The 61,052-nt window shown below is 45.4% G+C and overlaps 1 protein-coding gene across 1 annotated transcript; it reads left to right on the top strand.

Moving 5' to 3' along the window:
• Positions 1-2,940: 2,940 nt before the first annotated feature.
• On the top strand, positions 2,941-21,405 carry UBE2V2 (ubiquitin conjugating enzyme E2 V2). Its single transcript, XM_065902520.1, has 4 exons — positions 2,941-3,187; positions 15,791-15,939; positions 19,188-19,313; positions 20,524-21,405. Exons 1-4 carry the CDS (start codon positions 2,971-2,973, stop codon positions 20,668-20,670), a joined length of 639 nt encoding a protein of 212 aa, XP_065758592.1. The 5' UTR covers positions 2,941-2,970; the 3' UTR covers positions 20,671-21,405.
• Positions 21,406-61,052: the final 39,647 nt, after the last annotated feature.

Genomic DNA, 61,052 nt, shown 5'->3' with positions numbered 1-61,052 from the left:
GGAAAACACCAGTACATGCAAGTGAAGGTTCCCTTTCTCCTGGACCATCTGCTTCCTCCTCCGCCCCTAACCCATGTTGCACAAGGTAAAAGGACTAACAAATACCACTGGCTTACCAGGAGGCTGATGTACAGATGTTTCTGTCAAAACAGTTAGTCCAAATAAACTTTTTGACAAGCATCCCCCCCGCAAAAAAAACCATAAACAGTATGAAATGGCACAAACACAGGCACATAGATCAATGGGACAGAATGCAGACTCCAGTAATAAACCCATGCTCTTAGGATCAATTAATCTACAACAAAGAAGGCAAGAATATAACTGCTTATTGTTACTGTACATTAGCTCATCTTATAATACTGAGTAACCATTACCATACGTCAAAAAAGTGCACTGACTCCCAAAATATATGGAGACTGAATAGCACACTTCTATAACAGCAGAGGCAAAGATAAAAAAAATCTCAAGAGAAATTTACAAAGTTTATTTTAAATTCAGGTATAGTTGATTTACTAGTTTCAGGTGTACAACATAGTGATTCTAAATTTTTATGTTATATTCCATTTAAGGTTATTATAAAACATTGGCTATATTTCCTGTCCTGTCCTTGTAGGTTATTTTATATATAGTAGTTTGTACCTCTTAATCCATTCCCCCTATCTTGCCCCTCCTCCTTACTTCTCACCACTGGTAACTACTAGTTTATTCTCCACATCTGAGACTCTTGTTTCTGTTTTGTTATATCTATTTCTTTGTTTCATTTTTTTAGATTCCACATAGAAGTGAAAACATTTGAGTATTTGTTTTTGTCTCACTTCACTTATTGTAATACCTTCCAGATTCATCCACGTTCTTGACAGTGATAAAATTTCATTAAAAAAATTATTTATTTGGCTGTGTCAGGTCTTAGTTGTGGCACAGGGGCTCCAGAGCGCATGGGCTCACTTCTTGCAGCACACAGGCTTAGTTGCCCCTCGACATGTAAGATTTTAGTTCCCTGATCAGAGATCGAACTGCAACTCCTGAATTAGAAGGTGGATTCTTAACCACTAGACCACCAGGAAAGTCCTGTAATCTTTCTTTTTAAAGGGTGAGTAATATTGCATTGCGCACACATTCTGCATTTTTATCCATTCATCAGTTGATGGACACTTAGGTTGCTTCCATATCTTGGCTACTATTAAGAGTGTATTAGTTTACTATTGGAGAAGGCAATGGCAACCCACTCCAGTACTCTTGCCTGGACTATCCCATGGAGGGAGGAGCCCGGTAGGCTGCAGTCCATGGGATCCTTAAGGGTTGGACATGACTAAGCGACTTCACTTTCACTTTCGTGCATTTGCGAAGGAAATGGCAACCCCCTTCAGTGTTCTTGCCTGGAGAATCCCAGGGACGGGGGAGACTGGTGGGCTGCTGTCTATGGGGTCGCACAGAGTTGGACACGACTGAAGCGACTTAGCTGCAGCAGCAGTTTCCTATTGCTGGATAACATATTATCCCAAAATGTCCTGGCTCAAAACACCAAACATTTGTTATCTCAATTTTTAAGGGTCAGGAATGGGGTGACCAGCTGGGTTCCTCTGCCTCAAGGTCTCTAGCAGAGTAGCCATTAAGATGTTGGGACAGGCTGAAGAGTCATCCAAGATCTGACTGGGGAGGATCTACTTTAAAGCTCACCGCCATGTTTTGTTGACAAGATTCAGCCTCTCCAGCTGTTGAACTGAGCGCCTCACATCCTCAAGTTTATGGACCAGAGACTGATCTCAATTCCTTGCCATGCGGGATTCTCTATAAGGCAGCTGCCATAACTGAGAGCTGGCCTCCCTCAAAGGGAGGACTGGAGCAATGGACAGCAACGCATGCAATCTAGTTGTTTTTTTTTTTTTTTTTTCTTGCCCAGACCAGGGCTGTGGGATCTTAATTCTCTCAGTTCCCCAACCAAGGTTACAACCCAGGGCCCCTGGCAGTTAAAGAGCTGAGTACTAACCACTGGACTGCGGGGAATTCCTGGCGATCTAGTCTTCTAAAACAAAATCTCAGAAGTGATTACGTCCGTCACCCCACCTCCCCACCTTCTGTTATTTTATTCAAGGAAGCTGGTCAGTAAACCCAGCCCACACACAAGGTGAGAGGATTATAAAGAACAAGACAGGAAAGCCAAGCGGAGAGACACGGTAGAGTTTCCACCAGTGAAAAGAATAGTAACAGAGCGTCCAGCAGTGTCACTTCACATTAGGGAGGTAGCTGGGACCAACTCGGAGAAGCAGCAGCTGACACTTCACGTTCAGAACTAAGACTAGGGCCTGTCTTCTCCGCAAGCCTCGGACGTGCTAAGGCATGGGTAAATGAGTACGCAGGATGGAAAGAAAAGGTCCACCCAGCAGGGACCACCGCCCTGCGCAGAACTAGTCCCACTCCGGCGAGAGCTCGGGCCGCGGGGATGCGCGGGGCGGGGAGATGTCGGCGCGCCCCGGGGAAGTCGTATCCTCGGGGGTCGTCCTGGCTGTCACCGCCGGGAACCGCCCCGTGCCGGCGGCCGCCCAAGCCCCGTGGGCACCTCGGCCCTCCAGACGCAGTCATGCTCCCTAATCACTCAGAAACGGAAAGAACTTTCTAGACCACAGAGAAACTTTAATCATTCCGATCTAAAAAGAAAATATGAATACGGCGGTTTAATTCTAAGTTCTCTTTAAACATTCTGTCACTCCTTGAATCATTTTCGGCAGAATCGTCAACGCCCCTGTCAGGGATTCATTTCCACAAACACTTCGTGTACCTCAACATAGACGCCACCCTCTCCCCGACAGAGGACAGCCCTCTGGGCGGCGCTAGCGCACGGCGCTCGCGCACCTGCTCCGATACACGCCTGGGACGTTAGCGCCGGCGGCAGCTCCAGGAGGACGAGCCCCTCACAGAGCATTTTCGCCTCACACTCTTGCTCTTTCACGGTGACTGACTCAAGTCTGTTCCATGATCATAGCCTTCAACCTTTCCGTCCGAGTTAGCGACTGCGTCTCAGGAAGCCGGAAGCCCCGGGAAGGGTCCGCGGTGACGCAGCGGAAGCCGCGGAGAGGGAGCCTGGGGCCGGAAGCCGCGGGGCGGGCAGTGGCGCTCCCGGAAGTGGCGCGGACGTCGCGTGCGTCTGAGCGGTGCGTCGGGCTGCAGGAGAAGATGGCGGTCTCCACAGGTCGGTTCCTTGCCGGGCTACTTGCTTTTCTACCCCGACCCGCGCGGCGCTTCATCTTGCAGCTGGCGGCCGGCCTGGCGGTGTGAGGGAAGTCACAGTACGGCCCCTCGACCGCCAGACTTCCTGCGGAGCGCAGGCGAAGCAGGGAGGGTCCTGGCGACCGTCGGGGCGGCGGTCCTGCCCCGCGTCGGCTGCGCGCCGGGGGGCTGGGCTGGGCCGGGCTCGCCGGGGATCCGGCAGGCGGTGCAGGGTCCGGCTGGCGGGGTTCCGCGGGTGATGCGGGAGCGAGGAGAGGAGCCTGGGTCGGCCCGCTGTCCACCTCCGCGCGCGATGGCTCGTGTGGGGGTCGTGGATGGAGCCAGTCGGATCCTACGGCTCGTCCTGACGTGGGCGGAGGGCCCATTCTTACCTGACTTAATGCGTGTTGTCTGTCTTTTCCTGTGAGTGGAAAACTGCGGTGCCGACTAAGTAAAAGCAACGAGCAAGGTGAACGCTCATTGAAGAAAAAGCGACTTCTTAGATTAGCTTTTCAACTCCTCTCTCCTATTGAATACAATTTTGGTTTCCTGTAAGCACAGATTTTGAAATTAGATGTTAACACTGAGGTTATAGAAATTTGACTATTTAGAAATGTTAAAAACATTGAAAATTGTATTACCTAAAACGTTAGTAAGTGTGGTCTTTCGTTTTTCTGATCGTTACTGAAACCAGACTAGAGAACAGTGTAGTTTTGTATTTCTTGCCATCATTGCACGAATTTTCGTTAAGTGGAATATTTTATTGTATGTTGCGATTGGTACTTTCAAGATAGTACCTTTTTAGCTACCTTTTAATGGAAAATTGCGTCTTTTGTGTCTCTGTTCCGTGTAGGTGTCAGGATAAGCTGTTTAACGATTTTAGCATTGCGGAACGATTTCACGCTTGGGGTCGGAGCTAAGAGGTAAAGCATAGGTGATTAAAAAGTGACGTTTTAGTGTTGAGACTCTGCTGTTGTCCTTGCTATTTGAAATTGACTGTGCTCACGAATGGGGCCATGTCTTTTTTAAGACTTGTGCATCCTATCTTTAGGTTCTTGAAAAATTAGTAATAAAATGGTGTATTTTAACTTGATAGTTTTCATTTTGTAGATTTCATTTTTTAAACAGTTTTTCTCCCCTCTACCATTGTACATATGAAAGAGTGTGGAAATATTTTGAAAAAACCAGTGATTAGGTTATATTAATGGCAGATACTTCTTGGTAACAACATTTAAGTCATTTTTGGAAGTTGAATATGAATTATAAAGAAGTTACTGAGAGCTTATTAGCATATTTTGTTGTACATCTGAAGCTTGAGTTTTCTAGGTTATATTTCAGCATTTCAGTTGTTACATTTACACTGATTTTATGTTTATGAGTTTTGAAATCTTAGCATAATTAGGAAGAATAACTTTTAGACAGTTAATTGATTTTTTTTCTTAAACCCCTGAAACTTGTTTTGACACTGCTGCTGAAAATTGCCTTGGCCAATATCAGATTTATTTCTCTTCTGTGTTTTGTAACATTGACAGTATCATCCAGCATGGGGAGAGAGGAGTGCAGAAGCAGTTTTAGACTATGTTTTGTAAATAACTTTTTAAATTACATTTTCACTTAGTTATACTTTTGTATTGCTTGCTTCTTGATAGCAAGGGAGGGAAACAGTACCTGTTTGTGAAGTAAATAGGATAAAGCTTGAAATTTAAAATAGATGAACTAGATGGATGGCTGTACGTGTTTTTTAAGCCAAATTAATATAAAAATAACTCTTTGACAGGCCAAAAAGAAAACACCCAGCAGATTTTAAAAAAATCTTATTTAAAGCATTTTATTTTAACATGCATTATTTAAGTCATAGCTTTTACATTTGCTGTAACTAAAGAAAAATTGGGAAGAATTTTAATTAGACTTGGGGCTTCCCAGGGGGCGCTAGTGGTAGAGAGTCTGCCTGTCAATGCAGGAGACATAAGAGACTCAGGTTTGATCCCTGGGTCTGGAAGAATCCCTGGAGGAAGGCATGGCAACCCACTCTAGTATTCTTGACTGGGGAATTCATGGACAGAGGAGCCTGACAGGCTACAATTTATAGGATCACACAGAGTCAGACATGACTGAAGTGACTTAGCAGTAATTAGACTGAGACCTCTAAACTGTAAAATACTTTGCCATACCACTTGGTTCTGTTGTTGAGAAGACTGAGGCCTAAGGAGGTATAAGCTTTTACATAATTGGTTAGCAATAGAGGCCAGATCAGAATTCAGGTGTCTTACTCAGTCTGGAATTGTGAATTTGGAATAATCCTGAAATGAGGAATCACTTCCTTTGAGACTTGAGAGTGGCTTTCATACTTCTCTTCTCTCTGCAGGTTCCTTGTCTCAGACTGTCAAGTGCTTCTCATGGATGGAAGTAGAACTGTGGTGGAGACTCCACTGGCTAGGTTTCCCTTTCCCAAGAGACTGTCACCTCTGGGAATCAAGATAATTTCATAGGGCACAACTTAAGAAACATGACTCTATAGAATAGAAATTTGTCAGTATATTTAGTACGTGTGATTCAAAAATGTAATCACAAGGAGGCAACTCTACTACCTGCTTTGTTGTCTGTGAATTGAGTCAGCTGTGTGGTGCACCATCACCTGCAGACTGAGAGAGGTGACATGTGGCTGCCGGTCGGGATTGCTCGGCTGTTACTCACATAGTGGCTTGTGGATGGAAGAGTGGCAGCCGTGTGTACTCTGCCTTACTCATGGTGTGTGTGCCCTGGAGACTGGAGTCCGAGCTCTCTTGTTGGTCTTGTGGACAGGAGAACAGCGGCCAGGTGTACACTGTGCGCTTGTTCCTAGTGTGTGTGCCCTGGAGACGAGTCTGAACCCTCTTGTTGGAGATTGGCGTTTAAATCATGGTAAATGAAAGTCACACATATGGAAACCATGAAGAGCAGAGATTGCCCATATGTGGAGACATCCACTTAGCAAGTATTTGGGGAGCTTTTTGACACAAAGCTTCAAAATTGATAGAATAAATGGAATGAAACCCATCGTCTAAAAGTTTGTTTTAAAAGTAGTTGACTGTTTGAAAAGAGCCAATATATTTATAAGATCTTTGAGATACTGTAAGATGGCACTGCAAGACTGGATTCGGGAGTGTGTTCTTGTTTACAAGGTCTCCACTGACTTGTGTTAAAGTGGACGTTATTTTCAGTTTAAGTTGTAACTCAGCAAAATTTCAAACAAGAGAAGGGGAGAAATTCTTAGGGATTTTTATAGGTGCTTACGTACATTGGAATAGTAGTTCTCATAGAAAGTACATTATGAATCATTAGGCTCTAGCCATGTTCATTTTATAGATGAACAGTGAATATATAGATATAAAATGAGTTTCCCAAGATTATTTAACTCGGTTTTGATTCCAGACTAGTTTCTTGATTTCAACTTCTTTGATGCTGCTTCTGTATCACACTGTATTCTGTGAACTTTTGGTTGCTGCATATAAATGAAATCATACAGCATCTGTCTTTTTCTGTGTGATTTATTTCACTTCAGTCAATTCAGTTGGTCAGTCATGTTTGACCCTTTGTGACCCCGTGGACTGCAGCACACCAGGCTTCCCTATCCATCATCAGTTCTTAGAGCTTGCTCAAACTCATGTCCATCGTGTTGCTGAAGCCATCCAACCATCTCATCCTCTGTTGTCCCCTTCTCCTCTTGCCTTCAGTCTTTCCTAGCATCAGGGTCTTTTCCCGTGAGTTAGTTCTTTGCATCAGGTGGCCAAAGATTGGAGCTTCAGCTTCAGCATCAGTCCTTCCAATGAATATTCAGGACTGATTTCCTTTAGGATTGACTGGTTTGATCTCCTTAGAGTCCAAGGGACTCTGAAGAGTTTTCCCCAACACCACAGTTCAAAAGCATCAATTCTTTGGTGCTCAGCTTTCTTCATAGTCTACCTCTCACATCCATACATGACTACTGGAAAAGCCATAGCTTTGACTAGACAGACCTTTGTCGGCCAAGTAATGTCTCTGCTTTTTAATATGCTCTCTAGACTGGTCATAGCTTTTCTTCCAAAAAGCAAGCATCTTTTAATTTCATGGCTGCAGTCACCATTTGCAGTGATTTTGGAGCCCAAGAAAATAAAGTCTGTCACTGTTTCCCACTAGTTCCCCATCTATTTGCCATGAAGTGATGGGACCAGATGCCATGACCTTCGTTTTCTGAATGTTGAATTTTAAGCCAACTTTTCATTCTCCTCTTTCACTTTCATCAAGAGGTTCTTTATTTCTTCTTTGCTTTCTGCCACAAGGGTGGTACCATCTGCATATCTGAGGTTATTGATATTTCTCCTGGCAATCTTGATGCCAGCTTGTGCTTCATCCAGCCCAGCGTTTCACATTGTGTACTCTGCATTTAAGTTAAATAAGCAGAGTGACAGCATACAGCCTTAACATACTCCTTTCCCAATTTGGAACCAGTGTGTTGTTCCATGTTTGGTTCTAACTATACTGTTGAAGCCTTGCTTGGAGAAGCTTATTTCACGTAGCATAATACTGTCTAGGTCCATCCATGTTGCAATGGCAAGATTTCATTGTTTTTTATGGCTGAGTGTGTGCATGCCTGCCACATTTTCTTCAGTCATTCCTGTATTGATGGGAACTTAGGTTGCTTCCACATCTTGGCTATTGTACATCATGCTGCAATGAACATAAGGGTATGTGTATCTTTTTAAAATAGTGTTTTTGTTCTCTTTCCTTAAATACCGAGGAGTAGAATTGCTAAATTGTATGGTAGTTCTATTTTTAATTTTTTGAGGAAGCTCTATGCTGTTTTACATGGTGGCGGAACCAATTTACATTCCTATGAGCAGTGCACACGGGTTCCCTTTTCTCCACTTGTGATGACAGTCATCCTGACAGGTGTGAGATGGTACCGCATTTTGGTTTTTATTTGCGTTTCCCAGACGACTAGTGACGTTGAGCATCATCTTTTCATGTGCCTGTTGGCCATCTGTGTGTCATCTTTGGGAAAGGGTCCTGTTCAAATCCTCTCCCTGCTTTTTTAAATTGGATTTTTTTGTTTGTTCTTAATGTTGCATTGTATGAGTTCTTTGTGTATTTTGGGTATTAACTGCTTGTCAGACCCAGCGTTTGCAAATGTCTTCTTCCATTCCATAGGCTTCCTTTTTGTTTAATTGATAATTTCCTTTGCTGTGCAGAAACTTGGTTGATGTAGTTTCATTTTGTTTATTTTTGCTTTTTTTACCCCTTGCCTGAAGAGACAGATCCAGAAAATTATTGCTAAGACTGATGTCAGAAAGCGTGCTGTCTGTGTCTTCTAGGAGTTTTAAGGCATCAGGTCTTAGGTTTAAGTCTTTGATCAGTTTTGAGTGTATTTCTGTAGATGGTGTAAGGGAAGAATCTAGTATGATTCATGGCCATATTACTGTCCACTTCTCCAGCACCATTTATTGAAGTCACTGTCTTTGCTCCTTTGTATATTCTTATCTCCGTTGTAGATTAATTGCTCATGTAAGTGTCGGCTCATTTCTGGTTTACCCATGTTTAAAAAATTGTGTTAATTGTCTTTTTATTGTTGAGTAGTAAGAATTTCTTTATATATTCTGGATACAGGTTTGTTAGATATGTGTTTGTATTTTCTTTTACCTTCTTGATGGCGTCCTTTGAAACCCCAGAGGTGTACATTTTGATAAAATCCAATTTATTTTTTTCTACTTTATTAAGATGGGAAGTCTGGCTTTTGATATGTGCTTCATTGTCTGACTCTTTGTTTTAAAAACATCATGTTGATATATGTGAGTTCTCAGTGATGGTCTGGTTGTGATTACTGTACATGATTACCATCTGACAGAGGGCAGAAGTCTAAACCCTGCCTTGCTAGGTGTGAGGTTTAAGGTTACAGTAACAGAGAAGTATAGCCAGGTAACAGGCATGCTCCAAGCAGTTTATTCTTTGTGAGTATATAATCAGGCAAAGATTTTTTCAGCCTAGTGACTGGAATGCTGTTGAAAAGGACCAACAATGCATAGCTTGGTTTACTGTTTGTTTTTCATGGTAGTATCACCTGCTCCCTCAATTATCAGTTATGGTTGACTAACCAGTATTGATATAAGTGGTTGTTCCTGAGAGGATATACTTAAATTATTGAAAAGTTTTTAATTTTCTGAAGTGTTTACCTACCAGCAGTGGCTTGGCAGGATCTCGCCTTTGTTTCTAGCTGCAGCTCCCGGGGATCCCAGGCGAGCAGTTGTGCTCCTGGAAGTGGTCTCTGTCAGGGGAGAGTGTGCCAGCTCTCGCTCCACTTAGAAGTCCCTGCTAGCGAGGGACCAGAGGCGGCCCGACCGCCCTCCACCCTGTTTCTTCTGAGGGAGGCATTCCTCCTTAGCGCTGAAGTAAACAGTGCTGGCAGCTCTCCTGGAGAACATTGAGTCACTCTGTTCTCACTGGCTTGTCTGTCCCATGGAGATACCAGCAGTGTGTTCGAGCAAATCTTTTGGGACAGCTACTGCATTTGAATGCGTCTGCTTCCGTGGTTGTCCTCACTTGCCTTCTCTGCCAAGATGCCAGGCAAAGGAGTCTGTGTCCTCCATCAGCAACACTTCTTACAGGACAGGCCCTTAAGTGTGGACAGAGAGGTTGACAGTAAGCATCTGCCGGAAACGCACCCTGGGTTTATTGAGTGCCTCTGGTACTCTCGGCATCACTTACCATCCAGTTTCTATGTAAGTGATTTATTTAATGATGAGAAGACAAATGGCTCAAATAGCTTTCCCCCTTGGTGTATTATAATGTTTTACTCATAAATTTTGTTTTAAGCTTACTTTTCTGAAGTGAAACAATACTAAGGATATTTTGTGTTCGGATGCATTCATTAAATAAACACACGAAGCTGCTTGTTTTCTTCCTTCCCTGAGTTAGTATATCGCAAGTGGGATTACAAAGAGTTCCAGAATTTGGGGAGTGGCTGGGGGCAGAGTGATTTTGGCTATAACTTAGAGTACTAGTAGCGTGATTTACCCTCTGCTGTATGTAGTGCAGCCTCCATACCGTGGTTTAGGTACTTCACAAACCCTGTAATGCAGAGGTCTGTCTTCCTGGTGTTTGAAGGTAAATTCAGATGCTTCCCAGGTACACCGTTGAGTTGAAGTTTTTTCAGGTTTATTTTTATTTACTATAGTTCATCAAGTCTAAGACAAATTTTAATATCTTAAATGGATATATGGCTTCAGACAGGGATTTATTCTTATGATTTGGGGGTTGACTGGCTGGGCCTGGTTGTCTCCCTTCACCTGACGACGGGCTCGGCCTTTTGCCCAGGGCCTTGTTTCTTGTCCGTGTGGTCAGTCTAGGCATCTTGTTTGGACTTACTTGCGTTCCAGTAGTGTCTGGGAGTCAGTACTTAGATGGTAGTTGGCTTCCAAGAGACCAAACAGAAGGTATTGGAGCTCTAACAAGGCTGGTCCCAGAACCGCACCAGTGTCACATTCTACCAGAACAAGTGGCAAAGCCAGCCCAGATTCAGGGGAGGCCGGAAGGGGCACAGCCTGGAGCCCGGAGAAGCACTGCTCACAGTTGACTCTGTGCTCCGGAGGCTGTCTGCCTCCTTGTGCTTTGTTCTTGGGGGTGAATTTCACTCAGTGGGATTTTAAGTCAGTGCATATGAATATTTAAAAATTCTTGTGATGTTTTGTCAGTTTACCTCTTCAGCAAGGTGTATTCAGTTTTCAATGATGTGTTGAGGTGGATAAATAGAGTTTTTCTGCTGTTTTGCTGTCATTGTGTTTATGATGGTGTTAATTTTATTTTTTGATGGGAGTTTAATAATATTTTTTTATCTGCATATTTTTCTTGTTCAATTATTTATGTTGTACATCTGTGAAGTATATTATCCATGTACTACTTAAGTGAGACTGGTTATTGATATAGGGTTTTAGTTGTTTAAAAATCAGCTTTAAATTTTTCCCTGATAGCTCAGTTGGTAAGGAATCCTCCTGCAATGCAGGAGACCCTGCTTCACTTCCAGGGTCGGGATGATCCACTGGAGAAGGGATAGTCTACCCATTCCAGTATTCTTGGGCTTCCCTTATGGCTCAGCTGGTAAAAAAAAATCTGTTTGCAGTGTGAGAGGCCTGGGTTTGTTCAGTCCCTGTGTTGGGAAGATCCCCTGGAGAAGGGAAAGGCTACCCACTCCAGTATTCTGGCCTGGAGAATTCCATGAACTGTATATAGTCCATGGAGTCGCAAAGAGTCGGACACAACTGAGTGACTTTCACTTTTTAAAATTTTTGCACCTTATATTTATTACTCCCCCCCCCCCTTTTTTTTTAAACTTCTTTGGGTCATTTCTCTTGTTCTGAAACTCCTCCAAATGGAATTCAAGGGTCCTAAAGCTGGGAGGAGCTTTGGGAATACCGTGGTTCTGCAGGGATTCTGAACCTGAGGATGGAGGTGGGGGGCAGAGACCAGGGACAGGAATTCTCCTTTCTGCGCAATCCAGTGGACTCCCTCCTGAAGGAGGCTTACATATATTGGTCGTTGAGCTGGGGTGGAGTTGGCAGAAGGTTGGGCGTCGTCGCCCTTGAGTTTTAGCTCCGTATTTGACATCGCAGTATGCAGCTGTCTGGTTTTGTGGTAGAGCAGAACCACCGCTTTACAGAACCTTCCCATTGGCCTTGGTTGTCTCGGTGCTTCTCCTGCACCTTGTTTTCCGTGTCCTGCTGCCTTCACATGCTGTGCGCGCCGTGAGGGCAGGGCCGTCAGTGTGAGATCCCATTGGTCTCTAGCTGGTACTTGATGTTTAGTTTTGGTTGTCAGATTACAAATCACAGAATTACAATAAAATGTGCCACACTTTCCTTAGTGGACGCATGTGTTGTTTTTTCCCTGATTCCTCTTTCATCACAGCTGATACTGTCCCCCCAACCCCCTCTCCTCCCTGTCCTTAAAGTCTGGGCTTCAGCCCCTCCCTGGGTCCTTGTAACCACAGGTTAAGTCTGAATTTGCAAGCACACCTGTCCCTCTTTGCTCATTTATCCTCAACTGCTGTCCCGAAACATTTCCTGCAATTCCCTCTCTCCTTTTTGGATACTGTTTCTCCTTTTCTGTTTAGACAACAGATTTAAGACACAAGAAAATGCATGAATACATGTGTACCCACCCCCAGCTCTCCCAAAGGGTAATAAATTTTTCTTGCTTCAGGTTGTTTTTGTTTTTTGAAGAAACAAGACGTTACCTGCACCCTTCCAAGTACTAGGCCACTTCTTTGCCCAGAGGTGATCAGTATTCTGATTTTGGAGTCTGTTCCACAAGTATTTTTGTACTCTTGCTAGATATGTACATACTCAGAACAGTAGAAAAGTCTGTTGATGGATAGCTTTTTTGTTTATTTCTCTTTGCGATTATGGTAAAGTGTATTTACTATGCAGTGTACTGTCTTAACTGCCTCTGTACCGTTCAACAATATTACATACTCACTTTGTTGTGCAGCCATAAAACTGAAATTGTGCACTCATTAAACAATGTGTTTTAAAATTTTAGCATTAATTGATGCTTGTAGCTCTGATTCTTTCATTTTAATTGCAGTAGCATTGTGTCATGGGTATTACCATGTTATGTCTGGGTTGTTTCTAAATTGTCACGGTTAGAAATCACAGTACGTGAGTGTTCCTGCCTTTCTGTAGCCTGGGGCCAGCATCTCTATAAATGTTGCCAGTTTCCTCCCGAAGTAGTTGTGCCAGTTTATTCCAGCTTCAGCAGTGGAAGAGCCTTCATCTCCATATCTTTGTCAAACCAGGTGTTGCCAGACTTAACATTTTTCAGTCTGGCAGATGGTCTTTAGGGTTTAATTCTTGTTTTCCCAGGCAGTGAGAGTCGTGGCTAAGAGGTTGGCCTTTGGAACTCATATCATGTATATGGGCCTTTTTGTTTTTTCCTTTAATGAAAATCTCAGACTAAGGGCTTAAAATATTTAAAATTGTTAAATAACAACAGTAACACCACCGCGCACGCATAGACACACAGAATAAAGGCAAGTGGAACTAACAGGAAAAGGCTCAGAGATGGCCATCGATCGAGGGCAGCTTAGGCACACGCTGCAGCAGTCATAGCCCCACAGCGCCACCTTGTGGTGTGTGCTCTTTCCAGACATTCGTGGGGGTGACGTGAAGCCAGAGTACTCCAGGCCTCAGTTTGAAAATAGAGCTTTCTGATATTTGTTTGAATCTTATACTTAAAAAAAAAATAGAGCAACCTTAGCTGCTGTAACCCTTTAAATGTTAGTATTGCCGGTAATCTTAGAACTCTTTTCCCAGAATGCTGCTTTGAGAAATGGTGAGAAGTTTAGCAGTCACTAGGTTTATTGCTTTTATGGCACTTACATAAAAAGAAACATTATTTTTATATTTTTTACTTTGTAGTTTTGGATGCTTATAAAGCTCTCCTGACTGAATTGTTTTTGAAAAGGAGGAAAGGAAATTACACACAAATTTAGAATTTTTCTTGGGGAATGATTTCATAGATGGTGAGGGTGATCAGACTCCTTTAATATTCTTTTAAAAAGCAGCTCAGGAGCAACAAGATGGTGGAGATTCTGACAGTAGCTGTTGTTCCAGGGTACGTGCACGGTGTATGTGCATAGAAACTCTCAGCTCAGGGACCCCTTCTGGGTCAGTCTTCAGGACTGCAGAGAGCTTGAATTCTCACAAAACGTAGGTCAAGGTGAATGGAAGCTTTTTGTAATTTTTCTTAATGTGAACACTAAAATGATGAGAGTCATCATTTATCCTGTTTGAGATCGATCACCGTACAGTGATTCTGTATCTGTGAAGTAGAAACCGTGGTGGTCTCACTTCTATAGATGAGGAAACTGCAGGGGCCCTGCCAGAGAGGCAGCAGCACTGGGAACTGGCTGGGGGCGGTCGGAGGCCTGGTCTGTGCCCATGGTGCTGCCTGGAGTACTGAGCTTAAGAGGGACTTTGGTTTGGAAACTGGGCTTTAATATTGGGTCTGACATGACTTAGTACAACAACAGCAGCTGCCACTTAAAACTGTGTGACCTTGAGTAGGTCCCGTAACTGCTTCCAACTGTAGTTTCCGTAGCTGTAAAATGAGTGGTCAAATGGGGTCAAATTTAGTGCAGAGGGTACACTAAGCAAATGGTAATTAATAGTTGTTATGGTTGTAATAATGCTTACTCTTGTTTTGTGGTTTATGACATATTCATGTTTCTGTGGCCCAAAATTTTAAAGCACTTTTTCTGAAGCACAGTACATAAAGTGGCTACTGTTTCTAAGTTACAGTACTTACTGGCTTTTCATTATTTGTCTAGAAGGACTACTATGAATTAGTAACTGAAAGAGATGTTTTAGTTGCTCTGCAGCATGTGGGGTCCTCCTGAACCAGGGATCAAACCCATGTCTCTTGCATTGGCAGGCGGATTCTTCACCACTGAGCCACCAGGGAAGCCCTGAAAGAGATGTTTTAGTTTCAGCAGGAGAGATAAGTTATGCAGACTGACAGTTGCCTTTAAAGAGATGTCGCTGTTTTTTCCTGCTTCGTAACTGTGTGTGTGCTCGCTTTTGAGAGTGGGAAAGGAGGGAGGGAGGCAGTGCTCAGAGCCAGCGGAGGGGTCTGGGTTGTTCTCAGAACTTGTGCAGTGGGGCTGGGGAGTGTTTCAGGCTGGGTGCTTTTGAGAGCTCGCGAGACCGCAGGGTCCATCCTCTGGAGAGGCCAGGCCAGTGATCCTGAGAGAGGCTGTGATAAAAGTCACATGCTGTATCACCAGCCCTTCTGGTTCCAGGGGTTGGAGGTCAGGATGGTGATGGTGGCAAAACTAGGTTCAGTGGAAATGAGGGGGTGGGGACTGTGAAAGGCTGGGATTCTAGGCAGAGGGGAAGATTTGAGAAATAGAGTGATGAGGTCTAAAGGGTTCAGAAGTGGGGTGTGAGAAGGGCTGTGGAAGTGTTGCTGGGTTGGGCCAGGATGGGACAGATGTGTCATAGGAAATTACCCACCAGGAGGCTGGCTCTCCAGCTTCGGATCTGCTCACAGGGTAGGCAGGGCATCGTGGTTATTAGGCAGCCAGCAGATTGGGTGAGAACCAAGGGTGGGGTCAGCGTTCTAGAAAGTAGTGCCTCTTAGTGCATTTTTACAAATGGAATGTAATTCTCTTTTTTACAGATCACTAGAGAGTATGTGCTAATACAGTGACACTTTTATGGACTTTCTGGTCATGCCTGTTTACCTGATGCATTGTTCTTGGCAGAAATCTCAATTATGGAAAAATAATCACTTGTTATGATTCCCTTATGATTGATTTATGTCACTGTAAAACTGATTGGTTAGGTGTTTATATACATGTTCTGTGCTGCTCTTATGTTTGGAACCATGCTGTCTTTAGCTTTTTCATTTTGAAGAGTTATTATTATTAGATTCAGCATTTCCTGGGACAGAACACTTTTTAAAGAGAATTTTGTCTTTTTGGTAAATAATTTTTAACACCTAATTTGGGAAAAGCTGAATTTGATTGTGTGTAGCCCTTATAATTATGAGCTACTTACATTGGCTTCCTTTTGTATAGGTGTTAAAGTTCCTCGTAATTTTCGTTTGTTGGAAGAACTTGAAGAAGGACAGAAAGGAGTGGGCGACGGTACGGTCAGCTGGGGCCTGGAAGATGACGAAGACATGACACTCACAAGGTGGACAGGCATGATCATTGGGCCACCACGGGTCAGTGCATACGTTTATTTCCTATGGATATTTATTGTAACTTTAGAGTATGCATTTTATTTTATGTTATTGATATTAAAGTAAATAGTTAATGTAACTTTAATTGAAACAGTTCCTCACTTTTTATTTATTTCTTGTACATTTGTTGATGCTGGATTTTCTGGAGGAGTTGGGGGGAAGACTGGTCTGATCATTGCTCTCAAAGTGTTTGCAGTTCAATAGGGGAGAAGGCATGAAGGCAGACGACAAACTGAATGTGGCAGAGCGAGTTCACTGTGGGACTGTAGAATGTGTCTCTTCTAGCTGAATAATTGAGGAAGGCTGGACAGTGGAGGAAGTTGCCTTTGGAGTGCCTAAAGGACTGGCTGGTAGGATTTCAGAAGGTGATGATGGGGATGGAGAGCATTCCAGATAGAGAGGAGAAAAAGTGAGGCATGGAGTGGAGGGGTATTTGGGACGAGCCAACAGTGTGCTGTGATGTAACATGCTGCTAACCAGCCGTGTGTATCAACGGGGTTCCTAAACTGGTTTGTGTTGAGTGCACATTGCTGTTGGCCAGTGACAGTTGATTGGCCTTGGAAGTGTTCTGGCTTCGACGTCTTCACCTGTAAAATATGTCGGAAAGGCTGATTCTTGCATGTTTCCTAGTGTTGTTGGCCACAGACCTATTGTTTTATTTTTAGGTCTTTCTCAAGTTCATGACTTTTTATTTTAACTCAAAATTTTTTTTAGATTGGGAACTTTGTTTGTACCTTGCATTCCTCACTCAAAGGCCCCATTTGCTGTATGTCCTGCAGCAAGTCTTTTAAATACATTTTGTATGACCTTTGACTTTGTTAGAAAGAACACAAATTTGAAGTTTCTTTTTAGTCTTTGGTTTTGTGTATTGTTTGCTACCTGTAATGGGGCTATTTCAACTGTTTTGCTGTTGGGTAGAATTTAGATTTTTTGACTTTTATAAAACAAAAATGGTCAGGTAATTAGCATTGATAACTTCAGACAAATGTTTGTTTACCATTTTCCGGGATTCCTTTGTAGAATTCGTGCACTCTCCTAAACTAACAAGTTCCCTCTTCCTCCACTGCTCTGATTTTTCCATTAGACATGTAAGGAAGGAAATAAAATGCTGGTGTTTAAAATTCTTGTTGTTTTATAACTCAGTATTTGTAATGAAAACCTTGATTTTTCATTACTTGTGAACAGTATCACCATGGTCTGTTTGGTAAAAGTAAGTGCTTATAACTTTTGAGCATTTTTACTAATGAATAACTTAGATTGGACAGTCTGAACTGAGTGGAGTATGCTTTCAGGATTACCTAGAGTTTTTTCTTGTTTAATTATTTGTTTTTGGCTGTGCTGGATCTTCACAGCTGCCTCGGCTTTTCTTGCTGTGGAGAGTGGCGGCCACTTTCTCACTGTGGTGCTTGGGCTTCTCCTTGCGGTGACTTCTCTTGTTGTGGAGCACGGCTCTAGGGCTCCGTGGTTGCAGCACGTAGGCTCCAGAGTTGCGGCACGTGGACTTAATTGCTCCGTGGCATGTGGGAATCTTCCCGTATCAGGGCTTGAACCCACGTCTTCTGCATTGGCAGGGAGATTGTTTAACCACTGAGCCACCAGGAAGTCCTGAAATTACTTAGATGTGGTTTTTCTCCCATTTGTTCCTCTGAGGGAACTTGAAGAGTGTTGGAGTTTGTGTAAAGTAAGACCCTCAGCCCCATAACCTAGTTTGCAGATCCCTCTCCCAGTTCGGGCCATCCGCAGGACCCGCGCACTAGCTGTTCCCTGGTGTCACTGCACCACAGGACGCCTCTGTGTCCAGCTGTGCCCACTGGGGGCCTGGCTGTTGTCGGGTAACATGGGGGTGGGCCAGCTGGCAGCGTTCCAGAGACAGGTGTGCCTCCTGCTGCTTTCTGTGGTGGTCCACGTGGAGCCCCTTCCCCTTCTCGTGGTGCAGGAGGGCGCAGCCTGAGTGGATCCTGTCCTCCAGCCAGGCTTCAGCCCCCTCGACCCCGGACCTGACCCAGTCACTGCTTCCTACACCGTAGAACTTGGTGTGATTGGAATCATGTGGTGTGTGTACCCAGAGGCCTGCTCCTTCTGACTGGGCGCAGCTCCTCAGGTTCACCCACGTTGTTTCATCCACGCGCTGCGTGGTGGTTTGTTTCTTTTTATTATGGTGGGGATACGCCACAGTGTTTGTCACTTCCCCGATTGTGGTTTTCTCTGGTTGCTGCAAATAAAGCTGCTGTGATTACAGGTCATCTTGTGAACGTAGGTTTGTTTCCATTTCTCTTGGATCAGAAATGCCTAGGGATGGAGTTGCTGCATAGTACGGGAGTTAGGGGAGGGGAGTTGAATGTGTAGTGAAATGCGTAGGAAAAAATGCCATATTTTTTCCACAATATTTATACCATTCCCTATTCCTAGCAAAGTATGAGAATTCTGATTGTTTCCATGTTCTTTGAGTATTTTTAAGAGTAAGATTTTTCAGGGGCTTTTTTTGGTTTTCGTTTTCTTGTAGTTGATTTACAATGTTGTCTTAGTTTCCGGTGTACGGCAGAGTGAATCAGTTTTATCTACCTATGTGTCTATTTTTATTTCAGATTATTTTCCCTTAAAGATTATCACAAAATACTGAGTATAGTTCCCTGTGCTGTACAGTGGGGTCCTTTTTGGTTATCTAATTATTATACTTTTACTGCAAGTTCTAGAGAGGCTGGTATGTATGTGAGTGGAGAGCAACAGACAGGTGTATCCTTGACCTTTTTAGTTCTTTTTAAGCCTCTCCAGGTCCTGGGCATACTGTTATTATACACTTGCTGTTAAACTTAGATGAGTTTTATATAGCTGTTTAGTTTTTTAAAATACTGAAACATTGATTAATACATGTACAAGATTGTTGTATACATTTTAAACCATGGTTATTAACACTCGAGATCCACACCCACTGGGGGGATCTCTTTCTGTGAGAGAGAAAGCTGTGGATCCATTGGGGTGACAGATTCATAGATGGTCAACTTCTTTTTTTCCAGATTCATACAAGAATCAACAGGTATTAAATTTACTTTCATTTATGTTTTTCTTGTTTTAATTGTATACTAACTGCATTTTAGTTAGCCATATAGATCAAATAAATTTGTTGAAAAATAAATTCTTGATCACACACATGGCAATATTAAGTACATTTATCTTGTGCTTTTCCAGTTTATTAGCGCTTGAATATTGTTGTTATTATTTCTGCCTTCCAGACAAATTATGAAAACAGAATATATAGCCTGAAAGTAGAATGTGGACCTAAATACCCAGAAGCTCCTCCATCAGTTAGATTTGTAACCAAAATTAATATGAATGGAATAAATAATTCCAGTGGAATGGTAAGTTAAAGTAGTTATTTTATTTTTACACAACCTATAAGTTTATAGTCAGGAGAACATTAAAACAGCAGAAAAGCAAATGGAAGCTGTTTATTGGGTTGATAACCCTAGTTAGTTGAGTATTTTTATTATGAAAGGTTGTTGGATTTTGTCAGAAGCTGTTTTGTATCTGTGGAGATAGTCATGGGTTTTGCTTTGGTTCTGCTAATATGGTGTGTTATATTGATTTTTGTTTGTTGAGCCAACCTTGCACTTCCTGGATAAATTCTACTTGGTTATGGTGCATAATCAAAATGTCTGTGTGTTGATCAGGGTCAGCCATAGGTAAGTGGTTATGGCTTTCTCAGGCTTTGAAGCCTGTGTGCAGCCTTGCACAAGTGTGTGTCTCCTGGACTCTCAGGTGTGTGTGGGACTTTGTAGACTCACTGGACATCTCCTCTCCCAGCGTTTCCTGTGGGGTCTTTGGTCCCCTTCCTGCTTGCCGTCTTGCTGCCGCTTCAGGCAGTAGAACTATTAAAACAGTTTTTTCTTTAATTTAAAAAAAAATTGTATTTTTTATTGAAGTATAGTTGATTTACAATATTACATTTGTTTCAAATGTATAATATAGTGATTCAGTAGTTTTATAAATTATACTCCATTTAAAGTTACCGCAGAATTATGGTTATCTTTCCCTGTGCTATACAACACATCGGTGGTGCCTGTGTATTTTCTACATAGTAGCCTGTGTCTCTGGTGTTACACATTGGACACTGGTTATTTTTGACAGGTACCAGGGTGGAGAGGGGGTGGTCAGGGAATAGGTGGTCCTCAGTGGGTGAGTTTCCAGGGAGCTGCCGGATAGGCCAGGTGACGGCAGGTACCTGTGGCTGAGGCTTTGAAGGGCTGTAGCCCCAGCCTGTCCGTCTCCCCCAGTGGAAGACGAGTTCAGCACAGTGCAAAGAGCACGCTGGAGTGGGGTCTGAAAGCAGAAGTCAGGGTTACTGCTGTCTGCTGATTCCCTGGTGTGAGTAACTCCCCAGACCTTGGACTGTGGCCCTAAGTACTGTGCGGACCTGTGGTTTTATAATGTTTGCTTTTGTAAAAATAGTGCCTGACTGTTGGGCACCGAAGGGATTTTTAAAGCCCTTCTTATTAAAGTACATCTAGTAAATTGGTGCCCAAGTACTTTACACTTCGTAGTTAATTGTACTTTTTCCCCTCCTTTCAGGTGGATGCACGAAGCATACCAGTGTTAGCAAAATGGCAAAATTCATATAGCATTAAAGTTGTACTTCAAGAGCTAAGACGTCTAATGATGTCCAAAGAAAATATGAAGCTTCCACAGCCACCAGAAGGACAAACATACAACAATTAATTTTAGTGGATCTCAAACTTGTCTTAAATCAGCAACCTTCTACTCATGTTAATGTCTTGATTAAATATCACAATGCAAAATACCCACACATTAAAGTAAGATAATTCCAGCTGGTAAACATGACCTGGACATTTGTAAGAATATATTTAATATATGTACACCCATTATGTTTTCAGGTAACAGGAGGAAAATTCAGCAGTCTTTTCTTGTTAAGGCACCACCACTTAAGCACGCACCTGGAGTCCTCACTGGAACTCAGGTTTGCAGGTGAGAGCGCGGCAAGAAGTGTTGGCTGGCTGTGCAGGCAGGTGTGTTTCTGACGGGAAAGCCAAGAAGGAAACTCGAGTGGCGTGCTCCATCATCTTGCTTAGAGAAAGAGCTTCAGTTGAAATTGTCTAAAGTAGCAGGTACAATGAATATTGTCACAAAGTGTGTTCATTTTTGAAGCGGTATGGGTGCTGACTACTAGTAGTATCAAAAATATGTTCAGGATTGTTTTGATACCTGTATTTATAATAAAAAATGTTGTGGGGGAGGTGGATGAATTTCTGTTACAAGCTGTTCCTGTGTGTTCCGTGTAACAGATGTGGTAAATATTTGTTTACAGTCTTTGTTGGACAGACCATGCATTTACGTTTAAATGAAATCAAAAAGGAATTAGGTGTATGGATATGTGATTTGGAGATTAAAATTAGTCTTAAATTGTAAATAAAATGTGGAATGTGTCTTCAGAAACGGTGCCATTTCTGTTATATTGATGTGTGTGTACAGTAACTTGCTGAGATTGCAAAAATTGGAATTCTTGTAGCTGTTCATCTATACACACCTCTCATTATCCCATATGGTATACTTCTTGCAAATTGGAATTTGTAGAGTATTTCAGAGTACAGATTTCCTAATAGGCTTTAATTTCTTGTTAGGAGGAATAATCCCAGCTTTATGTTTTCAACTTGATTTCACTAGAAATATTATTAAAAGAGATGTTCTAGCAGTTATTATAAAATTTAGATTACAGATCATCCAAATATACATTCTAGTTTTCTTCATAGTATCTGCCCCCAGTGCTCTTAGTACTGATTGGGATTAATTTTGTCCACTTACTCTTAACTCTGGCAAGTGTATAATTCTGAATTGAAAGTTCACCTGTGCTCTGCTTTGACCACAGTGACTTGAGGCTTTGGGTCGCTCATGGCAATTGGATGTACTACTTTGTTGAAAGTCCTTCCTTCTTACAAGTTCTGTTTTCTGAAGAAAATAGACAGGTGGTTGTGTAATAAGAACTTATTTCACAAACAACCCCGACATGTTTTTTATCAAGTGCGTTCAGAGGTAAAACTCTGAGCTACCTTTTCTTGACCAGAATACATTAAAGTCAGCAGCGCTGTATCTAAATTTACTAATTTCAGTATGACTTTAAATATCAAAGACGTTTTAAGTGACACATAAGAGAATGTATACATACATACTAGTGCATGTACTTTGTTAAAAATAGGTTTGAAATGGACTGTAACCTTGGCGTACATTCTTAAAAATTTTTTAGTGGTTGAGATTAAGTGGAATCCCACTGACATCCTATGTGAGAGTTGAGAGTGGTGGTTCCTGATGGTCTGGATTGGTGTGTAGTGACCCCTTTCGTAGGGAGAGTGTGTCCTATCCTACGTGGGCGCCAGTAACCACCTGAATGCTGTTTGTGGTTTCCACATTAGTGAGCTGAGCACCTGGGCACCTTGACCTCTTGTCTTCTCATTTTCCCACATCCAGTATTGTGAAGGTCTCCCCGCACCCCGCCCCCGCCCCCCCCCCCCAGGTGTGCATTGTCTTTGAAAGGCTAGCAGGTAAGACCCTCGGGGATGATCATATGTTAATAAAAATTGCAAAAATAAAGTGTTTGTCCTGTTAGGTCAGTGTTATTCTTGAATGGTTTTAATTACTAATATTCAGAATCCCTTATTTTAAAAATATTTTTTCTAGTACTTTAAAAGCATTTGTTGCAGGTTTATGTGCGACTTTTCAGGATTTTGGAACATAAACTTTTGTTACAGGTAGTCAGTGGTGTTTGATCTTTTGGGTATAAAATAGAAAAAGTTATTTTAAATATCGGAATTTATCACTTCAAATTTGAGTAATTGTGTGGAGAATTGGTTTGACTTGCATATAGTTTGTAGTCTGGATTACTTAATACCGATTCATTGACTTAAATACTTTCCACTAAGTATATATTGTTATTGATAAATACACATGAAATTCAATTGTTTTGAAAATTTAGAGGACACAGTTGGAAAATATCAATGTATTTTCCAATCTAGATGTGGTGCATGGTGGTGCGGGCGGCTTTGGAAGGAGCCTTGTGAATTGTTGGCTTTGGTCAAAGTTGTGATCTTTCTGATGGGCACACGGCCATGCTCTCATGTCAGAAGTATGTGTGATACTGTCTGGTGTCATGAGTTACAGGATTGGCAAGTTACTTAAGGGATTCCCGCCCCCCCCCTTCCTTTTATATTTTTTAGACGCATATGTATAGCATTATAGTATAATTAATTGCTGGGAAGGATCTAAAAGGTACTGATTTCACTTTTCTATCAGAAAAGTGTGAAGTACAAATATGATTTTCCAATAACAATTTGGTTGGCCTTTGGTTATATTCACAAAAAGAGTCCGGCTCCTGAGATTTTGGGAAGTGTATATATTTTGTATATAAAAATAGAAACATCATGAAAAGCAGTGGATGCAGTGTGTTACAGGATTGATAGGAGCATTAGCAGTTAATTCCTTCCCAGTACTGTTTTTATCGAAAAGCAGGAAGTATATGGAAATAGAATGTCTTTTATGCTAAATTAACATGCCTCTGAAGTTACTAAACCATAGATTGAAATGTTATTATAAGTCATACTGAAAATGTTGGTTATTGTATAAGTATAGTAGAGTACGGAAAAGAAAAGGTACACCACAAGTATTTTCTGAAGAGAAAGGTATTGAAGGTATTTGATGACAGAAAGTAAATGACAAGTCAAAACCTTCATCCTGTGAAGTAAGGGAGTTTGAGGAACTCATGGAGTGAGTATGTCATTTAAAAAAAAACAAAAAATCACTGGATCTGAAGAGATTGCCCATGGAGTTTACATCTTTAATAGGACAGTCTCACTAAAGATTCCCTAAAGGTCTGCTCCATCTCATTTTCACATGCAGTCTAAAGATCCGTACAAGATTTTATCTTCAAGTTCATTTATCAAGTCAGTGATTAAAGCCAGATGGATTTCACTTCTTAGAGTCCAGGAATTGTCCTCCCTCCAGTGGTGACTGACCAGATAGCGTGTCAAGACTGGGCACTGACTCCTCTGCTCTGGATGTAGACTTACTGTGAATCCCTTCATCTTGTCTTTGTTCCGTAAGAACAGCTGCTGACATCTGAGGTTTTGGCAGCCAGTATATTATAAAGTGAAGTTAATATTCCACCTTCAATGGAGGGCTAATTATTGATAATGAGAACCCAGCAGAAGTCAGAAACCTGTGGGCAGTAAAGAAGCTGAGTGTTGAATACGTTGAGAGTGAAACTTTGCATTGCTTGTTCACTGCACTTGAGTAATTAAATATTGTTCAGAAGTTATGGGGAAACACTGCTAACTACTGAGTGGATAGTTTTCCTGTATCTAATATAATAGTTTTTTTTTTTTTTTTTAAACAAACACTTAACAGTAGATAACTTTACCAAGTAATCTGAAGATTAACCGAGTAAAGTGAGGTTTTGACATGACACCTGCATTAAAATGTAAAGTTGGTTACAGTACTTACCGTCATGCTTTTGGGTCTGAAGACTCACTGTTTTCCAGTCAACAAACTTGGTCATTGTGAACCTGTATTACACAGGGTGGAGTCTTATAGCCTGTGTGGTTTGTCTGTCCTTAACATGAGAGAAGAGTAGATTTTCTCTGCAGTTGATAACAAAGAGAAATGTCTTGTCTGACTGTTTCTTAAGCTACATTGTCCAGATAGTGATCAGATTATATCCACTAACATATTATCTTTTTATTGCTATAATTCAAAAAATCATCTGAATACCTAAGTGAAAAAATTGAGTTCACAAGAAAAATGCAGTATCTAATTGCCTGGATTTCTTTACCTTGAGTAACATATGGACTTCCTTAAGGAAAAAAATAATTCTTTTGGACTCAATATTGTTCTGAATTATTTTTGTTAAAATATTGTTTAATGCATAAAACTGTGTTAATGCAAATGTATATACTTCTTAGTCCTATAAAATTATAAAGTCCAATAAAATTATAAAGGTTACACAGTAAAATGTAAAAGACTTTAATACTGAAAATGTTTTATTGAATTAATCTCTACTTGAAATGTAAATATTGTTGTCTCTCCTTGGCTTTCTGTTGTTACCAAGTCTATACTATGTGCTGCTGGACCTTAATTTTTTTTTTTATCTTTTTTCTCTTGCCATACTGGTACAAAAAAACCTTTTTTGTGTTATCTGACCTTCATTTGGTATAAACACACTTCTGCATTAAGTCCCCCTCTGTGCTGTTCTTTACCAGAGAACTAGAAGTCCTGAGTTTTTGGCTTTCACTTTGAGACCACAGTTGTTTTAAACCCTGGGTTCTCGAGAATGACCGTGATACTCACTCTGCTGTGTTCATGGCCCTGTATAGACATAAACATAATCTGTGATTGGTGATGGTCCATAAATTGATCTACTCGTAACATCGTTTTAAATCTGGGTGATACGGTTTAATCCCTTGTATGTTACAGCTCAGTGTTGCAATTCCCCATGCTTAGTGCTGAATGCATTCATTGGTTTAGAAAGTAAACTGCAGGTGAACGCGGCCCTCCCTCTGAGTCTGTCATCCATGGCTCTCTGGTGCGTCCCCCTCGCCTGTGGTCTCCGTGTCTCCCTCTCCGTCAGCCCATTCCTGTGCTCCGTCCTCTCAGCTGCTCTTCCATCATCCTGGATGTGCTCTCCGCACATCAGCTCTCACCACAGACTTGAAGAAGACTCGTGATGGGGCTTCCTTGGTGGCTCCGATGGTAAAGAATACACCTGCAATGTAGGAAACCAGGGTTTGATCCCTGGGTTGGGAAGATCCCTGGAGAAGGAAATGGCAACCCACTCCAGTATTTTTGCCTGGGAGATCCCATGGACAGAGGAGCCTGGCAGGCTGTCCATGGGGTCACAAAGAGTCGGACTTGACTGAGCGACTCACACTGAGCGGTAGCTCACACCATCTGCTGTGTGTGGCTCCTTGTTGCGCGTGCCCTTTGTTTACCCCATCCCCTCGTTACCTCGGTCCTCTCGCACCTTCGCTGCTACCTTGATCTGCAGGTCTTCTCACTTGTCACTCTTGTCCTGTTTGACACACACCATGGGAGGGCTTGCATTCATCTCACACCGTGGGGGCACACACCTCACTGGCCACCAGAAACAGAGACCCTACCCTGAGCTGAATCCTTGCGTGTGATGTTTTCGCTTTATTTGCTTCTGAGAGTTAGGTCTAAGTCGCCCATCATAGTGAGAAAATCTTAATAATATTTATAAATGTATTCTAATAATAATTTTTGAATTAAAAAAATCTCCAAAGCATATTTTTTGAAACTATAAATCAAAAAGTGTTTTTTTATTTGATATTTAAGATGATTAGAAATACATTTTTGAAACCAGTGTACTTGGCTACAAAGAAATGTTGAAATTAATTTATTTAGATTAAAAATTATTGACATAACTGCCAGAAACTTGGTTACTTTTTATGGGATGCAGATTTTACTGAGTTCTGTTCAGCAGACAGGCAGGTGTGTGTTTTCCAGCCCTCCCTGTGTTAAGTCCTGGTGAGGACATAAAGGTAGACGGTACTATGGACATTACAGGCCTCTGCCAGTTATAGTCAGCCCTGGTGATGGAGTGAGTGATGAGGCCTGTGGGCCTCCTCTGAAGCTCCTCACTGACAGCCCTAGTGCTGTCAACTGTGAGGTTCTAAGCTGAGCTGATGCAAATCCTAGGTCCTTTTACCCCGCGGCTTGGGGCCAGTTAGCCCTGTGTGCTTCAGTTTCTCCTGAGAGGAGGTTATGCTTACCCTGTAGAGTTATGGTTTCATGAAATAGTGGAAATGCTTTTAATCACAGTCAAATGCAGAATGATTTATCAATAAATGGTAGTATTAAAAAATGTTACTTAATCTAAGAATATTCACTTAAATCATGTTAAGATATGCATTTATATCAGGTCTGTCCTCCTGTGTTAGGGATGGCCTGACTTTCCAAGAGGTTATATGAGGTTCTGTAGGCTTCATTAAACCACTCATGCTTTCTGAAGTTAATTTCTGCTCATGGTTGGAGACAGACAGATGGTGTTCTGCGTGCTAGTGAGACCTGGCATGCCTGGCAACCCTCCCCCACCCCCGGGTGTAGTGGCCCTGGTGGGTCCACCCCTGTGGGGACACCACTCCTGCCCTCCCGTGTCTTGTGCATTATTACTGCATTTATGATTGTTGGCATCATTGTTCTGACCAATACAAGTTTAAAGTGGACCTGGAGGGGTGTTGGTGTGGTTCATCCATGCATTCATCTCATACCGTGGGGTCACACACCTCGCTGGCCCACCAGAAACGCAGACCCTGACTTGGATCTTAGAGCAGGCCTACAGAGACTGGACCGTCCCTTTTGTCCAAGGTGTATAGAGGAAGTCATGGACAAAAGGGACTAAGCCATTTGAGCTAACTTGGTGCTAACTTGGTGTGAAATACTGCCTAGTAGGCTCCTTACTGGAGGATAGTGACTGACACCTCAGTCGGATCCTCTTGAACACCTGGGGAGGGGGCTCCCTGGAGCTGAAGCCCCACTGCACGGAGCTCCACCCCACCTGCGAGTGCAGGCCCAAGGCCAGGAGAGCCGGGAGAGGAGGTCGGGTCATATTTCTTACTCCTGTTTCTTGCAAATTTACATCTCAACTTACATATGATAAAATTCACTTTTTAAACTGTTCAGCTCAGTGACTTTTACCATATCCACAAGACTGCAAACATCACCACTGTCTAATGGCAGTGTCTAACTGTCTAACTCCAGAATGATGGATAGTTGAGCTATTTCTATATTTTGGCCATATAAGTTATGCTGTTACAGACGTGTGTACAAATGTTTGTGAGGACCTATGTTTTCATTTCTCTTAGGTGGATACCTAGAGGTGGAATTGCTGAGTCATAAGGTAACCCCATGTTCAGGCATTTGGGGAACTGCTTGACTGTCTTCTAAAGGGGCTAAACCATTTTACATCTCCACGTCCTCACTGACACTGTTACTGTCTTTGATTCTCACCATCCTAGTAGGTGTAAAGTAGTTTTCGTTGCAGGTTTTCCTAGTCACTAATGATGCTGAGTATCTTTGTACAAGATCAATGGCTATTTGCATATTTTCTTTAGGGAAATGTACTCATGTCCTTTGCCCATATGAAAAACTGGCTTATTTGTTGTTTTATTGTTGAACTGTAAGAGGTCTTTGATATTCTAGATACCCAGGTGGCGCTAGTGGTAAAGAACCCACCTGCCAATGCAGGAGACAGACACAGGTTTGATTTTGTGGGTCAGGAAGATCCCCCGGAAGAGGACATGGCAGCCTACTCCAGTATTCTTGCCTGGAGAATCCTGTGGAAGGGGAGCCTGGTTGGCTACAGTCCATGGGGTTGCAAAGAGTTGGATACAACTGAAGCAGACTAGCATGCACGCAGGAGGTCTTAGATATTCTGGATATTAGACCTATATTGAATACATGGTTTGCAGATTATTTTCCTTTTCTCTAGGCTATCTTTTCACTGTTTTTGATACTATTTCTTTGATGTACAGATTTTGAAATTTTCATGCAGTATAATTTTTCTATTTTCTTTGGTTACGTGTCATTTTAATACTGTGTCTAAGAAACTATTGCCTAGTCCGAAGTCATTGTGATGGTTTTGTGTCAGCTTGGCTAGGTTGTAGTAACCTGTGACTAAATCAAACACTAATCTGGGTCCTTTGGAGATTTGTAGAGGACATTGTCCTTAACGTGACGAACCCCGCTCTGGTCTCCTGTAGACCTCAAGCAAAAACGTTTCCTGGAGGAGACGTTCTGCTTCAGGAGGTAGTATCCAGTGCTACCTGAATTGCCAGCTTGTCCATACAGTCACGTAGGCCAGTTCCTTAAATCTCTCTATGCCTGTCTACCTCTCTTCTCTTTATCTATCTACCATTTATCTGTAATGTTGTGTTCTAACTGATACAGTAACAAATTTACATCTATGTTTTCTTCTAAGAATTTATACTTGTAGCTTTTATATTTAGGCTTTTGGTCTGTTTTGAGTTAATTTTTGCATATGGTGTGAGGGAGGGGTCTCGATTCATTCTTTTGCATGTACATGTCCATTCATTTTTAGCACCATTTGTTGAATGGTTCACCTTTGTTGAACATCATTTGACCATATGTCTGTATGGGTTTATTTCTGGACTCTCAATTCTGTTCCATTGATTTATGTATCTAGCCTTAATGCCAGAAGCACAAGGTAGTTACTATAGTTTTATAGTTAGTTTTGGGATCAAGAACTATGAGTCCTCCAATTACGTTCTTTTTCCAGATTGTTTTGGTTATTCTGGGTCCTGTACATTTTCAAATGTACAAATCTTTCACTTTGTTGTTTAAGTTTATTCCTAGGTATTTTAATTTTTGATGCAATTTTCAATGAAACATTTTCTTAATTTCTTTTTTTGCGAGCCAATTATTTGTGAATAGAAATGAAGCTGATCTCTATATATTGACTTTGCACCCTGCAGCTTTACTGGATGTGGCGATTAGTTCATGCATGTTTTTGGTGGGGTCCTTAGGGTTTTGTGTACGTAATAGCATGTCGTCTGCAAGTAGGTTGTGCTTCCTCGTTTCTCACTTGCATCCCTTCTACGTCTTTTTCCTGCCTAATTGTTTTGGTTAGAACTTTCAGTGCTATGTTGAATAAAAGTGGTAGAAGTAGATAACCTTGTCTTATTCCTTATCTTGGAGGAAAAGATTCAGCTTTTCACTGTTGAGTGAGGTGTTAGCTGTGAGCTTGCACTCGGTGGCCTTCACTGTGCTGAGGTATATCCTCTTTGTACCCACTTTGCTTGGAGTCTTGTGTTTGCCATCTTACTGAACTTACTAGTGTGGATAGGTTTTTGGTGTAAATTTTTAAGGGTTTTCTGTATGTAGATTTGTGTCATCTGCCAATAAAGATTGTCATTCTTATTTTCCACTCTGTCTTTCATTTTTTTCTTTTTTTTAACCTAATTGCTCTTCTGCTGTCTTTTGCAGTCATAATTTCTAATTCAAGTTTCCTAGATCATTTTTTTCTTCCTTTCCTTAATTAATAACTTTTTTTGTTTTGTAGATCTAGATATTTCTAGCAGTAACATTCAATATGAATTGGATAAAAGGCTTAGTTTGTGTTTATGTTTTAGTCCAAGGGAGTATACTCTTGAAATGCTCTGTTCTAGAATACTGGTCCATAGGATTTTGTTCCTTCAGTCCTCGTATGCTCGTGTGTACTGTCCGTTCTTGGAGCTAATAAACTGTGGAGAACAAGTTGTTCTGGAAGTCCAGTCAATCTGAAAAGGCTGTGTGCTCTATGATCCCAGTTATGTGACTTTCTGGTAAAGGCAAACAGTGAAAAGATACGTGGTTGCCCAGGTTTCGCGGAGGAAAGGAGATGACTCGTGGAGATCTTAGGACAGTGACACCATTCATAACCGTGGAGACACGTCCCAGCCCAAAGTGTACAGCATGGAGGGTGAGCCCTCAGGGTAATTTGGAACTTGAGTTAGTAATAATTAGGGTTGGTTGGTCAGTTGTAGCAAAAGTACCTCAGTAACTAACGCTTGATGCTAGTAAGGACAAGCAGCAAGGAGCAGGGGTACACAGATATTCTCTGTACATAAAAATGTCCTAAAATTAGAGGGAAAAAAAGAGTTTACTAGAGTAAGCAATAAGTTTAAGAAAGCAATTTTTTTGAGATCCTTGTAGTACGAGTGAGATTGAAGTCCAGGAGGGCTGAAACTTGGCAGGTGACATCAGCAGTGGTAGGACAAATGTTCTTTGTGGGTCTGTTAGTATTGTGCGAAGGTGTGGATTTTCCGAATCACAGAGAGGAGCGGATCTGCGTCCTGGGCCTCCCCGGCAGTTCCTCAGCAGGGAGGCAGTCAGGTTTGCACAGTCCAAGGCTGCAGCCACGCACTGGTGAGGGGTCCTCCACACCCCCATCTGTGTGCCCAAGTCAGGAACCCCAGTAAGAAGCGGCCCCTTGGGTGGCAGGATGCAGAGGATGGTGTGAGGTTGTTTCTGAAACCAGAGCTAATGGGGTTCTGACACTGGGAAGTGGGAATAGACAGCAAGAAAGCCTGAAGAAGACAGTGCTTTATATTCCTGTGCGTTGGGTGACAACCTGGACGGTTTCCAGAAAAACTAACCTGAGTGGGCAGTGGTGTGAACTGGCAGAGCTCAAGATGAAGGACCACTTACAGAAATCTTGTTTCCTCTGTCCTGGTGGAGATTACAGTGGCTGAAAGGACCACACTGACTGAAGAAGATTCAAGGCCTGCAGTGAGAAAGCAGCTTGACACAACCCATCCTCATGCGTCACTTTTCAGGAATGCTGCTTTGCTCTTCACACACATGCAGGCCATGTAGGCCGCCTGGGAGTAAAAATTCATGTACTTGACCAGAGGAGGCAGGTTTCTCAGAGAAAAAAGGCATTTGTTTATTTTGCTGTGGGTTTAGCTAAACAAATGCTGAAAATGTGCAAGCATCAGACTTGCTTAGTATCGGGAACTTGGTAGATGTGAAAATGTGCAGACACGTTGAACTGCGACTGTCATGTTGTGTGGTAGCAATCAGTGAAGGGAGCCCAGACTGGGCGAAGCGAGTGTGTGTGAGAAACAGGCTGGTCCTGAAAGACTAGTGAGAGGCCAGATTCATGTCTGACAGCATTTAGATGTGTTTCTGTCTTGAGTCTGAAGGAGCACGAGTACTGTCCGAGTACCTGGAGCCAGCTTCCCTCCCCTCCAGCTCTGAGTTGGCTGGTAGAAGATCCAAGGTGGCTTTGGCAGGGCAGCCAGTGGGAATGTGGAGGAGGAAGCCAGTTCCAGCCACTTCCCCAAAGTGGACCAGGTCCCGTGGATTCTGAGTGTCTGACCATCTAGGGTGGTGTTGCAGCTGGAGACAGGCCTTGCTGAGCAGAAGCCCATCTGTGGCCCCCACCCACCACCACAGACACTCCTCACGTACCTGTTGTCCACACTGAGGTTGTGATGGCAGACCAGCTGACTGTTCTGTCTGCTTGGGTGTTCAGGTGATGTTCTTAATGGGCATTAACATGCGATCATTGGTCTTCATGCTTTGTGCAGACTCCCAGAGGACCATCTACTTGCCTCTCTCTCCAACCTGTGTCTGACCTCCCAGCCAGGCTCATTGCTGACCAGTGGAACCCTTTGTCATTTCCCATAATTTTTTTCACAAATGATTCTGAAACCATTGGGATCACTGTGCAAAACTAAACCCATATACCTCACACCATATGAAAAAGTTAATTCAGAATGGATCATAGCAATGTAAAACTTTTATATTTTCCTCAAACTTTTAGAGGAAAAAAAAATTGTTAACTTTGGGGGCAGCTAGGCAAAGGTGTCTTAGATGACAAACCACAACATGCAGGATTGGCAGAACAAAATTTCAAAACCCGAACTTCACTGAAATGAGTAACGTGCTCTTTGAAAGACTCTGTTAGAGAAGAAAATGACCAGCCGTGAGTGGGAGAAAATGTGAATCACACATGTAATTGTCTCCCGAAGACATCTTATGCCCCCATCCTGCAAATCTCTGAAAATGTTATGTCACAAGGCAGAAGGGGGTCAGGTTGCAGACAGGATCAAGGTTGCTCATCAGCTGACCTTGAGAAGAGGCTGTCCATGTGAGCCTGGGGTGATTACAGGGACACTTGACCGTGAGCGAGGGTCAGGGTCAGGGTGCTGTGACGGGCAAAGCTGGCTGTGAGGATGGAGCTGGGCCCCAAGGCAAGGAGGGCAAGCAGCCTCTAGAAGTTGAAGAAAAAGTACACTCCTTTCAAGCCTGCAAGGAACCACAACTTCATCTTAGCCAAACAGTGAGACATTTCAGGCTTCTAACCTACAGAACTGAAAGGTAATACATTGGTTTTAAGCATTTAACTTTGTGGTTGGTTGTTTTGATGATAAATTGAAAACTGATACACTGGTATAAGAAAATATATAGAACTCTCAAAACTCACCAATAAGAAAACAACCCAATAAAAAAATAGGCACAAACTGAACAGATACTTGAGTAACAAAAATATACAGGTGGCAAACACATAAGAAGATCGTTAGTATCATTCATCATTAGGGAAATGCAACTAGAAGCTATAATGAGATAGCATTACACACCTATGAATGTCTGAATTAAAAAGGATTGATCATACCAAATGTTGGGGCAGATGTAGGTAAACGAGTTCTCATATGTTGCTAGTGGGTCTGTAAAATGGTGTGACTTCTGAAAGTAACATCTACTATCTGACATAGCATTTCCATCCCCAGGTATGCACTCAAAAGACAGTGACAAGCATATGTCCATGCAAAGAAATGAATACTCAGAATATTTGCAATAGTTAGAACCTATCATGTAATAGTCAAATGTCTATCATCAAGGGAATGGATAAACTGTGTGATACATCCATAAGTGGAATGCTATTCAGCAATAAAGTGAAGTTTCAAAATAATTAAGTGAAAGATGACAAAGAGTACATACTATGTGATTTTATTTTATGAGGTTCTAGAAAATGTACCAATCTATCCTGTCTACAGCTTGATGGTTGCCTCGTAACAGGATGTTGGGAGGGGAGAAGTCATAAATGATTGTGAAAGAACTTTGGGATAATGGATAATATTGTCTTGATTGTGGGGGTGATTTCATTTATATAAATGTGAAATTTATAAAATTGAGCAGCTTAAACATATGCTGTTTAATTGTATTCTACCTCAATAAAGCTGTTATTAATTAAGGATGCAGAAAATTGAAAATAAAAGGATGGAGGAAGGTAACAATACAAACACTAGACAAAGACAACTTGCTGAAGATAAAGCAGGCTGGTCACTAGGAAACATCTGCATCCTCCATTCATACCCATGAAATATAGCCTTGAAATAGGCACAGGAAAAATTGCTAGAAAATTAGAGATCTTTAAGAAAACAACACATGCACACTAACATATGTCTCTCTGTGTAAGATACAGCACAGGCCGTTAAGTTTATGGAAGATCTGAACATGATTAACAGATTGACTTAAAGGGTGAATATAGAAAAATGCACCTGCCACTTGCAGAGTGAACACTCCTTGGAAGCACATCTTTGCTATTGAGTGTGCTCTCTGAGCATCGAGGAAATCAAAATGATGACCAGAAAGTGAAGAGATTAGACACTAGGAATTCTGTGTGTCAGTAACCAATGGGTCAGTGGAGAAATCACAATGGAAACTGGAAATGTTTTAAATTGAGTGATGACAAAAATAATACATGCTAAAACCTGTGAGATGAAACAAAAATATTGCTTAGAAGCAAGTGTATAAACACAAAACATACTTATTTAAAATTGTGAAAGGCTGAAAGTTGATCATCTAAACATTCATCTCAAGAAGTCTTAGAAAGCAAAATTAAGGAGAGTAGACGGGAGGAAATAATAATAGAGATCAATAAATAAATGTATAATAGAACCAAGATACCATTAAGAAAAGGAAAATGGCCATCATCAAAAAGTCTAGAAATAATAAAGGCTGGATGTGGAGAAAAGGGAACCCTCCTGTTTGTGGGGATGTAAGTTGTACAGCCACTATGGAAAACTTAATGAAGTTTCCTTAAAAAGCCAAAAATAGAATGACCATCTGATCCAGCAGTCTCACTCCTGGGCATACATTCTGGAAAAGACAAAAATGGCCAATGTTCATAGCAGCACTCTAAATAGCCAAGACATGGAAGCAGCGTGTCTGTTGACAGATGAATGGATGAAGATGTGGCATATAAATAAATAGAACATAACTCAGTCATAAAAGAATAATAAATTATTGCCATTTGCAGCAACATGGAGGGACCTAGAGATTATCATACTAAGTGAAATAAGAGAAGGCATGATACCACTTCTATGTGGAGTCTAAAAACATAATGCAAATTTATTTACAAAACAGACTCACATGCAGAAAACAAATTTATGGTTACCAAAAGGGAAGGCAGGGGAGGGATAAATTAGTTTGAGATTAATGCATACACAGTACAATATATATAATAGCTTAAAAGGATTTACTGTATAGCCTAGGGAAATATATTCAGTTACCTTTCAAATGTTAAACTTCATATTTTGTATTGGAGGATAGCCAATTAACAATGTGGTAGTTACAGGTGAAGAGCTAAAGGATTCAGCCCTACCATTCAGTATCTTTTAATAACCTATAATGGAAAAGTATGTGGGTGTGTAACTGAATTCACTTTGCTGTATACCTGAAACATTGTAAATCATGTATACTTCAATTAAAAAAAAAAGGCTAAGTTAGATATTTGCATTGTAAATAACCAGAAAAAGAACTCAAATGTAAAGTAAAAATCCTATCAGCAGCAAGAAAGAGCTTGGATACTAATCAACAAGTCACACAAGACGATACACACATGGCCCAGAAACATAAAAAGGTGCTTATTGAGTTATCACTGATACTTCCCCAGTGATTAAAATTAGAGTGACAACAAGTGCTGGTGAGGATGCACAGCTGAGGGAGGAAGCATAAACACTCTCACTCGAAACTTGCATCATCTTTTGAAATCTAGGATACACCTTCCCCAAGGCACAGTCATTCATTCTCAAGTATAAACCAGCTGCTGTGCATGGGCCCCAAGAAAGGTACCAGAGGTGTGCGTGGTGGCTGGACTCTGGGCAGCAGACGCACTGTGGTATTTCCGTCCATACGTTGCTCAGCATACAAGAATGTGGATGAAGCTACAGACATGGGGATGAGAAGACAGGGGCCCAGGTACTGTGTGATTCTGTTTCGTTTAAAAAAATAACAGCAGAACCTGACCTATACTGTTTAGACTTCTGTGGTAAAACTAAAGAGCGTGGATCCTGTTGTTTTGTCGAGAGGGTCCTGAGAATTGAGGGGATAATTCGCTCAGCTGTGATGTTGGGTTTGTGACGTTTCACAATAGAAAAGGCTTTTTGAGAAAGCCTCCAACAGCTTCACTCAATTAGGAATTTATTTAATTCCCACCACCTAGTGAGTATCTCAGTCCACTAGTTGCAGTGGGGGTAGAGGTGTGGTCTCTGCTTCTCTCCAAATGTTTACAATCTAATTTAAAATCTAAGTTTACTGGAGGAGAAATATGGGTGAAGAATAGGTTGCAAATAGGAGAGGCTTGGTTCTGAGGGGCTTCGTTGTGGGGTGCCTGGCTCCTTCTGTCCTTTGGTCCTTCGGTGCACTGGGGGCTTCTCTGGGTCTGAGCCTTGTGGCAGAGCTGGAGGCTGAATGTTCCCGGAGCCACTGACTGTCCCCACCGTGCCCACCGCGGCCTTAGCATCCTGGACGTGGGTGCTGGGATGCACAGAGCGCACGGTGTGTGGGGGCCCAGCTGGGTATGCACCTGTCCTGGGGAGCCCTTGATGGCCCGAACCGACCGAGGAGTATTGTGTCCCCAGAGCCCAAGCCCTCAGGTAAGAAGAGCTCCAGGTAAGGGGTGGGACCTGGCTGGGCAGCAAGCATGTGCAACTGCCTGGGCCGGGGTCCCTGCGACTGAGCTGGTCTGAGTGGAGGAACTGAGCCTGGCTCCTCCCGCCCCTCAGCCAGGGGCACCTGCCCAGCCGGGCTTGGGGCTTGATCCAGGGGTCCGGGGCCTCTCCCGCAGGCCTGGCCATCTCCTGCAGCTGATCGGCCGCATAGAGAACCTTTGCAGGCTGGGTACCTCCCCATGTTGTGCGGGAATACTGCGTCCATACCCCTGGGGGAATCTTCTCAGACCCTCCTCTGCCCCGAGTAAAAGGGCTGAGAGGGGGTCTGGGGGACACATCAGCTAACTGAGGCCAATTCCTAGAAAGCTGTGAACTATCAGTTACAGACCAAGAAAAAGTGTGAATAGGCTTAGCACGAGAGACTGAATTAGTAATAACAACTTCCCAAGAAGGAAAGCCCAGGCTCAGAAGGTTTCACTGATGGATTGCACCCAACATTTAGGGAGAATTCAGACAGACTTCCAAAAAAATGGGAGAGAACACTTCCCACTCATTCTATGAGACCAGTGTTACCTGTTGAAAATCACCTGAAGCGGTCACTGCAGGGCTTGGGAGACTGAGGAGGAGTCGTCGCCAGTACCAGGCTGAGCCCCTGAGGCACAGGCATTCAGCAGGTGTTCCTGGGGCTGCTGTGTGTACAGACGGTGCTGTGGGGCCCGAGTGAGGGGCAGGCCGAGGCCCCTGGGCATTTCCTGCTGTGTCTCCAACCTGATGGTTGTGGGTGAGTGAGGCCCCAGCTGGGAGGGAGGCCTGAGTCGGGTCCAGGCCCGGCTGATGCTCCAGAAGAGGGGCAGTGACAGTGGCCGCCTGCCCGGTACGTGATTGGAGGTTTGACTGAGGCCATGCAGCTGAGCCCAGGGCCCAGAGGAAGTGCTGTGTCGTGACTCAGGCCACCGGGGAGGATGGGCCAAGAGCTGCCTCTGCAGGGTGTACTCCTGCGATCCACGGGTCTGAGCTGCTTCCCTAGATGCTGTTCGTTCAGTTTGCCTGCCAAGAAGTTTCGTTTCTTTCCAATAGGGACAAAGTGAAGTGAGTACTTCTGGGTGTGGGAATAAGGAGGACGTAGATAATTAAATGCAGAACAAGCATTGTTGAGTGTACTAACTTCATGGCCTAAGGGGATCTCAAGAAATAAAGGGATTTTTTTTTTTTTAAGTATTCTTCCAAGGAAAGAATTTGTAGTGATTTAAATCATATGATGCTGGGAAAGATTGAGGGCAGGAGGAGAAGGGGACGACAGAGGATAAGATGGTTGGATGGCATCACCGACTCAATGGACATGGGTCTGGGTGGACTCCGGGAGCTGGTGATGGACAGGGAGGCCTGGCGTGCTGTGGTTCATGGGGTTGCAAAGAGTCGAACACGACTGAGTGACTGAACTGAACTGAAATCATGTTCTGAAATCTTAATTTTAACCCAGTCATCAGACAACAGACTCATTTTAACAAATCCACTTTTCTTTCAGTTCTGTCCAACTCTGCGACCCCATGGACTGTAGCCCACCAGGCTCCTCTGTCCGTGAGATTCTCCAGGCAAGGACACTGGAATGGGTTGCCATTTCTTCCTCCAAGGGGTCTTCCTGACTAAGACAAGAGAACCCTTGTCTCTTGAGTGTCCTGCATTAGCAGGTGGGTTCTTTACCAACTGAACCACCTGGGAAGCCCCATTAAATATTAGGACATGGTTTCTCTATACTTAGAAAGATGGAAACAGCATAGGCTCCTTAGATACTTCGAGAGGATCCTTTCTTATTATGTCTCCTACTTGTAAACACCCACACGTGTATTTGAAAACCCAATGTTGTGTATTATTCGACTTTCTGTGTCAGTCCGTAAGGGGGCACCCTGTTCTGGAAGGGGACCCGGGTGGTATCGCTCTGCACCTCATGGGGTCGACACACATTCACATGGCCACGCTGGGGAGGGCGCTCTGTCCCGGGTGACAAGCTTCTCTGTGAGAGTCAGGCTTCACTCCTAGCATCGGTGCTGGGCAGAGGGATCCTGTATGTGGCTGTGACTTCCAGGAGGGTTGCCCCTGGATTCCTGTTCCCTTTGAGGAGCCTAGGTCCCTGACATGTCTGTGCTCAAGTGTCTCCCTGGTGACCCTGAGCTTTGCGGGGACGAAGGTCCAGGCTGTGACGGGCGCTGCCTCGGTGATGAGCGGATGGCAGCAGGCTGGACACAGCTGTGGGGGTCTGCCTGCCGGTCCCCTCCCCCCACCAGCAGAGAGGGGACGGGTGGGGGAGGGTGTCACGGAGATGCCTGCTCTGCCCGCACCAGGCAGCTGTCCTCCCCCAACTCTGAGTCAGCAGCAGAGGGCAGTACCCACCCTCATAAAGAACGGAGGACGCTATTCCCCAGGGAAGGATGCCCGTCCACAGGGACCCAGATGCCTCGGATGCAGGCGAGTGCTGCTGTCTCCCCTGCAGTGTGGGCGCCTCCTCGCTGAATGCGACCTCAGCTCTCAGGGGCACAGGTGTCGCTGTGCCTCTGAATATAACTGTGAAGGAAGCACAGAGGGATCTCGGCAGTGTGTGTGTCTGCTAAGTGAAGAGTCCTGTCTTCTCCACTTCAGAACCTACAGGGTAACTCTGACAGGCTGTGACCAAGGGCCACCCGACTGCCTCTACCTGGGCCCTACTGGTGATCAGGATCTGCAATCAGAGTGGGAGCAGGTGCCAGGGGGTGGGGGTTTGACGGTCACCATGGGGACTAAGTCCACACCATGCTGGTCACTCTGCCTGCTCCAAGCCTAGGACCACACCCTCCTGTCCAGACACTGGTCCTGGTGGCTGTGTTTCTGCTACAGGAGCCGCAGGGACATGTCCTGGCTTCCGTATGACGAGTTTCGAGGCCAAGTATTGGCCAGTTGTGACATCATCATCACTCCCAAGTACACAGGCGTGTCTGTCTTTTATCTGAAGCCCAGGTGTGTGCACGGCTTTCACACCACTTTATAAACCAGATTATTCTCCGCACCCCCCACCCCCCGCCCCACCGTCTCCTGCACTCATCTTCCCTGTGTTAGTTCGGTCCTCAGACATGACGGCCATGGTGCAGGCCGCCTGGTGACCTGGCGCGAGCCTCCCCCCGAGCTGTCCACACACCTCTGTGTGTTGCCACGCTGCTGTGCTCAGGTGTCTTCTCAGATGGGAGAACAAGGAACGTGTCTCTGATCTCCCACAAGTGCCGGAGCTGCTTAAGCATTTGCTACATCCTTGGTCCTCAGTGCTTTTCTGTGTGAAGCAGGGAGATGGGCTTCAGTCTTCTCGGAGCCCTGGAGTTCAGAGCCTCCTGAAGGGGCTTCAGGTCTGAGGCTGAGCACCCGGGGCTCAGAGAAGACCCACATCTGCCTCTTTACATAGAGCATCCAAGATGTTTTACTAGATTTCTGACATTGCATCAACATGCAGTTAAAATACTTCTTAAAAAATTATAAGTTGTACAATGTAAAATTAACCATTTAAAGGTGAGCTATTCAGTGGCTCTGCCCAGACTCCCAGAGCTCACGCAAAGAGACAAAATAGTGTTAGTGCTGGAAACGGAGGTGTCATATCTGCTTGAAGCCTCTCAGTTTCCACTCCTGAGAGCAGGGCGTCAGAGACGAAAGTGGTGACCTCTCTTCCTAGTCAACTTCTGTGACCTAGAAATGTGTGTTCCAACGGTGCTTTTGTCATAAGAGACTTCTACCAGAGCAGAACATTTGAGTTCTCAGTAGGTACTATGCTTTCTTTTTACTTCAAATTCCTAACATTTCTAATTCAGAACTTCTTTGAGACTTTTATCAATTATGGAGGACTTCCCGAAAAAATTCGCACACATACACAAAATTCCACTAGCTGGGGTTGATCTTCCCTTTTCCACTGGGACTGGGGTTTTATCACACTTTGATATGCTGTGTGAGTTAAGGGGGAGATAGCTTTTGGGGTCAGGCATTCACAAGTCTCTGGGCTCTGAGAAGCTATGCTTGATGGGTGGTGAGGACATCTTGGGGGTGGTGGTGACCGGTGAGTCTTCAGGGCCGCTCTCCCTGGGGAGGGGCAGCCGTGTTCTCTGTGTGAGAACCACGTAGGTGTGGGTACCCCTCACCCCCTGGTAGTTACATCATGTTCACATCTGTTAGATATGCTGGCTGTCCTCCTACAAGCCGCTCACAGTGGTCACCGCATCCTGGGGCCCAGAGCGGCCGGGTACTAGGCTTCAGGCAGTGGGTGCCGTCTGCAGGGGGCGCTGTTGCAGCTGGCTGGGTTTGCCTCTCTGTCCGCGAGGCTGGACGTGCTCTAGGCAGAGGCGGTGGTGGCGGGGTGGGGGTGAGGGGGGCTCTGCTGGCCTCAGGAAGGACGGTGTGGAGCACCCTGAACTGGTTCATCCCTGGACAGACGCGTGGCCGTTACCAAAAGTCCCTGGGATTTGGGGCTGTTTGTTGCTGCAGCAAAAAGAAAAATATGTCTATTTATGAATGACATCTCCTTTTCCTGAGTGTCCAAGTCACTGTGTTTCCAGGTTCCTGTTGTGCTCTGGGAGTGGACTTCTGATTGCCGTCGACTGCAGGCCCCAGGTTTGCTTCCTTCCGGGCTCTGGAGGCTCAGTTGATGGGAGAACCAGTGGGATGTTGGAGAGCAGAGGCACGAGCTAAGGGTGTGTATCCCTGGTCCCTGCTGACTGGCCAAGCCCGGAGACGCCTGTGCCACTCTCCCTAAGACCCTGATGACCTGGTCACTGTGCCCTCCCCTTGGCTCCGGACCCCAAGGAAACGGCCTCTTGCTGTTATGTGTCTGGTCACAACTTCTGGTTTTCTTCACTTTATCTCTTCACAAAGCTCTCCCCTCATCCCCGAGCCCTTTCTCATACGTTTGGGGCAGGTGGAGTCTTGGGAGTGAGAACTGGCCACCCTCACTCCCAGGAAGGACATTCAGGGCGTCACCCCTTTCAGGGCAGGGCTGCAGCATTGACAGAATTGTCTGTGTGTGTAGATTATACCTCTGAGGATGTTCTCTGCAGCGATGAAATAGTCACAAATAATGTTTGCCTGGAATTTGCAATCATTCCCATGGTGTTCTGAGTCCCCCAAAACGGTCATTATCCCAAATTCTCAGGAAAGGAAACTGCCCATTTGGGAAGGTGATGACACACCAGAGGCCACCTAGCGTGCCCACGCAAGGACAGTGTCTACAGCCGTGGAGGCAGAATCCCTGACTTGCCCAGCCTGGCCCCAGCATCCACCTGCTCCCTGAACGTGTGCCTGTGACCAGCCTCACCCGTGCACTGTCTGCTGAGGCGTGGCTCAGTGGACCCCGAAGTGAGGAGACGGGCCGGATGCTCTGGGGGGCCCCGGATACCCCAACCCTCATGCATAGAGTTTCTCAGGCTGGCAGGGGGTGGGGGGGGCAGTGTTGGACTCTGGAACTCAGTGTTTCTACCTCTTCCGTCTCAACAGAGATCTGAGCCGTCTGTGCCTGTGGCTGTTTTGGAAGCTGCACTGTGTCAGAGGTCTGGAGGAGGGGGTTCGTTTGTTTGGATTCGTGTCTGTTGTCTGATTGGTGGCAGGTCCTTGGAAGATGGTTTGGTACACACACAGAGGCTTCCCACATGGCCCAGGCCTGTGAGGAATTAAAAATTACAGTGAAAACAATCAGAAGTGTGACTGTGTCACTGTGTCAGTGAGATGTGGACACACGTCTGGGCTGCTGGCCATAACTGGGAGCCGGGCCGTGTGGCAGTTGCCTTGGAAAGGTCACCAGAGGTGAGCCACGCACACTGGTGAGGTATACGAAAGTTTGCAGGATAAAGCGTATCTTTTCCTTTGAAGAAGTAATGGAAGCTGCGTCACCCAGAGCACCAGGATTTGGCTAGTCTCTCCCACCTTCCCTGGCAGTCCCTGGGAGGAGGAGCTGTTCTCTTGAAATGCCCCCTTTCTCCTTTCTGCTTGTCCCCTAATAATTAGGGGACTGCAAATTAAAAACTCAGCACAATGCCATATTTCACTGGTTAACCCTGTGGAAGCTAAGAAGATAGACATTGTCCTGGGGTTGGTGGGGTCAGGTCCTGAGGTGCATATTGTTGTGGTCATCATGCTGGCTTTTGGCAATAGCCATCACAATTTGGCAGAATCTAGAAAAATTTTAAATGCACATTTTTGAGTCAGCCATTCCATATTTGGCATTCAACTTGCATGAATGCTTGCATATGGACACAAGATGAGTAAAAATTAAATATCCCCTGCAGTGCTGCACAGCGAATCCTGGAATCCACCTTCGTGTCTGTCAGAGAATAGTGAGCGCTTTCTAGTGCAAGTGTATAGCTTATGAAATATTGTAAGGCTTTGCAAAATATAGACACAAACACAGAAAGTTCTCCATGGCATATTCTCCACTGACACCTCACACACGCACTTCTGTGGTTCCTATTTTTATATTGTGATCAGTTTTTTTAAAAGTTGTGCCCTGGGAATCCCCTGTCAGTCCAGAAGTTAGGATTCGGCACTTTCACTGCCAAGTCCCAAGTTCAATCCCTGGTTGGGGAACTGAGATCCCCTTGTGGTGTGACCAGAAATATAATAAAATAAAGTTTAGAAATTTAAAAAGTTGCATCCTCCCAAATGAAGTGATTTCATAGTAAAGATGGCTGTGTAGATGTGACAAGGTTAAGTCACCTTTCTGGTGGCATTTTAGGACAGTGGTGCCAGCAGTACCCTATACTGACGGATGGGAACATACTTGGAAGCTGGAAGGTTGGGTCACGGATGCTGTGTGGTCTCCTCTCCTCTTCCACCCTCCTTCCCCCGCTCCCACTATCCCCTGAGATCATGTTGCCAAGATTCCAGACGACTGCCCAGTCACTGGACTGCGACTTCCAAGTCACTGCACTGCTGTCTGCCTCTGTCCCTCTCCGGATGTCCATGAGACCCCACACCCTGGTCTTCCTCTCTCTGCCGCTTTCCTGTTCCTGTGGCACTCCCCACTGGCACCCTCGGCATAGTTTTCATTAGGATTTGTGTCCAGACTTCTCTTACTTTCCGTGTTCTCTATGGCCTTCCCGCATGAGCCCATTCACTCTTGTGGCTTAAATCCAACCTACGTGCCGTGCTTCCAGCTCAAACTGTTCCAAGCGCTGAGCCTGGGCCTCCAACTGCAACTGGCCGCCGTCACGTGGGTGTGTGATGTCAGATTCGGCATTTTCAGAATCAGACTCATTTTCTCCAAACCTGGACCAGGGCTCCCTTCTCAGTGCCCTGCTTCCTGACTGGCAGCCCCTCTGTCTGTTCAGAAATCTTTAATTCATCCTGGATTCCTCCCTCCTGCACGTGGCATCCAGTGGAAGATGAAGCCTAGCCGAGTTTTCATCACTAACGGCTCACAAACCAGCCTAGTCTGTGCTGTCCAATCCCAAAGCCACCCCCTTGGTTTGGGCCATGTTCTTGGCCTGGATGGTGGAACTGTTTTCTAACCCTTCCTCCGCCTCTACTCTGGTTTCTTGGGAACCATTTGCTGTCATTTGCTGCAGTGGATCAAGCTCTATCAGTAGCATTTTACTGGTTTCAGGACAAAGAACATGTCTCAGCCCCCTGGCCTTCTACCTTTCATCCCCCTGTGTTCTCTGTCACTTGTTACTCCTCCCGCTCACACAAACACCATGGCTCCTGGACGGGCCATGTTCTCAGGCCATGTTCTTTCCTCCAAAGATACTTGTGGAACAGTTGCTAGGTGACAGGCTCTCATCCCCACGCTGCAGTTAGTGGCCCAAATTCCTGATCAATGTTCTCATTAGTGAGACCCCAGCTTCCTCTCCCATCCGCACACTGCCGTGGGGAGCCAGCACCAGGTCTGGATGTGGCTCTGACCTTGACTGTGGGGTCCTCAGAGCCGTGAGCAGGCAAGTCGTCAGTGGTCACGGTGCTGGGGACTGGGACAGTGTGCATTCCCAGGGTCCGGGCTGGGGTGGGGGCTGGAGCCTGGGGCTCCTGGTATGGCAGGACCAGGTCAGCTGCCCGCGGGCATCAGTGTTTTGGTGACTGCAGGGGAGCCTTTGGAGCCCTGAAGGGATGGTTGGATGGACTCTCACTGCCGCAGGGAGGGGCTGTAGTTCTGAGGGAACCTCTGGGTTGGCATCAGGAGGCGAGAGGAGGTGGAGGGTGGGACGTGCTGATGTGGGGAGGGGCGAGGAGAGGGAAGGACCCCAGGTGGGCTTGAGGGGGCCCACCGCTCCCTGCAGTTTGCCTGCCTGGGGGGTCCGCAACTTCACAGGCTGTGTGTCTGCTCTCACTGCTCCTTCCACTAAGGCTGAATAACCCCTGAAGTTTGTAGGGCACCCCTTGTCCCAGGAAGTTTGAGGCTCCTGTCAGGGGCTTGCACCCTTTGCGACGTTACATGGGTTAATTGTTTGTGCTCTGTCATCATCAGCATTCAGAAGACTAATATCATGGCATCTGGTCCCATTCAGTTCAGCTCATTTCCGTCGCCCAGTTGTGTCTGACCCTTTGCGACCCCATGGACTGCAGCACAGCAGGGTTCTCTGTCCTTCACCGACTCCTGGAGCTTGCTCAAACTTGTGTCCGAGTTGGTGATGCCATCCAACCATCTCATCCTCTGTTGTCTCCTTCTCCTCCTGTCTTCAATTACTTCAGGACAAATAGATGGGGAAAAAGTAGAAGCAGTGAGAGATTTTATTTTCTTGGGCTCCAGAATCACTGCAGACGGTGACTGCAGCCATGAAATTAGAAGACACTTTCTCTTTGGCAGTAAAGCTATGACAAACCTAGACAGCATATTAAAAAGCAGAGACATCACTCTGCCAACAATGTTCCATACAGTTAAAGCTGTGGTTTTTTCAGTAGTCAAGTACAGATATGAGAGTTGTACCACAAAGAAGGCTGAGCACCGAAAAATTGATACTTTTGAACTGTAGTGTTGGAGAAGACTCTTGAGGGTCCCTCGGATTGCAAGGAGATCAAACCAGTCAATCCTAAAGGAGCTCAGTCCTGAGTATTCATTGGAAGGACTGATGCTGAAGCTGAAGCTTCAATCCTTTGGTCACCTGATGCGAAGAACTGACTCATTGGAAAAGACCCTGATGCTGAGAAAGACAGAAGGCAGGAAGAGAAGGAAGTGACAGAGGATGAGATGGTTGGATGACATCACTGACTCGATGGATGTGAGTTTGGGCAAATTCTGGGAGTTGGTGATGGACAGGGAAGCCTGGAGTGCTCCAGTCCATGGAGTCACAAAGATTTGGACATGATTTAGTGACTGAACAACAGAACAACATCGTTTCTCCAAATGGTTCTCCAGTAGCAGCTGCACTCCCCCCCCCCCCCCGCCCCGCTCCGCTGCCATTCTAACTGGGCACCTGGGCTGCTTCCCGCTGTACTGGCCTTTCTCTGAGTGCAGAGTGGGCACCAGAGGGGCGAGTGCCTGGGGATGCTGGGTGAGCCTGAGATTTTGCCTTGGGTGCATTGTGAAGCCATGTGTCAGAGGTGCATCTTGTACGTTAATAATGTGAGTGTGTCTCCTTAACGGAGGCTCTCTCCCTGCAGGCAGCAGAGGCACACCCTCAGGCTCCTGAAGCCCAGGTCCTGCCCTCCTGGCCCAGGTGTCTGAAGGTCCTGCTCCACTGCTCCAGGTGTCTGAAGGTCCTGCTCCACTGCTCCAGGTGTCTGAAGGTCCTGCTCCACTGGCCCAGTTTCCTGATTTGTAGAGGACACAGAGGCCTCTCCTGTGACCCTGAGGTGCAGGCCTGGCCAGGCAAAGACAAAGAGCCGCTTCAGTATAGTCTCTGGATGCTTCACCTCAGCACTGCTTCTCCAAACTCACACACGCGCAGCTTAGCAGATCTCCCCATATTTCTGCCTCTGGCTCCCAGAAGCCTGTGTTGTGACTTCGCTGCTTGTCCACGGGAGGGAGTTGGGAAGCAGTTAGTTGTCTTTCTTCCCCCTTGCAGAGAACTGCCAGCATGACTTGACTCTCCCGGATGAAGTCAGCTTTAAATTGTGGCTCTCCCGAGGTTGGTCTGGAAGAAGACACAGCAATTCTGAGAAACCAGCGCAGGGGCTGCCAAACTGCCCGCTTCCCTGGCCACAGCTCCTGCTTCCGCACGTCGGGTCTTGAGAACTAAACCCAGTTCTTCTCACTGGAAGAGGCTGGAGAGGCTGGTCCCGCCCTTGGCCTCGCCCACCCAGGCCTCTCCTCACCAGCCGCATCCCGACTCCAGAATACTGGCTGCCGTCTGGCTCCAGGGCGAGTGCCTCTGCAGATGGGGCCTGGTTTCTGCTGCCTCTGTCCGTCCTGGGGGTTGTCCCTCCTGGTTGGGGGCACCTGGACGCCTGGCCTGCGCTCTGGCTTTGGCTGGTCTGGGGGTGTGGAGGGGAGCCCGTAGGAGTGACTCAGGGTCACACCCAGCAGAGCAGTTTAGAGCCACCAGGACGTGGCTGCGGAGCGAAGGGGGAGAGGCCTGGCGGGCTCGCAGCATGTGTGGCCCCATGGGGGCTGAGGGTGATGATCTGAAGGAAGTTTGCTGACCTCCAGAAAAGGGGAGTGAGGCCCCCTGGCACCCAGGGCTGTGGGTGGCCCCTCTGTGCTGAGGGCTGGCCGTGAAGCAGGTGGTGTTCTGTGCCCATCAGTGCCCAGCACTGACAGGGACACGCTCCTGTCAAAGCTGGTAGGAAAGTCTGAGACCTCCTCCAGGCATAATCCCTCCCCCACCCAGGGCTGCAGGAGGAGGGGGCCCCCAGCTCCTAGCTGCTTCCCACAGGGGTGGGTGGGAACACAACAGCCAACGTCCGTCCTTCTGGCCTGGGGGTGTCAACAGGCCCAGCTCGCTCCAGCTTCCAGGGTGCCACTAAGAAGCAGGCGGTGGTTTGGTTTAGCACGGAGATTCAAGAAGCCTCCGGAGTCTCTGGACAGGCTGGGTAGGGGTCCTCTCTGTACTATGAAGTGGTTAGGTTGCGGTGGCCAGGAGAGGGGGCTGTTCTTTCTGATGTCCAGATACCAGCCAAGAGAGGCAAGGAAAGTGGAGAAACGGTGGTCCCACACAAAGGACCCAGATAGATGTTGCCATCTTGGCAGCCACACCCGAAGTGTCCTCACAAACCACCCCAGGGTTTCCTGAACCCACAAGGGGCTGGTGGCTGGGGGAGTGAGGACCCTCCAGGACCACCCCTTCCTCACGCTGAAGCACTTTTATAACCAGCTCTCGCTGATGGTTTAATGAAGAAGACAAATAACTCGATTACTCATGCAATTCTCATTCAAGCCGTCACTTTTGAAAAGGGGGATAAACAGAGACCTCAGCTGGTGCTGTTTTGGAATTTTTCCTGCATGTTTCACAGAAAGTGCAACAGGAAAGGTATAAAGTTAAACAGTGGGACCAATCTTGATCTGAGGCTGCTGAATTCTTGTCCCCTGCACACCGAACCTCCACTTGACTCTGAGAAATGGAAATTAAATACTTGTTCTTTGTACAGAGTGGTTGTGAGGGTCAAATAAGATGACACGTGTGAAAGCACTTTATAAACTATAGACGTCATGTGCGCAGTCAGCGTGCAGTATCGGATCCCAGTTCACATCTTATGTTTCCTTTTCTGTGATTTGTTTCCAAAGAGTGTGTCCAGAAGCATACCAGTCAGAGGGCACGCTCAGGTTCTCGAATTCAGACATGTTCACTTTCTCATCATTTGGGGGAAATGGGATCTAATCCTTCAGTTTTGCTGAGCAGGCACCAGAAGAGGGCTCTTGGGTGCAGTCGTGTGTCTTCTCTGTGGATCCTGCAGGGAGCGCTGCGAGTGTGTGCGGGGCGTGGGTGGGGCGCGGGGGGGTGCTGCGGGTTCAGAGCCAGCCTGCAGGGACCTCCGGCTGATTGTGGAATTCAGGGCTGGCAGGAGCGTGTTGAGCTGGATGAGGTAAGGGAGGAGAGGAGGTTGGGTGTCTGTATATATAAGTGTAAGTGGTGTTGGTGCAGTGTGGTGTGTGTGTGTAATGTGTGGCTGTATGTCTTTGTGTGTGGTGAGTGTGTGTACCTGTGTGTGTGGTGTGTCTGTGTGTATGTGTATCTCTGTGTGTGTCCGTGTGCATGTATCTGTGTGTATGTGAGCTGTGTGTGTGGTATGTGTGATGTGTGTGTATCTGTGTATGTGGTGTGTGTGTGTATGTATGTATGTGTGTATCTGTGTGGATGTGAGCTGTGTGTGTGGTGTGTGTGTTTGTGTCTGTATGTGTGGTTTGTGTGTATGTGTATATGGTGTGTGTGTATCTGTGTGTGATGTGGTTGTGTGGTGCGTGTATATATCTATGTGCGGTATATGTGTCTGTGTGTGTGTGTATGTGAGCTGTGTGTGTGTGTTTGTATGTCTGTGGTGTCTGTGTTTGTGTGTTTGTGTGTGGTGCGTGTGTATCTGTGCGTGTGGTATGTGGTGTGTGTCTGTGTGTGGTGTCTGTGTTTGTATGTGTGTGTGTGATGCGTGTGTATCTGTGCGTGTGGTATGTGGTGTGTATGTCTGTGTGTGTGTGTATGTGAGCTGTGTGTGTGTGTTTGTATGTCTTTGGTGTCTGTGTTTGTGTGTTTGTGTGTGGTGTGTGTGTATCTGTGCATGTGGTATGTGGTGTGTGTGTGTGTCGTGTCTGTGTTTGTATGTGTGTGTGTGGTGCATGTGTATCTGTGTGTGTGGTGTGTGTGTGTATGTGAGCTGTGTGTGTGTGTTTGTATGTGTGTGTGTGGTGTCTGTGTTTGTATGTGTGTGTGTGGTGCGTGTGTATCTGTGCGTGTGGTATGTGGTGTGTCTGTGTGTATGTGAGCTGTGTGTGTCTTTGTATGTCTGTGTGTGGTGTCTGTGTTTGTATGTGTGTGTGTGGTGCATGTGTATCTGTGTGTGTGGTATGTGGTGTGTGTGTGTGTATGTGAGCTGTGTGTGTGTGTTTGTGTGTGTGTGGTGTCTGTGTTTGTATGTGTGTGTGTGGTGCGTGTGTATCTGTGCGTGTGGTATGTGGTGTGTGTGTCTGTGTGTATGTGAGCTGTGTGTGTCTTTGTATGTCTGTGTGTGGTGTCTGTGTGTGTCTGTGTGTGGTGCGTGTGTATCTGTGCATGTGGTATGTGGTGTGTGTGTCTGTGTGTATGTGAGCTGTGTGTGTGTGTTTGTGTGTGTGTGGTGTCTGTGTTTGTATGTCTGTGTGTGGTGTGTGTGTATCTGTGCATGTGGTATGTGGTGTGTGTGTGTGTCGTGTCTGTGTTTGTATGTGTGTGTGTGGTGCATGTGTATCTGTGTGTGTGGTATGTGGTGTGTATGTCTGTGTGTGTCTGTGTGTATGTGAGCTGTGTGTGTGTGTTTGTATGTCTGTGGTGTTTGTGTGTCTGTGTGTGGTGTGTGTGTATCTGTGCATGTGGTATGTGGTGTGTGTGTGTGTCGTGTCTGTGTTTGTGTGTGTGTGGTGCATGTGTATCTGTGCATGTGGTATGTGGTGTGTGTGTGTGTATGTGAGCTGTGTGTGTCTTTGTATGTCTGTGTGTGGTGTCTGTGTGTGGTGTGTGTGTATCTGTGCGTGTGGTATGTGGTGTGTGTGTTTGTGTGTGTGTCGTGTCTGTGTTTGTATGTGTGTGTGTGGTGCGTGTGTATCTGTGCGTGTGGTATGTGCTGTGTGTGTGGTGTTGGTGGTGGACACGATCCTGTCCCTAACTGAGCTCTGAGACCCCGGGGCTCGGGTAGGGGTCTGCTCCCAGAAGGGTCTCCGCTGAGGGCACGCAGGCCCCGGCCACTTGGGCCGTGGTGGCCCCGGCAGGAAGCTGTGGTGACTTGCCGCATCGCTAACCACCGTGCGGGGCAGTGCTCTCTGCAAGCCCAGAGTGGCCCAGGGAGGCGCCCAGGTCTCTGACGTTCAAGAAGGAGGCTCGAGGCCAGACCTCCACCCCGGGGAGCTGGTTCCCTGTGACTGTCCTGTCAGTCACCCCACCTGGAGTCAGGTGGGGAAGGGTGTGGGGAGCAGGGGCCAGGTTTGCGGGTGGCGGCAAGGACAGGCCTGAGGTGGCAGCTCCCAGTCGGTCACAGGGTCCCAGGACTGAGGGAAGGAGTGGAGGGGAGAAGGGTGGCTAGCCCAGGTTGTGGGTTTCGGTCGCGGAGACTGGAGCTCAGCTTAGAGGCCACGTTATCAAAACACACTTAAACTTCCCGTTGCCTAACCATTGAATTTACATTTGCTAATCCGCATTCTAAATCTCCTTCTTTCTCATGAGGAGCTTAAAACAGACAGAAACCATTTGTTCTGTCCTGCGGCAGAATAGAGGGCTTGTGGAGGGTGCAGCCTAATTTTTATCCTGAGCGAGTAAGCCTGTGGATTTCTGCGATGTTGGGCGGAATGCTGTGGTTGGTGGAGCAAGTTTCTGTGCTGAAAAGACCATCTCAAGGTCCTGTCTCTAGGTTCCTGATATCCTCGAGAAAATGAGAGTTTACTGTACAGCTGTCCGGTTTTAAATCAGAATATTTTGTTTTTTATTATTTAAAATCGAAAAAGCAGTTGTAACCTTGTGGCCTAATTGTTTGACAAACATAAGTCGTTTCCAAACTGCCACGCTCTTGGAGCTGAACTCCCACAAACACTGTTTGGAACCAGTAAGTTGTATATATTTTTAGCTTTTAAACAGCCAAATAGTTTGCCCCCAGTATCACGGAAAGAAAATTCCCTCTGGGCCGAAGCTCAGGGTCTCTGTGCCTGACTGTCCCTGTCCAGGCTCCACATCATGGAAACAGAGGTTCCTAGTGACTAGGCCGTAATAGCAGTGCCCGTGCTCATGAAATACCAGGTTCTGAAATTACACTGAAGAATGTAGTTAGATGGCCGGCTTCAGTCAAGCCCATGGAACCACAGCATCAGCGCCCCGGTGGTGTGAGTAGGACCAGGTCAGGGCCGGCCCCCTCTGGCTGGGGTCCATGCGGGCGTGCTCTCCATGAGACTGGGGGTGTGGATCTGCACAAATACGGCCGTTGAGCAGAGGAAAAGGAGCAGGTGTCCCGAGCACTGTCGTCTAGACACGTCCACGTGTGTCCATCCCTTCAGCCTCCTGTATCCCTTGCCGGGGTGGGGACTGCAGGCTGATGTAGTTGGTGATGAATGAGGCTGCCTTTTCGAATGGGCTACAAGGACCAGGGTAGGCCTGGGGAATGGCCTGGAGGTGCCCTCCGCCCTCCGTCATGCTTTTAACTGTGACTTTGAGCTGTGTGATCAAGCATGAGTTCCCATCTCTCTCAGCCTGGGTTTTCTCATCAGTAAAAGTAATAATATTAATGGTACTTGCCTCATAGGGCTGTTGTAAAAAATAAAGTGTCTGTAAGTCTCTCAGGATAGTATCAGACACATACACGATGGTAAAGTATCTAGCATTTTTATTTCTGTTATGTTATACATCCTGGAGAAGGGAATGGCTACCCACTCCAGTATTTTTGCCTGGGAAATCCCATGGACAGAGGAGCCTGGTGGGCTACAGTCCATGGGGTCACAAATAGCGACTCATACTGCTCCAACTACTACTACTATGTTATACATCTTTTAGTTCAGGCTAATGTATTTATTTCTTGAAGGCATCAAATGCAGAGGACAAGGAAGATCATTCTTTTGAGTTTTCATGATACTGCTGGCCTCTTCCTCGAGTCACAGAACCTTGTTAGCAGCTCTGGTTCAACTTCAGCACCTGCCACATTCCGCTTGTCTGGAATTTGACTGTGAGAGTGAGTCAGGGTCCCCAGGGCCCTGCAGGATGTCCCCGCCCCTTCTTGTTTCTGGCACCCCAGCTTAGGGCCAAGCTCGCGCTTCTCAAGAGGCATCGGAGGAGGAACCATCTGGGAGGCTCACATCAGATGCAGAAGAGCGGAGACCCCACAGCGTCACTGGGGTTACCGTAGCTGCTTCCCGCTGTGACCCACGGACCTCAGCATGCTGTGCATGTCCTGTGGGAGATGCAAGAGACTGAGGTCAGGACCCGAGGTTGCCGTTGGCCAGGGCCACAGTGACGGCTGAGGCTTGGCCTCCTGCTGGCCCTGGGCTGCAGGTCTCCAGCTGAATGAGGCACCTGATGCTGACGTCAGAGGCCAGAGGCAGGGCAGGTGCGATTATTGAAGCCACCCAGCTCCTCTTCTTGCAGTGATCAATGGCCCTGAGAAGGATTGTAGGGAACTGTGATGTACAGTGCGGTACAAAAGAAGCCAACACAGCATTATAAATCAATTAGACACCAATAAAAGTTAAATAAAATCAGACCTCCCTGGTGATGCTGCCATGCAATGCAGGGGACACCAGTTTGATCCCGGGTCTGGGAAGATTCTATGTATCTCGGAGCAACTAGGCTCGTGTGCCACAACTGCTGAAGCCTGAGCACTCTAGAGCCCTTGCTCTGCAAGAAGAGAAGCCACAACAATGAGAAGCCCGTGTACCTCAAAGAAGAGTAGCCCTTGCTTGCCACAGCTAGAGAAAGCCCACTTGCAGCAATGAAGACCCAGGGCAACCAAAAATGAAATTTAGAAAAATATAAAGTAAAACTTGAGTTTTGAGTAAAAGAAAAAAAAGCAGGCTTGAAAAAATTCTTTTCATTTTAAGAGAAGTTTTAATGCATAAGAATTTGCGGTTTTGCTTTGATGCAAAGATCTATTAACAATTTTAAAAATAGAAAGTGGTTATTACATTGTATGTTCATAATAAAGAATTCAGTGAACAGAGAATTAACTGGGTCAAACCAAAAAAGCCACCAACAAGGTTTTGGTCCCAGGGTCTAGGCAACTTGAGAGAACCACTTATGACAGCTTTCCATTTCGTGGTCTTTCAGCTTCACCTTAAATTACAGCTTAGAACAGCATGGAAACTAGAGCAAGAGATGGCTAGAGGGAGGGGAAGGGGAAAAATTAAGAATAACAACTACCGTATTCTTGCAATTTATCCTATTGAGAAGTTTTATTAATAATCAGGAAAACCAGGACAGAATTTGAAAATTTATTTAAAAAATATTTCTCAAAGTGTTTATTTTTCTCCAAAAGAGTTTATTTTTACTCCATGGCATATTGGTTTCCCATTGCTGCCGTAACAGATTGTCATGAATATACTGGTTTCAAACACCCCAGTTTCTCTCACATTTCTGTACATCAGAAGCCAGCAGAGGTGTTCCTAGGCTGGAACAAGGTATTCGCTGCCCTGCGGTCCTCTCTGAAGCTGTAGGGCAGGGTGCTTGGATCCTGCTGCTGTCTGTGCCCTCGGCTGGTGGCCTTCAACCCGGGGAGTCCTCATGTCATGTGGTCACACGGTCACCTCACTCTTGCACTGCCTCCTCTGGGCAAGCTGTCCACGGTGAGGTTGCCCACGCCACCACGCTCTGGACACTCAGGGGAAGGACACAGACTGCGTCTGTCATGGGAGGATAGCTCTCAGGATGGAAGTGCCTGCTCAGGACACAGGAGGTTCACGGTGGACGAGGGGCCAGGAGCTGTTGTTTTCATGAAGGAGCGGACAGGACAACTGAGAGGGCAGGAAGGGCATGGTTCAGAGGGACTGGGAGGGTGCAACCATGACTGTTCAGACTTTAGAAAGTTGGTGATCAAATCTGGAGGCCTTACTGTAAATGGTGTATAAATATGCAACTTAATAGAGTTGAAACTGGGGACGTGTGCTTAAGCGAATCCAAGTCAGGTAACACTTCCTTCTGAGTGGGACAAGGGGTGAATGTTCACCAACTTCAGGAAGTTATCTCACCCTGGAGTCTCCTTCCAAAGACAGTGCTATTTTCAATCAGCAGAATGGGGATTTAAAATGCGATCCACAAATAAGTCGTTAAAGCTCAACCAAGATCACTGGCTGAAAGGCATGTTTCCTTAAGAAAGTAGGCCTAGAAAAACTTAAATAAAATACTCAACAGTCTTTTTAATGTTTTTATTATCAGTTTGGTGCCAATTCTTTTTTACTAGATAAAAATTGAACCACTAAAAACATGGCGCCAGGGCTGTGCTTGGGCGCCGGCCAGGAGGTGTTTATGGAGACCACCTTTGGGGGCGTGCTCAGGTGTGGTTATGACATGGCCTTATCTTTGTCTCCATTTGGGGGAATGTGAGGGGTTGTCTCAGTTTTAACTCCTCTCTCCCTTCCCCACTTTCTTCCACGTGTCTTCTGAGTCCTCACCATGTCAGAGTGACACAGGTAAGGCCTGGCCTTCTTGGAACTTACTTCCAGAGAGGGAGAGAGAGAACAAATTCAAGAGATAAACCACGCAGTTCCAGACAGTGACTGATGCTCTGATGACAGCAGGATACAGAGAGAGTAAGGGGAGCCTCCCGCAGGCCTGGGGTTCAGGGACTCTACCCAGTGGCGTGTCCTGGACAGGTCTCCAGACTGTCCAGGCTGCCCCTTGGGTGGGCCTGGTCTGCGTGAAGACAGAGCCTCCCTGCTTTCTCCTTCATCCTTCCTGTCCCAGAGGAGCCTGACTTATCTTGGGAACAGGTGTGTGTCCTCTCCCAGGTGTGGGGGCCTCTGAAGATCGTCACCCCCACTTGACCCTGAGAAAGCTGGGACCTGGGCACAGCAACCCCTCCACCCCAGACAGCAGGGTTGCAGGCCGGTGTTTGTGAACACTCACCACTCCTAGGGGGCTGCCCTGGCTGGAGAGGACATGTTCATGCAGGTCCCTGGGCATTGCGAGGGTCAGGCACCACTTGCCTCTCCTGGAGCTCAGCTCGGCTCTGGTCCCTGCTTCCCTCCATGGTGTCTCAATTGTTGTTTGGTTACTTTTAGTTGTGTGCGACTCTGTGTGACCTCATGGACTGTAGCCCGCCAGGCTCCTCTGTCCATGGGACTTCCCAGGCAAGAATACAGGAGTGGGTTGCCATTTCCTCCTCCAGGGGATCTTCCCGACCCACGGATTGAACCCAAGTCTCCTGCACTTCAGGCAGATTCTTTTGCACTGAGCTGTCAGGGAAGCCCTAAATTGCTTATTTTAGCAGAATTAAGATCCGTCTAGATGTTCGCAGAGCACATTTTTCTGGAAATCTTGGTAGGAGAGGGACTTTTCTGCTTCTTTATGTGATTTAATGTTTTTAAGGCCACATGGTCTTGGGGTAGAAGTGGTCCACAGGGCAGAAGCTCAAAGGTATTCTCCGTTTTCAGCACAATCACAGACTGGGCTCCAGTTCACCCCCATTTCTGGCTGTTTCTGGGAGTATTGGGGGTGGTGGTGCTGGTGCCTAGACCTGCTGGGCTGTTGTTTCCAGCTTTCCGCTCAGGTTTAGGGGTTCCTCCCAGGACTACTGGGGCTGTGGGGACCCTGGGGCTTGGGCCTGGGGTGTCTCTGGGCCCCTCCATCAATCGGCCCCAGGTGTCACATGTAATATTAAGCTTATAACTCAGACCAGTAGACAGGTACCAAGGGTACCTGTTCTGTTGTTTTATCCTGATAAATGTCTTCATAATGACAAAATAAAAATATATGTAAAGCTACAAGTTTTGTATGACTAAGAGCAAAATATCAAAGATGATTTTAATTATTACTCCACATATATGGGTGTTCTGTGGATATTTGAATAAATAATAAAATATACATAATTAAATAATTAATGTATATTTATCATATAAAATTTATTTTCTCTTTATTTCAGCTAAATCACAAATTATATAGATATAATAATGATTTTTACATATTTTGTGTTCAGTTGACAGTAGTGCTCTAAACAGTTAAGATGGAAGTATCTATCTTACAGAACTATGAATTAAAACAAGTGAAAATTACAAAAGTAGTATTTTTCCAAAATTATTTTTATTTTACAATATTAGCATTCAAATGCAAATTTACACAAATGAATATTAATTTTAAATCAAAATTTTTGAAATAAGACTGAAAATTTAAAATTTTAAAAAGTCAAATGGTATCTTATGTCACTTTTATTACTTGTATTTTATCAATATAAAGCCATCTGTATTTCTAGCCTTAAATGTTCATCTCGTTGCTGATGTGAAGAACTTGTGTCTTGCTCTGTGCGTATTGTGTCCAGACCGACACACACAGGTTCGTGAGTAACATAAACAGTTTGAGATGGCATGCTGTTAATCAGGTGCCCGTGGTTCTGGGCAGAGTGATGAGTCCGGTGCAGCTGAGCGGACCCCTCAGAACCCGTGGACAGAACCACAAGAAAGTATGAGAAGTGCTTTCAGCACCCTGGGTCTTGCTCCGTTGTGCAAGGTCTGCTGTGCTTATGGTGAGGGGTGATTGAAGAGGTAGGTTAACTTTCCACTCAGGTGTGTAACTCGTACATCCATTCTCACACCCAAATGTCCCCCCATGTGCAGGGGCAGCGTTGGTCCCAGCTGAGGGCAGTGGATCAACCCACAGACTGGCACCACGTCTGGACATGGCCGCCCTTGCTGAGGACGGTGGGCTGGAGGTGGGGAGGTGGCGGCTGGGCCTGGCGGTGCCATGTCCCTGGGGGAAGCGCCGGGCTGGACCTCCCGTGAAGGCTGTGCCCCTCAGGCACTGCAAGCTCCTTTGGTTTGCTGTGTGTATTTACAATGAGCAGAGTTGGGGCAAGTCCCCTCCTGCCTGGTCTGGCTTCTGCATGTCAGTCTGAAGTCTGAGGCTATGCCAAGGTTGGGAGGAGTTCTCTCCTGGGCTCCTGTTTCATTCATTTGTAAACCAGAGTAGACAAGTGTCCCCATGTCCTGAGGAGATCGAGGAAACAACTCTCATTTCTCCTTGGTCTATGTTTTGTTCCTCTGCCCCTGGGAGTCAGGCCTGAGCTGGGGGCAGGTGGAGGGTGTGCTGAGTTACACAGTGATGTTAGCATCACTGTGCTAGCAACACTCAGGAAAACCTCACCTTGACTTGTACTCACCAGCTTGGGGCCATATCTGTGACCTCAACTCTTTCCTCTCTTATAAGAAACATTTCCTAGGAATCTTGACCACTCGTGCAAATATCCCACTGGTGGGCCACTCCATCTGTCTTCCCGAAATACCCTAGACTTTCACCCTGGAACCTCCCGATACACTGTATCACATTTATACACTTACAGCATGTGCAAATGAGAAAGTATATAAACCAAGACTGGCGTCCATGTAATATCTCTTTAATAAAGTTTGTTAGGATTCATAGCTTTGGGGAAATTTTCATTTTTTTTCCTAGTGAACGGAACATGAAATTCAGTATTACAACTTTGAATCTGCTATTTTATTTAATTTTCATGTTATCCCTGCCAGATAGTTGTTTTTTCCATTTTATTTTTCGGATGAGAAAAAGTTTTATAGAAATTAAGTAATTTGTTATCAGTAAGTGCCAATATTCATATCTGAATACTGGTCTGTTTGATTTCAAAGCCTTTGTTTTTGTGATAAACTACCTCCTGGTTTTCACTGCTGCAAATAAAATTATACTTAATTTTAAATGGGGACCAAAGTTATTTCTTATGATGGAATTTTAGGAATGGATGAGTCTCTCTATCCTGGAGGAGGAAATGGCTACCCACTCCAGTGTTCTTGCCTGGTAAGTCCCATGGACAGAGGAGCCTGGGGGACTACAGTCCACGGGGTCATAAAGAGTCGGACGTGACTTAGAGAGTAAGCCTACACACGCATGAGGCTATCTGTAATTATCACCTTTTGACTCTTAGTGCTTCTGGCATCTACAAGGCGGTTGATACTGTTGACTGTTTTCCCTGGGGAGATTTCATGGCTTGGGAGCCTTAGTTTAGCATTCATTAAAAAACAAAATAGCTCTAATGCAGGGTTCTGATTATGGGATAGATGCTGGTGAGAACATTAAGAGGAGAGGGCAGAAGACTAGGAGAACATGGCGACTAAGCATGCTGTTTTTCTAAAACTCTGAATAGAGAATTGTGGATGACAGGAAGCTGGTGGAGACACAGATCACGCTGGACATGATTACCTGAAAGGTAGTGTGATGAGGTCCAGCAAGCCAAAGTCTTGCAAGTAAACTGGTAAATTTGTATACTTCGTTTCAAAATGTCACTACACTAGAAGTTCAAGAAATGTGATGAAAGTGGTAAAATAAGAACAAGAACTGGGAGCAGAATTAATATGAGCAGAATGGTGGTCTGAGAAGCTCATAATTCTTGCTCCCTGACAGAAGCATTGAAGGAAACAAACTATCTCAACCACCTCGACTGGGGCTCTGGAAAACAGGTAGTTTACAGTCCCCAAGCCAACGTCCAGTCAAGAACACACCATGTTCAGAGTGGTCGGAGAGTCCTGTGGTGTTCCTCCCTGTCTCACCCCCTCCTGCCTGCAACTGGGGCAGGTTTCAAGTGAAGAGTTGAAGGGATTTATAGGAAACTATCAAACAGATACATGTTTGCATTACAGGAGTCTCCAAACAAGAGAGTGAGAGAGAGATTATGTGAAGAATAATGGCCAAAACCCCAAAATTTAATGAAAGATGTGAATCTACAAATAAGAGTTCAATAATTCCAGGTAAGATAAATTCAAAGAGACCCAAATGGAGATACAATCAGACTGTCAAAAGGCAAGGCAAAAAGAGAATCTTGAAAGCAGCAAGAGAAAAGTAACTCAGATCTTCCTTGGTGGTCCAGTGGCCAAGATTCTGCCTGTCAGTGCAAAGGGTACTGGTTTCATCCCTGGTCAGGAAAGATTGCATATGACAAGGGGCAGCTAAACCCATGTGTCACAACTATCGAGCCTAGAGTTCAGAAATGGCAGAAATCTCAGTGCAATGAAAAGCCCATGTACCACTGCTAGAGAAAACTCACCAAAACTAGAGAAAACCTGCACACAGCAAGGAAGACCCAGTGCTGTGTGCCAAAAGTAAATAAATAAGATAAAGTGAAATAAAATATATAAAAAGTGACTCCTTACATACAAGGTATCTTACATAAGATTGTCAGCCCATTTCTCAGAAGAAACTTTGGAGGTCAGGAGGCAGTAGGATGATAAAGTGAACTGTTAACCAAGAATTCTCCATCTGCCCTTCCAAATGAGGGAGAAACTAAGACATTCCTAGGTAAACAAACGCTGAGGAGACTCATTACCACTAGACTTTCCCTGTAGCAATGCTGAAGGGACTGCTGACAGTGTAATGCAAGTGTGTTTGGTGTAATTAGTAGTCACAGGAAGATATAAAGATCTCGGGTACAGATAAATACATGGCAAATGTGCACACCAGTATTATTGTAATTTTGGTTTATAACTACTTTTTATTTTCTACAGGATTTAAATGATAAATACATAAAAATAATTAAAAATCTGTGTATATCATGTGCCAATCTAATTTGGCATGTGATGTATAAAAATGTAATTTGTGATACTGATAATGTGGAATTGTGTAGGAGCAGGAATTGTATGGAGAAGGCAATGGCAACCCACTCCAGTACTCTTGCCTGGAAAATCCCATGGACGGAGGAGCCTGGTGGGCTGCAGTCCACAGGGTGACGAAGAGTCAGACATGACTGAGCAACTTCACTTTCACTTTTCACTTTCATGTATTGGAGAAGGAAATGGCAACCCACTCCAGTGTTCTTGCCTGGAGAATCCCAGGGACAGCGGAGCCTGGTGGGCTGCCATCTATGGGGTCGCACAGAGTCGGGCACGACTGAAACGACTTAGCAACAGCAGCAGCAATTATTGTATGTGACTGAAGTTGATATCATTTCAGATTTGATCATCATAATTTTAGGGCATTATATGTAACCCCTATGGGAACCACAAAGAAAATATCTATAAAATATACACAAGGAGAATTAAAAAAAGAATCAAAACATTGTTACAAAGAATCACTGAACATATAAGGCAGTAATGGAAGGAAACAGGGGTAAGAAATTATATGAGCTATACAGAAACAAATGGCAAAATGGCAGAAATAAGTCTTTCCTTATGAGCAATTGCTTTAAATTTAAATGGATTAAACTCTCCAACCAAAAGGCAGAGATTGGCAGAAGGGATTAAAAAAACAGAAAACCAGAAGCATGATCCAACTACATGCTCCAAGCCAGAGACCCACTTTGGCTCCAAGGCCACAAGTAGGCTGAATGTGAAGGGGGGGCGTGGGGTCACATCAAGCAGCAGCTTGAGCCGCTCCTTTCTTCTCTCCGCTTTGACTTACCACTAGCTGGACACCTGTGACTGACCCTAACCAGGGAGGTTTAACCACCTGTGCATCGGACAGCCTCAGCAGGTCCACGGGGGTGGGAGAGCCTGCCCCACCCCCACGTGCCGTGATGGGAAGGCAGCCTCGGGTTTAAACTGGGCAGGTGTCTGCCGGTGGCCGAGCGTCGGTGGCAGTCCCGCCTGCCCATGGCAGTGGGTTTTGAGGGAGGGACTCACACAGTCAGCTTCCCTCCCCACGGGGACCACTTTGGCTGAGGTGGGACGTCCCGAATGACCATCCAGTTGACCCAGCGGTGGGACTGTGGCAACAGGGACCCGTTTCGGTCCAGTGGCACCTGAACTCCTCAGGCGGGACGGATGACCTGGGGTGGAGGAGACGGGGTGGGGGTTGGGGGTGGGGAGGGGAAAAGGGAAGGCGGGGTGTGTGTGGGGGTGTGTGTGTGTGGATGTGTGTGTGGGGGTGTGTGTGTGGGGGGGTTGTGGTT

The sequence above is a fragment of the Muntiacus reevesi genome, chromosome 12 (genome assembly GCF_963930625.1).
Source record: "Muntiacus reevesi chromosome 12, mMunRee1.1, whole genome shotgun sequence".
In the NCBI taxonomy this organism is placed as follows: domain Eukaryota; kingdom Metazoa; phylum Chordata; class Mammalia; order Artiodactyla; family Cervidae; genus Muntiacus; species Muntiacus reevesi.
Note: the sequence above shows the minus strand (reverse complement) of the source record. Positions and strands in the feature narration are given on the sequence as shown.

Excerpts from the sequence above, each read along its gene's own strand:
- UBE2V2 (XM_065902520.1), top strand. The coding sequence starts at position 2,971 with ATGATCATAGCCTTCAACCTTTCCGTCCGAGTTAGCGACTGCGTCTCA. Across the intron at positions 3,188-15,790 it reads GAAGATGGCGGTCTCCACAG|GTGTTAAAGTTCCTCGTAAT; the intron begins GTCGGTTCCTTG and ends CCTTTTGTATAG. Across the intron at positions 15,940-19,187 it reads TGATCATTGGGCCACCACGG|ACAAATTATGAAAACAGAAT; the intron begins GTCAGTGCATAC and ends TCTGCCTTCCAG.